Genomic DNA, 60,833 nt, shown 5'->3' with positions numbered 1-60,833 from the left:
CAATAACTTGTATTGCGCGCCATGCCTATTATATACCCTGGGGTACCCGCCAGTGGAGTGCAAATAACTTCTAACTGCCTGCCAACAAGTTGATAGTTCTTTCCAAAAGAAAACACCAAGTTTAAAGTCTCCCAAATGTATTAAATCCCAATGAACTTGTTCTCTTTCTTTTCTGTATTTCCTGCAGGAAAACAAGCTGCACACTCTTTGGACAACCACACTGGAATAAACTTCTCTTAACAGTCTCCTGGCTACCCCTCTTTAAGGTCTTTCATACATAATCTTCAGGTCAATATTTTACATTTCAATATATATGTCTTGGCAATTTAATCAGAAACATCATTGTGCAATGGGTCTATAGTCAGCGTTCACACGTTTAAATGTCACCTTCCAGTCCTCTCTGCCTGCCCTCAGAAACCATGTTGTTTTATGATGCATTTTACTGCATCTGTCTGTCTTCCAACAGCCTTCTAAATATAGTCCTGCTTTCCCCACCAAAAAAACAGGAGAAGCTGAATGCAAAGTCCTTACTAATTAGAGCCTCCTTCTCCGTCTGGGGCTGCCTCCAGTAGAGCAGGTTTATGGGCTGCATGCAGGGCAGCACTGCCTTTGCTGTTGCAGCGAGCGGTCCCAAACACCAGCCCGAGGCTCGGAGGACCAGAGTTAATACTGGTGGCTGCTGCCTGGCACCACTAATGATGCTCACTGTTGGTCTCCTCTATAATCTAGTCCAAACAGCGTCTCTAATGCAAGATACTTGCACGACTCTCTGCCTTCAACACGCATTTAAGGAACTTAATATCCATGCATAAATGATGCTAACACCCATGCCTGTCTCAGTGTCTATGTGCACTGCTCCCATCATCCACACACGTGTCTACATTGGAGAAGGAACGATGTCGGGCTGAGTCTTGAGAACGTGAATCAGCTGGGATTGTATTACGGCTGCATGCCTCTCACGGGGTAAATAATAACTGGCATGTGTTTGCCAGGGGGGCTACACGCCGATTTCCCCGCCCTCGTCGGGCCCTGGTTTTCCATTTCAAGGAAGTAATGGAATTTCTAAAAAGGCTTTCGCCACCGGTTATCTTAATAATTTATGAAGCGACAGCATCATCCTGACACCCTATACCTCTCAGTCTCCGGTCGAGCCATTAGCCCAGTCATGGGTGGGAGAGCTGCAGAGGCAAAATGGAGCGGCGCTGGAGAGGTGGAGGCACCGATGAATAATTTAAAGTGAATCCAGTGTTGAATGAAAGAATTCTCTCCGTCAGTCCTTCAGTCACCCTCGGCGTGTGGAGCAGTGTGGAGAGGAGACACGCGGCGAGAGGCTTCAACAGGCCTCCTGACTTCACGCTTCCAGTTGAAGCTTCGCGGCACAACAGGGAACCCGAGGATGATCCCTTATTTCTGCTTGCTCCTCTGCTGGCTGGCTCATCCTCTACAAGGTAAAAAGATCATTGTACTTCAGCTTCCCTGAACAACGAAGACGTTGAGTTGGAGACGAGTTGAGGCGAGTTCCTCTTCATCACAAACTGCTGCCAGTATTATGTCAAATTGCTAAGCGCAGCCAGAGGGAAGGACAACAAATTTAATCCATCAAATAAGCCGGAAGGCAGATAAAGTGCGAGTGCATTTATTTATGTGTTGCTCATCCCCATTCCCAACCAACTGTGAGGTCTTGTAAAAGTTTTCTGAAGACGTTTACTACTAAACATCTGTCAATAGTGCGCCTGTTGGAGCTGCTTTTGTCGCTGCGTGGAAAACACCAGAGCTCTTCTATCCTTGCGGCGAGAGTAACTGACTCTGGCCGTCTTGTGTTCCAGGTCTGGAGATACTTGACCCGGAGGAGGTGGAATACATTCGCTCCAACGCCACAGCGACAGCGGGAGGCTCAGTCGTCTTGGACTGTGGTTCCACGATGCCCACCATCTTCATCTGGGGCTTCACCAAACCAGGAACTGATAATAATGTCGCAGTGGCTTACAACTACGGGCAAGGCCCAAAGCTCCAGTCTCAGTCCGGCCACTTAGGCCGCATACAGGTGCCCGTCAACACCTCTGCTTTAGTCATCGAGGAGCTTCAGAGCGACGCAGAGGGGATGTACACCTGTCAGGCGTTGTATGATACGGACAACGGGTCCAAGATAACGTTCTACTTCACTCGGCTGGATGTGGAGGATGACTGATAGTAACTCTCTGTTCACGTCAGTCGCATCCTTTCAGAAGTGTGCTGCAATAATGTATCATGTCTACTTTTGAGCTTCATGACCACGGTGTCAAAATCTTTCGCTTAACAATGTGGGTTAATCCAGTTTCTAAAAACCTATTCTCCAAATATCTGTAGGGGCATCTAATCATGCAGCCGTGGCCTTATTTGCCCAGGACTTTTATCCGTCTGAACGCCGCCACAAATCAGTGGATGTGAATGGAATTACACCAGTGGAATGTACACATCAAAAATAATTTTCTAACCATGGGGAAATTCTGGCCTGACCTTTGAAAAGTAAGTGGAAATAAGATTAGAAAGAATGAACGTTTAGGGCAGCATTGGCTTACCAAGTAAAATCCAAAGTGTAAATAGCGAAATTATAAATTGCGATATTAGAAGTATATGATCCAGCATTGTTGTACCTTGACCTATACAAGGTACTAAAAAACTGAATATCTCAGCCTCTGCTGTGCTGACTTTGACCATTCTTCTTTTTAAATCTGTTACTTTTACTTTCAGAAGATGTTATGAATGAGTCCAACGCAAAATACTTGTGACTACCGCCTCAATGTGTCTTGAGAAACAAATGTTCTCGTTGGCCTGGATTATCCACAGACCTTGCAGTAGTACTGTCAAGGTCAGAAATGGTCTCTGAAAACAACCGTTTGAGAAAGACTCCGCTGTGCATTGGTATGTAAGCATCACAACTCATTGGATTAGGATGGAAGCAGAAACCTCAGAAAGTCAAAACCTGGACAAATAAACCAACAACTACCTGCCCTAATACCACAAGTCTTAAGTGAGAAAATGTATTTTCTTCTTCTTCATCATCATTTGGATAAACGCACTGGAGTGTCACACCCACTGAATCCCTTTGATCAGTCTCCTGCAGTCTTGGTCTCCATATAAACTTACAAAGCGTGACACCATGTAAACCTGAGTTTGCAGTTTCCATTTCAAATGCCGACCCAGTCCTGTATTGTGTTTCTTATTAAAACCGCCTGGAGAGCTGGGTCATTAGACAAGACTATTTTCTGTGTCCTTTTTCTTAAAATACATTGGTCATTACAGTTTCTGCTTCATTCTGATTACCACTCCACAGTGTTGCTTTTCTTTCTCTAAGTGCATTAGACTGAGCTCGTCATTTCACTGCTGTGTGATGTCACTTCCTACAGAGCGGGAGGCACATCCAGAGCAGAAAGACACATCCCAACGTTTTAGAGCGCCGCGCACGAGGCTGCAAACTGTCATTCCTAAATAACCTCTGGGGGACATTTTAGTGCAGTTTAAACAGTTACCTCGACAGAAATCCTGACGCATAAAACAAATGTAAATAATTCATCCGTATAAAATAAACACATCATTACTCAGACATTCTATCTTGCTTGTTTAATACAAATTACTACACCGCTGATTTGTTTTTCACCGAGTGTGTTTTTCTGAATCTCTCCGGACGCACGAATACCATTAATTTTATTGTTGAAAGTTGGCTCGGGTCAACAGGTCCATCAGCAATGGGCTCATTATTGATCCAAAACAGCACGATCACACTGAGAAGGGAGAACATGGGGGCAGATAAATGGAAGCAGCTGGGCTAAAGATGATAGTGTTTCCCTGATTATATCCAACAGGTGCAGTCGACAAATGTTGCCGTTACAGTGCGGCAACTGAATGCATCGAGACTCGAGCCTGACATTGAATAAATCGCGCATATGGCGGTAAACGTACAGACCATTAGTCTCATGCCGCATCGTGAGCTCATCACTTGCAGAGATCCGCTGGAATGCCGTTGGAGTTCATCCAACCACAACATGCTTCACTTGAGGTTTGTGACACCAAGGATGAAACCGCCCCGGGGCTGAATAAAGCAATTTAACAACACACTGCCCGATTCATAGGAATTGCATTCATTCAGGGCGTGCTGGAGAGGGGAGAGAGAGGAAGAATGGTGGGCGGAGGGGAGAGGGACTGGCGTTAACAGGTCGGCTCTGCAGCAAGGGGCAGAAAATTCCAGTTTAGACAATGAGCTTTCTTGTTCCCATGGGCTCCTTAATGAGAGGTTGTAGCTGCGTGGGTAGAGGGTGCAGGGCAGGGCCGACGCAGAGTGCCGACTGATAGACGTGGGAGATGGAGAAGCAGCTCATTTAGAGGCAACCCTGCCCTTATCTTGTCCTCATCAGCCCATCCTGCATCTGTCAGCATCCCCTTGTGCCTCTCCGGAGCATTTCTCTTTCCTTTCCAGCTACATTTCCTTCCCATTGTTTTGTTCCTATTTTAACCCTCCCTAATGGCAGCGAGAGAATCAGAATGGAGTCTCGATTGAACTGCTCCATGGAAGTAAAATAAAAGAAGAAGTTAAAGAGACTGGTGCAGAGAATGGACGGTTCTTCCCATCACTGACTTGGTCGCGAGTCACTTTGGGTTTTTGGATCCGCAGCTCAAAAACAAAATCAAATTGTTTTAGGGCTCAGAAAACTCCTGGGAAAGAACCGAGATCAAGCCATCGAGGCTAAAAATAACAGCCGGAAGAGGCTATGCCACGCCTCGGCAGCAGGCGAGTAAATCCGGGTGCCAGGAATACCCTGTGTACCATCGTGGGGAGGAGAGATGCCAGGCGAGCCAGGGCCGGAGGACTGGCAGACAGCTCTGGCACAAACACAGGAAGACAGGCACCGGGCATGGAAAGCCTTCACCGCAGTCATCCTCAGTGAAGCGGGGCCAGCCCCGTCATCTGCCCGCTGCAACCCTATCAACTCCAATCAGCCAGCACATCATGAAGATTATTTTAAAACCAATGGAGGGATTAAGGCTTCAGAAAAATGGGTTTGGCAAAGGCAGGCTGAAATACGAGATGGGTAGATTACAACTCGTTTCATGAATGAATTCTCGGCTGTAGATTCACACATCAGGAGCGTTACTCTGACTTTGAGTAATTCCGACAACATAATTACGCAGCTCATCCTCCGCCTGTTCCAAATATACCACGAACCATTTTGTTTATTTACCGCGAAATATGAAAGCGACACCAGACAACTTTGCATTTCAGCAGCTCCAACTGGCAACGCAACCTTCAGTTCCCAGAAATCATGGAACGTAACGTCTTTAAACTGGGACAGATGGCCAAGCTTTCCAATTACAGATTACTTAAAGGGCCAAGCAGCCAAATCACTGTATTTTGTGACTTCACCCTTTTGTCTTTCCATGAACAATATCCATTAATTATTGCTCTTCACCATATATTTTTAATAATCAACATATTTCAATGTTCACTTGTTGGCAAAACTTCTTTGAGTGTAAAAACATGGTTGCCACGTGAATGACAAAGGAAAACGTTTTCTCCGGATGGAGCATTCGCTGCCATCTTTTTCAGTTTGTGTTTAAATATAGTTCTTTTTTTTCCTTCATTTTTTTCTGTGGCTGGAGATTTGGATCAGATACCAAAGTTTCACCTGGTCAGATAAACTTAATAACAAACTGTATGACAACCGTCATAACAAAATAAAAAAAGGATGTGAAAGTATCACGTTGCTGGCAGCAGAGGAGTTTTAACACAATAGGTTCTGCGTGAGAGGGCTGCTCACACGGAGCAGCTCGGATCGGATGCAACTTCCCCACTTCTCCAACAGATTGGGGCCAGCAGGTCAACGGTGCTCTCGAAGCAACGGTGCATTTTGCGTTAAGTGATGCGCTATCAGGTATTCACTGAAGCAAAGAGCAGCGGCCCTTAATCTGAACAGTGAAGGGAGTGTTCACCCCATTCAGGGGTCACTGCAGTGGAACAGACCATCAGAGGGCCACATCAAGGGCCTGACAGAAATATCGATGTTTGGACCGAGGCCGGGAATTTCACCGCAGCAATCATCCATTGGACGGCGCACATGAAGGAGGGGAAGACATTGAAAACAGTTTGTGGTTTACTCTTCCATATCTTCTCTTTATATTATTACAAAACTTTACACGGACAATTGCTAATCTCCACATTTGAGCGGAACACAGAGGGACAAAACAACAACAACAACAACATGTAAAGTATTTCTCATCCAAAAAGGCATAAATAATATAAAAGACAAACTTATTTTTACTTTAAAACAGATACATTCATATGAAATAATATTTCACTACTACAAAAAAATAAATAAGTCGTCTCAAGAGTTTGTGATCTTCCGCGAGAGTCTTCCCCCTCCAGTGGGATATCGTTTCAGTCTTTGAGACACTTCTCCTTTGCTCTCGGCGTTTCCCTCCCTTTGGCCTCGCTCAGTCTCTCTCCACACCGCGTTCCTCCAGCTCAGTCCGGAGCACATCGAGTGTCCTCGTCACCGCAACAGTGTCTCTGACTCGCCCGTCGCCGGTGCTCTTCCTCTGTGACGTTCCCACCGCCGCCTTCTCTGCGTGGTCTCCCTCCACGCTGCAGGAGAGTGTGTTGGTGCCGGGCTGTGGTCAGACCTCCTGTGGGCCGGGCTGGATCAGCTCGCCTGCCAGGCTGCTGCTGGAGATCCAGCCAGGCTTTTCGTCACAGTCCAAGTCTGGCATGCCAAGACTCTCCCAGCACACCACGGGCCCCTCCATGTCCATGCACTCCAGCTCCTCCTCAGCTGCACACAGAGACAGAGAGAAAACGACTTTGGTTTACACTTCATATTTAAAAAAAGACAAGAACAGTTCTGGAGAGGCCCACAGTGTAATTTGTGGCGATGCTGCATAGTTTGTCGACATACAACATGAGGATTGGTAAGGACACAACAAATTACGAGTCAAGCATTTGGAACGTCTTTCGATGCGATTTTATAAAAAGTGTTGAACCGTGAACGTCTAAGTGTTTCTAGCTGGAGCATAAACAAAATCAAATAAATAAATAGGGACATTTATTATAATAGTTATACGTGACCTTTGTCTTTTGGATTCAAACCCATCATAAGTATTTAGTTGCAGTGCGCTGCTAAAGAGCACCTAGAGACACGGAGCTCAGCCGCCGTGAGTCTTAAAGCAACAGTACTGTAAAAAAATGAAGCTACAACCTGGAGCTAATTAACTTAGCTTAGCACAGAGACTGGGAGCAAAGCTTGCCTGGCACTTTCCAAAGATTTAAACCTGTTAATGTCACAAGATAAAATATAAATAAAGAAAAAAAAGAACAACTATATTTAAGACAAGACCTTTCCAGAAATAATGCAAAGTTAAGCTAAGATGGTTGTAGCATTATATTCCTACTGTAGAAGCCATTCGTCAATCTGATCATAATGTTCTTGTTTTGAGTAAAATACTGCACTGGCCACCATTAAGAGACACTTCTACCATCCAAACAATAAAAGGTGTTATTGCAATGAAAATGTATTGAAATGAGAAAACATGTTAAAACACTTTTGAAGTACAACTTTAACCTTTTTCTTCTCTGGTCATGTTCTTGGACTTTTTAAAACTAAATAATATCCTCTGCTAGCAATGAGAAGAAAAAGGTTATTTCTGCCTGAAGCTGATGTATGTTATATTATATAGCCTAGTGAAGAAATTAATTGGTGTTTAAAAAAATGTCAATGCCAAAAAGTACCTGAAATTATAGTAATAAACAGGAAGTGAGAGGTTGCGGTTCTCTGTATCAGTATCTGTAGTGAGAAGACACCAGAAGGAGAGAAGAGGAAGAAAAAGACAAATGTGTTGGAGGAGGAAAAAAAGACAAAACACTGGGAAAGATTTTGTGGGCATTTGGTATAAAAATGTGTCTCACCAGTTTTGTCTGCTGGACAGTTTTCATTGTTCCCGACCAGACAGCAGGAATGCTGTGAGGGCGAGGACTCTCTGTGCTCGTCTGGCTGGCACCCCGCGTCCACTCCAAAGTGCATGTGGCCGTCGAGGCCGTGGCACTGCGACGAAACCTGGCCCAGAGGCACCATCTCCAGGCCGTCCTGCTGGCATGGCGCCACGCAATGCATTACAGGCAGAGTGCCGCTGGAGAAAGTGCCATTGGTCTTGTTGTAACATCTGCCCAGAGACAGAGAAAGATGGAAAGAAAAGTGGGACACATGTTTACAAAAAGGTGCAAGTGCATTGCTGAGTGCTCACCCACTGACCACTCAGCTTCTTCTGGGTTCACACACTGCTCTGGTTCTTCCGCCAGTCACAGAGAACCCTTTCATTAATACCCCAAACAGTGTACAACACGATGACGGCTCTTCACACAACGGGAGCTGCAAACATGTTTTCAACAGTCCAGCTGGAGATTAAAAGGTCCAGTACCACTGCCTCTAAATATCTAGGACAAACCCAAAGAGCAGCACCCAGCCAGCTTCCCCGTGTTTCACTGAACTCCGCTTCCCCCTATGTGATTGGTTTGTGACCACACCCCCTCTTTTCCCAGCAGCCGGAGGTAAATAAACACAGGGCTCATTAGGTCTGCTGGCTGGGTGCACACAGGGTAAACTGTGAAGGTGGGGACCCTTAAGTACATAAACAGGACTAGCGGGAGGAAACATCCCCAAGGCTCATCTCTTTTTTTATGTGTGACAAACAGCTAAAAAAAGTTTAATAAAATTATTATGCACCCTTCAAGTAAATAAAAAAAAAAATGGAAATAATTTCCAACCGATCCTATTCCAGGTTTCAGTTTCTGAAAAATAAACACAAATAAATTCCCAGATTTCTTGAAAGAAATAAACCCAGAAATAAATTATCCCAGATATGCAACAAGAGCAAAACATGTCACGCAATGCCAAATTCAGTTACCGTACCTATTGTTGTTGCAGAGGTTCTGACAGCTCATACAATCAGACGACTCCGTCTGGGGGAGAGTGGTGTACATGCCTCCACCCTGACAAGAGAGCACAAACACCACAGTCAGCCAAATCAAATTGAATATGCAGCTGCTGCAGTAAAATCCCCGGTCATTTAAAACTTGAATATCATGGATATGAATAAGGCATTCAGTCTCCGGGTTTGTGGTGCAGCACTCACATTATGGTGGGGGTGCGAGTGCTCGCAGTCGCAGGTGCTGTGGGTGAGGGTGCCATCGTGGCCGTGTGGGTGGCCGGGTGAGAACGGGCTGCCGGAGCCGTTGGGGAGCTTGTGGTGGAGGTGATGGCAACCGTGGGGTAACATGGGGCCGCTGTGCCCGTAGCCACCGTGGATGCCCCCATTGATGCGGCTGCTGCCAGGCAGGGTGGTGTACTCCAGGACATGGCCATTCATCTCCGCTGGCTGGTACAGGTAGCCGGGGGGGTCGTACTCTACAGCCGGGGGACAGAGCGAGAGGAGGTGACGGAGGCAGAACGGCTGGGATAGAGGCTACAAGATCATTATAACTATATCATAACCGGCAATTGTTGGTTCCAGAAACACAGAATTAAGAGGCACATTTAGTGGCCGTGGCCTTATGAAAGAGTTTTTTACTTTTCTTGCAGGCACCTTTTTAATATTTAAATGTTCTTTTTTTTGCATTTGAGGAGCCACTTTTAGCAATTTGTTAACGTTGCAAATGCCATCCATGTTCTTGTAAAGCAGCTCGTCAAGAGAATAACGCTGCACTTTGAGAGGTTTTTAATATTTCTGCAACTTAAACCAGCTGCAGTGTGTAGAAAATCTGCTTCACGCGAATCGTCATGTGATCTGTGTTTTCCAAAGTTGCCGTGTGGACGGAGACCTGTTCGGTTTCAAAACTCTGTCTTAAAAAGAGAAACGTATCCGTGTGAAAGTAGACCAAGTCATTTCGGTGAACTCCAATGCATTCTCACGCAGGAAGTGAGCACCTGTGATTCAATCTGGGCTTTTCCCCAAAATCTAGAAGCTACAAAATCCCAAACTATTTACAGACCCAAGCGGTCTGGGAAAGAGTCCATCCAACGATGGCAAACACTTTTGCGAGCAATGTGGGATCCATATATGTACTATGAGCACGCGGAATATGCTGCACACGCCGTCTTGGGGCCAACTTTTTTTTAGAACTATGAGACACTTAACATGGAGTTAACTCTTTGTATGTGCGCTAGTGCAGTGCCTCTCATTGTATCTACAGTAGAGCAAAACACACACACACACACTATATGACCGATGGCTTTGAAACGCATTATCCAAAAGCTCACACTGTGAGCAGGAACTATGCTTCTCCTCTGCCCGCGTGGCGTGTCCACTCACTGTGCATGTTGTTCTGCTGACGATTCCTCCACAGACACATGGCAATGAAAGCCAGCAGGATGAGCACCATCACTCCCAGAATGCAGCCCACAATCAGGTACAGCAGTCCTCCAGGTGAGCTGGGAGGCTCCCGCGGGTGAGGGTAAGGTGGGGTGATGGGGTGCTGGCTGGGCGACCCGGGGGACTGACGTGCTGCAGCAGAGAGGGGGGAGGGGGGCATGATATATTTAATATTTAATATTTAATTTAATTTTAGTCATTAGTATTGTATTGTGTATGCATATATGTATAATTATGCCCATTGTACCCGTCATTAAAGTTACAGCCTTCGCACAAACATGCCTGGACTTCTGATTCAGTGGAGTTCTGGTTGAGGACGGCGTGTGTTTAATTACCTTTGGTCTCACAGATCATGACGTTGCTGTATTCGCTCTCCCCCCCATCATTAAAGCACTGCATCTTGATATCGTAAGAGGTCTCTGGCTGGAGATGTCCAATCAAGTGCCAGTGTTTTGCACCTGAGAAAGACGGAAGAGGGAGATGGGGACAAAGGTGAGCAATCACTTCCTCTATGACTCGCATTGCTCCACATCCTTTATGAGATGTTCATGTTCTTTCATGCTCGCTCTGTCACCCCCCCCCCCAGTCCCACCAGGGCCCAGACAGTTACTTTACTCTAGTGAGCTCCATATATGGCAGTGTCATGTTTATCCTGGCTTGCCTCCAATAATCACATCACACACGCACACACACACGCACACAGCAATCTCCAACAAGGAAATGCTACGTTTTAAACAAATGAGGCAGAAATAAGGTGCTGTTATTGCTTCAATAAATCACTCTAAGTCGGCTTCGTCCCCCCAAGGTAGATTTTAACGGTTGCAAGTGGGAACAATAAAAGCAATAAGCTGCTGCTGAAAATAAATCCATTCTGTGCTGCAAAGCAGACTCAATACAGATTTTTAGTAAACAAATAATCACCAGTTATTAGTTGTCCTGGTTGAGTTCATGACAAATAAATAGGGAGGTATTTGAATAAATGTGTTTTTATTTCTCAAGGTATGGCATCAAAATAAGAATTGTGTTGTGACACCAAGTGAAAGCACAGAATTATTTTAAGGTAAAAAACACATCAGGACATGAAAGACAAAAACAACCCTCGATTGAAAATAATAAAAAAGGTGCAGTTCGTGCTTTGTGTCTGCCACAGTGTACTTTTCAATGCTGGGGGTGCCAAAGTTAAATTATAGGCACAGGTAATCCTGAGGTGCAGAAGGCTTTAAGAGAAGCCGATCCTTGCAGCCATCGCGGCACTAAACCGCAGGCTGAATGGACCCGAGAGGGTCCTGGAGTCACCACTCTGTGCTGTTTAGATTGTGTTTCCCCTGGGGGACAACAATGAAGTCCATAATCTAAATGTCACAACTTACAAAGTGGCGTTGACACTGTGGCTGGTAGAAAAGCTTGTGGTTGTTATTGGCTGTACAGATCTAAATAATTAGATATAATGTGGAAGCAGGTCATAACTACACGTACACTGAATTCCTGTGGTAAACAGTCGTGGTGTAACGGGCAACTGATGATCCCTACGGATATCCCCTTGCGGTTCGGCACCACTGATTAATTACACAGTTTAGCATTAACCATCAGTGTGAAGTAAAGTGTCACGACATTCAGTTTTTATGAAGACAAAAACAGACGACAATAGCAAAGTGAAAGGATAACACTGAGATGTTTTTGATGTTTACACAGACTTCAGAGCGGTTGAAGGCTGGAGGCTTGAAGGCCACTGCTATAAACAAATACAATCATCTGCCAATATGGACCACTGATGATCTGCAATCAGCTTGGATCTGATCTCTGATGGGTGAAATAATTCGAACTGTGAGTTGTATGATCCGTTGAACCAACAGTAAAGACATACAAACATTTAAAAAAACATCACTTTTAAAAAAGGGATTTGGACCATTTTTAGACTTAATGCATTGACATCTTTTGACCTTCAAATCACCAAAAGCCGTGCCCCACACACACACACACACACGCACGCCCCTGAAAGTGACTTTCAGTACACTTGAGAGGAGAGGGGGGGGGAGTGAAAGGATGTCCGTCCGTCCCTCCCTCCCTCCACCAGGCTCCACGGTTAGCATTCCACCCGGCAACCTGAGCCCCTCTCCTCGGACCAGGCTCATATTTCAGCTCTGGCAACCATTTATTAAAAACAGATTTCAGAAAGCCCCGTTGCCCGTGGGCAGCACTCTCCATAAATCAAACAGCAGAAATGCCCCTCTTCACTATACCCGCTCTTGACAGTGAGTATCCATTACCCTCGCAACTCACGGTTTATCTGCAGAGCGTGAGCACAACTTCCGGGACAGGACGGAGCTGTCGACTAACAATCCCCACACTCGGATCAGTCGAACACGGACACGTGAACATTCACATGTGCGTTTCCACTCACCTTCGACCATATCCCGTTTGTAGTCGCTGTCGTTGTCGCTGTCCGTGGGCCGGTAGTAAATGTAGAAGCCCTGGATTGGAGTGTTGTTGTTGCTCGTGGGGCTATACTGGATGGGGATGAAAACATAATAATTAAGTTAAACCACAGCAATCTGGTGGGCAATTATGATTCAAAGAGAGGACATTTTCTTGCAACTAATGGCCGGGGTTGTTATCAGCAGATGTACAGGACTGCAAGCAAAGATCGTGATTGCGCTTTCCGTCTGAACGTTCAGGAAATAATGAGACCGTCTGAGGTAAAGTACATGTGGGGAACTATCTGCAGCTGGGACACACGTCATCAGGCAGGCTTTGAAACACGCCAACAGTTTACTAAATCACGGTTGGTTCGTTAGAGTTGAACCATGGACGTATCTTATGATTCACTCACAGTCCAGCGCAGCATGATCTGTGTGGCACTGATGGGGTCCGTGGCTGAGATGTGCGGCCCGACCACAGGGCGGTCAGCGATACGCTGGCCGGCTTGTGGCACCTGGTACGGCTTGGAGGGAACGCTGTGAGGACTCTCGCCGTACATGTTTATGGCTAAGACGCGGAACTTGTAGGAGGAACCTGAGAGAGAACAAACGATGTCACAGGGCAGCGGCGGCGAGCGGTGACTTTTCATCTTGCGGCGTCCACCAATCAATGCTCTCCGGCCACGGCGATACCCAATGCGGTTGATTCATTGGAGTCCGAGAGCTTACGTTTAAAGGACGCTGAATCTTTGCTCATGTATGCTATCAATGTAATAGTTTGAAATGCTTTTTCATTAAACTCCCTGGCTATTACATTATAGCTTTATTTTATATGTTCTTTACTTTGAACAAATGTTGTGATACCCTCATAACCAGAATACAAAAAACTATATTATTGTTGTGTCAAAAACAATGATTGCATGCTCAATACTTGGGCCAATAGTTGTCCCCCACTAATAAATGAACTAAAACATCTGGATGAGTCATCATGCAGCAGGGAAACCGAGAAATAAAGACGAGATCGATAAGAAAACGAGTCCCACGCAGGGCTCGACAGCCGGGGCAGCTGCCAGGGCGCCATTGCAAACACTTGGGGAAATTGTCCGTCAATTCTTGACCACTTTCCAACGTATAAAAAAATATGGGCTGCAAATAGCAAAACGTACGTCCCACAATAAATAGAATATTTGCTGCATTCGTGATATTTAAATGGTACCGTTACAGTCAGAACGGGAACCAGTCGACTTAGAACTGCGTAGTATCTCAACTACTTAAAATATAATATTCTTTCTGCACCAATATACCCAATTCATTATCACTGTTGTTGTTTTTTATATTGTACATGCATGTATCTATTCTGCTGTCTTCAATGTCTTTGTGACATTTATCCTGTTATTTCTAAATTCCATGTATTAACCGGAGTCAAATTACACGTATGTGCACACGTACATGGCCAATTCTGATTCTGAAGTGACTTTTGGCAAATAAGTTGCTTCACTGGACTGCGGAGGGGCCTTTGGAACCACGTGGAAGCTCACCAGGCTCCAGATTGCGGACTTCCACCGACAGCTTGAGTGGCGAGATGTTGTCCGCAGCCACAATCCACTCTGTGCTGCGGCCACGTCTGTACTCCACACGGAAAGCTGTGATTGGAGACCCGCCATTGGCTCTCGGGATCCAAGTGACATACACAGAACTTTCAGTCGCCATGGAGATGGTGGGGCGGTCAGGGGCCTCAGGCACTGGGAGAGAAACAAGGAATAACCCCTCAGAGTCGCGCAAACTTCTGAGAATACAATTTATTTTAAAGACACAGAGAGAACTGGAAAAGCCTCCCGACTCATGGGAGGATGGAGCAAGTTCACAGAGAAAGAAACAAACCAAAAAAAGACGACATGACGTGGAGGAATGTGTACTTACTGCCTGGGCTCTTAGCCACAAAGTTAGAGAGGGCAGGAAAGAGTAAGAGAGAGCGAAAGAGAGAGAGAGAGTTAGTGAAAAGACGTTTCAGTAAAGTTTGCTTGCGTTGCCAGTAAACATGAACAAACAGAGATGACCAACAAGTCATGTGCAATCTCACAGCTTTCTGCTAACAGCAGCTTTCATCCAGAGAGTTGTTACAGGGTGTCAACAACGGTGTCACTGTTTGTGCTCCACGGCAGCAAGAAACAGAGCAGACCACATCCAAACATCTAACTCTGAGATCTATTCACCACACACACACACACACACACACAGGCTCACATACCATCTGCAGACCTACCTCTGTCGTGTATGACGACGCCAAAGTGCGTGTTGGTGGTTTTGTCCTCCGGGGCTTTAGGGGGCATCGAGATGACGGGCGGCTTGGCCGGATGCTTGGTGGCGGTGGTGCTTTTCTCTGAGAGATGAGGATGAAAAGCAGGTTAGAAGAAAAATAAGGCGCATCAAGTCTTCGGGGCTATCGGTGCCACCAAAAAAAGCACACGTAGTCGCTCTGGATGCTGGCTCTGAAATCTACATTCTGCTCCTGGTTTCTAGAGCTGTTGGGGTTTTGATCGAGGTGGATTTCAGGTTTCCACTCCGCACCGCTGCAGTTACACTTGGCTGTGTTGTTTCTGTGATGAGTGTGTGATGTGACTGCGTCACGGAAGCACTGCGCTAATTGCAATTAATACCTTTTTAAGTAAAGTTTTAAAAAATTGTATACATCTCGAAACATGGCTGTAGCCATCATTGACAATACTCAGATCATGTTCCTGTTAATGCTTTGGGGTATTTGAGGTTTTTTATTTCTATATATTTGAGGTTTTCATTTTCATACATTTTGTGTCTTTTAAAAAAAGGCAGATTTGTATTTCATTTATATTTTGGACTGTAGGCAAAAATATGTATTGCACAGAAAATACAGTTAAATTAATAAATGCCATTAAGACCAAAATAAATGACTTTATCAAGGATAAATCAGATGTTTCTTAGGGAGGTGTCATTGTTCTGGTTCTGGACACAAGAGTCTGGTTTTGGACTGGTTGGTAGTTTTCTTTTTGTCCAAAACCATTTGGTAAAGGAACCACCCTTGGGATGAAATCATATCGGTGGTTCCTGGCAGTAGTTTACATATTTCTGACCAGGGGACATGTTGTCAACCCTGCTGTGGTTTAGCATTATTGTTAGTTTTTGGAACATTTGCGGTTGCTCTCGTTTTTATTTGTCTCAAAAACACAACACACTTTCCCGAGGTCATTCATTATGATACTATGGTACGGAGGATTATAAGGTTGTAGAAGTAGTAATGTAAAGGAGTAATCCACCCTTGGATACAAAATATGATTGTATACAATACATTTTGAATCATCCAGAAGTCATTTAGTATGTGAATTCACTTATTCTCAACCCGTCTGCTTCTACTTTAGTTCTTAACATTCCTCAGTCCACAGAAACCAATTTCATTTTGCCAGATGCTTGAGCCAAAAGTTAGCTTTGTTGAACATACTTACTTTATTGTGCTTCCTCTTCTGAGATTGTATGGTTTGTTCTCTGAAGGTAGGTTGACACAAATATCTCCCGAAAAGCTACAGTATTATATTCTCTTCCACCCCGAGTGCTCTTGATATTGTTTTTGATTCTGATAAGACCGCTATCGCTCAAGAATGTGATGCATGTTTCTGCTTCTCTATTAAATTTCATCCCGAACGTCTCTTTAATATCTGTGAAAAATCTGGAGGTCAGACACAACCAGATGCCCTTTAACTCAGAAGAGATGACCCCCAAAACCTGACATTTACTGTTGATGTGTTAGACAGCTGAACATGTTCCTCTTTTTATTGTAGCAGCGCTGTAAAGAGTGGTAAAGTGGGGTCTTCCAGTGGTCAGTCATACCACAAGAATACCACAGAAACACTTAACAGCCTGAAAACACACTGGTGTAGAAGTCACTTTGCAATTAGCGGTTGTTTCAACGCTGTTCATGTGGGTGTTGAGCGCCCTGTGGTTAGACTGACCCTTGCCGGTGCGGAAGGTGAGCATGGCCGGCTGGCCCTCGCCCGCCGAACTTCGAGCAACCATCAGCACCTCGTAGAGACTGGAGGCCTCGAGCTCCGACAGCCGCAGGGTCTTCTCACTGCCGGGGACCCGAACGGTCTGCCAGCTCCCCACCACTGTTCCCATTTCATCAACCTGACGCACACGCAGATACGGACACACAAACACAAAAACACACACAGACAAACAGGTGAGTTCAAATCCCAGAGGGAACAACTAAATGATCTGTAGGCCTGCAACCCTCCACCGTCTACTTAGCAGCTTCTGGGGAATTATGTGACAATTTCCTCCTCCAGCAGAACAGAGCGATAGAATACAGATTTTTAAGTTGTTTATTTTAGTCTTTGCCCGTCTGTGTTTACAAGTCAACTCCAAAACCGTTTTATAGTCAAGCAAACACAATAATTTAAAAACAGGAAGTGCCCAACCTTTCAGTCGGTTGACGTGCTTTCCCTACCCTCTTTATTCAATAAACTAATTACATGTGCCCACTCTCAGTTGGCGAAAGCAGTGAAACACGGCAGCGTGTATTTCCCCGCTCACCTTGCGGTATTTGACAAAATAGGCGTTGATTTGACTCCCTCCGTCGCGCCCCGCCCTCCACTCCAGGTCGTACATATCGGGCTTGTGAGTCTGTGGCGGACTGGTGATGATCGGCGCCTCTGGAGTCGGACGGCCGTTACTCCTTTCAGCCGGCAGACTGATGGCGCCGCCCTCGTCTTCGGCGAGGAAGCGCTCGTGGCCCTCGTCGCTCTGCATGGGGTGGAGCGACGGGGAGGCCTCCAGCAGCACAGCAGCAGCAGCAGTGGAGCCCAGCTGTGGATCTGTCAGGGAGAGCAACCAGGAATTATTAAAATAGAACTGGAGCCGGCATCCAGATGCACAACTCTTTTAACAACGCTGAAATAAAAACAGAGTGGGACCAAATTCCATGTTTATTCCTCCTTGAATGGATAATTAAATTTTTTTTTTAATGGAAACCAGGTTTCACCAGGTCGTTACTAAACTTGAGTCTCAAAATGTCTCAATGTTTAGAAGACAAATGTGAACCTCGTTTAAATTTTGCTTCACAAAAACAGACTTTGGATTTCTGAAAGAAGACCAGAGTATATATATTTTTTTAATTCTTACACAACACATTTGGAAATCCATTTCGAAGATTATGGAAAAGAAATCAGATTGAATTTTGTTGAATCTCAACATCTGTCACAATGTGTTACATTAACGCACATCTTTGTACAAAATTCCACATATTATATATACATTATACTGGGAGCCTTTGCACATTCCTGCACTAAACTGTGCAGCTCATCATGTTTAAGATATTTTGTTCAAATGTTTCATCAGAAAATGTTAGCATTGGCACTTTTTATTTATGTTTCTTGACTGTTGCAGAAGTCGCTTGCATACGTTATGTTCCGTAACTTAGTTTATGGTTATGCACTAGAACAAAGCAGATTCCTGAGACGAGAATATTCTATTTGGCAACAAACCAAATTCTGATTTCTTTTACATTTGTCAGCTCTAAAAGGCAACATATTGACCTTCAGTGCAGAGCGCAACATGTAATGAAAGCTGAAGCGATGGCAACAAAGTGGCCCAGTCAGTGACGAACGCAGGTGGCCCTGCAGGTCCACAGAGGGGCCACCAGGGAACAAGCCTTTTAATCTACATAAAATAACAAGAAAAACCTGGAATATCTGCAGCACCACATAATCATGCTTTGTTTTTGTTTTTTTATTCAATCTTCGTCAGAGCCAGAGCGGTCCACCTGGACGAATCACGCACGCTCGGAGCCTAATTATGGCTGACACCGGTTTGGCAGAGCTCGGGTGGAATTTTTCACAGACATTTTGAGGACACTGACCACAGCCAACGTGAACAGCGGCTGAGCCACACACCACTGAGGTCAAAGAGCATCAGAATGTAACATTAAAGCCGTAACAGTGAGAAAAGGATGTGAAAGCAGCGAGGCTTGCCACGGTGGCACGCTGCAGGTTCTAGTTTTGGGCCATTTTTGTGTGAGGCACGGCCGGTTCTCTTTAGAAAACCAGCACGGAGCTGGTAACAGTAGACCTGATCCTGGGGCTGCGGGCCAGCTGCCACACATTCCACACGCCAACCATTAAAATACTAGTGAGAATCAGAGCCCAGCACGACAGCCAGTCCGACACTCTCTCCTGCTCGTTTCCCTCCCTCTGCCCTCACCACAGCTCTGACTCAGAGCGGAGCCACAGCCGAGACTCCTCCTCCGAAACACCGATACAGGGGGCGGCAGTTGGGGCCACTGTATGCCTGGATCTCACAATAGCTCTGTCGTGATGGGTTGCGTCGGTGGGAGGTTTCATTAGGGCTGCAACTAATGATTATTTTCAGTGACAGTTTATGGTTAATCATTTGGTTTAGAACATTTTAGAAAATTGTAAAAGGACAAAAAAAGACTTTAAATTGCCTGTTTTGCTCGACGAGCAGTCAACAACTCCAAATATTAAATGAGTGTAAAACAGAAAGGCAGGAAATCGATAGTTTGTTTTGCAAATTCAAAACATATTCATGGTTTATCAAAATTGTGCTTCATATATTTCCTATCAATCAAGTGACCCACTCGTCATTTCGGCCCTTTTTTTTTGTCACTTAACGGATAAAAGCGGGGAGTCGTCATGGTGACATGAACAACGGACGGCTCTCCGTGATGAGATCCTCATAATACCACACGACTCACATCAATGGTAGTGTTTACTTTGAATGTAGAGGGCCGTAGATAAGTTGCGGCGCCTGGTACCTAAAAAGCACCAAAAGGCAAACTGACCTCAGGAGGCCGGGTACGCCTCAGCTTATCAGTTTCATACTTTGTATACATCTGCAGCAAAATATATTAAATCTCATTCCTTTTCCTCTAGTTTGTAATGTTTTGCAGTCAACCCGCTGGAGCCCTGGCCGAGAGCGAGCGGCTGGGGAGGGAGAAGAGGGAAGGCCTGGGGGAGGAGCAACGTGATATGTTCATAAATAAAAAAGGCAGTTGTGTATGATGTTGACAGCTGGGTGGTCTGGCCCTCGTCATAACCCTCCACGGCTACTCCTTACATTCCAGTGTCCGGGGGCTTATCCCCGACGGCGTGCACAAAGCTCACTCTCAAGCCCAGTTCAAGGCTCGGGAGGAGGGCAGCCTTGGCAAAGCCTCACACACACACACACACACACACACACACTCTCTCTCTCCTCTCTCCTCTCTCACCCCCCCCCCCCCGCTGGTGTGATGCCTCAACCCTTTCCAAACAATTTTTTAAAACAATTTTGCAACTGAGTGCCGATTCTTAAAAGGGTCCCTTCGGTATCTGTAACCTCTCTGAGCTCTGCGAGGCCTCCAGTGTCGGCATGGCAACTCACGTTGTCGGGCGAGTCCCGATCTTACTGTACAGTCGCAACATGGAACAGGATCCACTTCAGGGTAATTTTGTATTCATTTTGGGAAAGGCAGAGTTGAATCACTTTTTTTTAAAATCTAATCCAACTAATTGATCAAACAAACAAAGCCAAACATGCTCCAGTACCTTCTAATTAAATGTGAGCTTTTGTTTGGATTTTGTTCATGTTCCTGTCAGATTAAACAGGCAAGTGCATGATGTCCCCTTTTGGTGTTTGCACATGTGAGAGGCATCCTTCTCTATTAGTCGGCCTTTTATCAACTGTTTAATTGTTTAACAAAATTGCCAGATTAATCAACAAAGCAAATACGCCACGAGAAATTGCCACACTCTTTGACTGACGTGTGGTTATTTGTTGCCTTCTATTTTATATCCCTCAGTGGGCATCAGGCACTCAGCGGGTTGGAAGATGTATCCATCACCAACAGAGCCGACGTGAGATCGTTTCAAATCGAAGCCCAGAAACATATGACTTTAAGATGACGACACGCACCTGACTGCATCGTCAGGATTGCACACGACTGTGCCGAGTCGATCCCGTTGTCCAGCAGACACTGAAACGAGCCCTCGTCCTGCGGCGTCACGTCCGTAAGAACGAGTGAAGAACCAGAGATCTGGAAGCGGCGCGATGGGGCGATGGGGTTGGCGTTGAACAGCCAGGTGACGTTTGCGGACGGGTTTCCCGTCCCGACGCAGGTGAAACGAGCGGAGGAGCCGCGAGGGACGTGCTGGTCGGTCAGGCCCTCGGCGATGGACAAGGGCTCTGTGGAGGAGAGGACAAGTCACGCCATCACCATGGGCTCGGCCGCGTTGCAACCCCCACCCCGCCGACACCCTTTCTTGTGTTTTGCTTACCAAGAACATTCACAGTGTAGTTGGCGCTGGTCACCGTGCCCTGCTCGGACTCGGCAGCGCAGGCGTAACTCCCCTCGTCGGCCCTCGTCACGGCAACGAAGGCCAGGTTGTTGTGCCATCGTTGACGAGAAGGCCCCAGTGTGACCTCCTCACCGTTCCTAAACCATGTGGCTGCCGGCGCGGGGCTTCCAGACACGATGCACTCCAACGTCAGCGGCTGCGACTGCTGCACCGAAACGGTCAGTGGGGCGGTGGGGTAAACCACCCTCACTGAGGGGGAGGAGTCCGAATCTAAAACAAACAGGTGAACGCCGTTAGTAGACGATACGAGGACACGTAGCGGGGATGGGACAACGTCCGAATGCTGAGTAATGTCGTCGTCCTCACGTTTCACCGACAGCTTGGTGCCATGAGACTGCATGACGGTTTCCCCAGTCACTGGGTTGAATGCACCGCATTTATACATGCCCTGGTGCTGGTCCGAAACCGAGATAATCTGGAGGTTTCCTGATGGAAGCACCAAGTAGTCATCTGAAAAGAGAAGGACACCACAGCATGAGGGATGGCACAGAGAATATTGAGATATAGCTTCATCGTGAGGGGGGAACAATGGGGGGGACACAGTGGATGATTTCTTCAAATCACAGTCCATGGGATTATTTTGGTGTTATTAATAGTAAAGTGTAACATTTTAGAGATATTCAATAGAGAAATTATTTATCCTTTTTTTTGCTAATGTTCAACCCTTTACCCTCCTGTTTTTTTTTATATTTACTAACATATTTTACCAATTTGGTTCAATTTGCCGCCAATCAAAAAAAAATTTAAAGAAATTAAATAATTTTGTTTAAAAGTTTAAGTTAGTTTAGTTGTTGTGTTTTGTTTTGTGAAGAACACCGACGACATTAAACATTAAACATTAAATTAATCTAAAATGGGGACGAGTAAATATTGATTCGGGTCAAATTGACCCTAAGGCAACACAAGGGTTAAAGGTAAAAAGAACAACAGCGGATGAATCATAAAACATCAACACAGATGCAATAATAATCCAGCACTTTAATTTTCAACAATTCAAATACAACAGGAAATGAGGTCGGACATGAAAGAAACACACCTGTTGACACGTCTATCCGCTCCCCTCGTGCTCTCAGCCGGGGAAGTGCTGGAGGGACGCTGTGCGGTAGAGGACACTCGATAAGAACCGAGCTGCCTTCCTGCACGGACAACGACCGCCGTCGGCCATCTTCGTACTCTGATATTTCTGCAGTGACGGAGAAGAGGAGGCCGTCAGTTGAACTCACTTTCTGTGCAGGACGTTTCACATCGGTCAAGAGCGAAGGCGAACAGCGGTCTGCGTTGGATCACTTGGTGCGTTTGTTGTTGCAGTGAGCGATTCTATTCATGTCTGACACAGTTCCAGATCAGGGTCAACCCCCCCGAGTGTCGGTTCCAACAGCAGGAACAGAACACACTTCACAGGAAAGGCCGAGACTCATTGAGGATACCGGTCAAGAGGCATTTGGAAGGGTGCCCGAGTAAAACTCAGACGGCTTCCTTCCCCTCCGCCACTCAGCAGCAGGCAGCCAAGGACAGGCATTCTTTCCAAGTGTTCAACACTCACAAAATGGCCTTCCTTTTTCTCAAGGCAACTTCCTCTGGCTTTCCCTCCCCTCGGCTTTGAAGGGAGTAGAAGTACGCACAAAGAGGGTCATTCTCTGCATCAGTACCTGCTATGGCCACACGCGCGTGGCGGCTGGCGATAGCCGACCCATGGTCGACGCGTGCCACACACTGATAGACGCCCACGTGGCTGGACTTAAGGGAGGGGATGGTGAGGGAGCCCTCGTGGATCTCCACGCCAGGCAGGGTGTCGCGGTCCAGGGGACGGCCTCTGAAGCGCCAGGAAACCACTGAGGGAGGACTCGCCGAGCACAGCAGATGAGCAACAGATCCTCGACTCTGAACCAAGGAGGCGGGCTCAGAGAGGAAAGATGGATATTGAGCTGAAGAGGAGACAGAACTTTCAATTAGTCATGTTGTCATCGATGCTCGCGTTATTTACCTTAAATTAAGATATGCTAATTTTTATTTCCCCCACCTAGAGCAATACGATAAAGGTGCTGAAAGAAAACCCACATAAAACTAAAAGTATCTGCATGGTGTTGAGGTCAGAAATACATTGAAGCCATGGAGGTTTTTATAGATGGGCATTATAAACAATTATCTTGAGAGAAATGAGTCTTTTTGCAGAGTTACTTTTGCCATAAGAAATCAGAAATTTCTATCGTCAGTGAAGCCGACGTCTCTATCCTTTATTCATGATTAAGTTTGACTTTCAGGAGCCGGCTGTGATGGTGGCATCATGTGATCTGCTGATCGACCTGCCTTAACAACAGGGGCCAGATGTATAAATGCACACAAAACAAGCGTACGCCTCGTTCTAATGAATAGGAATAATAATAATAACCATATTGTGAGGAAATCATCGAGACATCGTGATACACAATTGGGCCGTCTGAATTAGTAATAACAAGCACATGCCAACTCAAATTTCTCCGAAAATCTGACATGAAATATGTAAATGGAGTTTTAAGGGAATGATTGAAAGATCAGGTTTTGACATCACAATTAACATCATCACTCAGTTTAATGCGATTGACATACAGTATTAATTGTTTTATCTTATTTCACCTGAAACTGTAATCATCTTTCATTTTGCAAAAAAATACTCGTCATTACTTTTAAAATACTTTTTATTCGTCAAGTACTTCACACAGGAGTTAAGCAAAATAGACTTTACATTGTGACTATTTTTATATTGACAATTTATTGATTTTCCAGAAAACATGCTATATTGGGATGAATATTGTTTGAGATATGAAATATCCAATATTGTGAGATAAGATTTTGGCTCTATCGCCCGTCTCTGGGCACAAATATCGATATGCAGGATATGTCTACGTGCACATGTGTGGAAACAAGTCTTGTTTAAGTCTGTTATAAAAGAAAAAGATCTGGCAAAAATAATGTGTATGCATATTTCTTTCTTTGTGTCACTCTACGCAAAGTTCATGCATGTAGCACGATATGTTTTGAAACAAAGGAGGATGGAAATGACTACTCTAAATTAAGCTGCAATAGTGTTATTCTTGGCCACAAGGAAACAGGAAACTCCACATCAAGGACACAACCCGAACACATCCAGCAGACTTAGTCCCATTTATGACCAACTGATGAATGCAAGTCCAATATTGACCCTCTTTCTGCTGATAACTGTCCTGTTGTCATCACTATGACGAACACCTTACATTAAAGAATAATTAGCTCCATTATTACAATAAACATGATGGTTTGTGTTTTTATGAAAGGGGATCACACCACTTCCATCCAAATTAGGCTGAAAGTAGGACAACAACTTACAGGAGCAGCCGACAAGCAGGGACTGGCTGAGACACAGCAGAGTGGACAGGAGGACCCTTAGGCCACTGTCCATGGTGCACTTTGACCCCTGCCAGCAGCCGTGTTGCCCAACACGCACAGCCTCGTCTGGTCAGCAAACCTGCGACACACGGGACAGAGAAGGAACACGTCAGACCGTTGGCATAGAAACGTGACAGCATCTGCCCATGAGCAAAAGAAGAGCCGAGACAGAAACAAACGTCATCACAAGCTGGAGGAGGATTTCGGAGGTGGATCTGTGCTGGGTGGAAGGGAGGGAGGGGGGTCTATTAGGTTCCAAATGAATCCTGTACGACAATCCTTCTAATCTTCACGACGCATCCCCTTTACACACTCCTTGATCTCCACCTCCCAACCTCTCCTCTGACCCCCGTTCTCACCCACATCAGTGTCTCCACGGAGGCTGGAATGTCCAGTCTCTTTGCCCCCCTGCCTCTCTCCCACTGGGCCGCTGAGATCTCCCGCTAATGGAGTGGCCATGGAGAGACTGTCGCCTCGCTCTTAATATCACTCTCTTGTCACACTGCGTTGCTTCCTCATAGGTTCACTGTAGCCTGAAGTGCAGGCCCAGACACACTGGAGGGCACGTAATTAGGAGCATTCCTCTCTCCTTTTCAACCCGACCCCCTCCGGCTGCGGCACCTCCTCCTCCTTTTTCTAAGAGTAATCCGGGCGAGCTTTGATCCTAGGTTCCTGGTTGGTTACCAGGGTTCGAGCCTGAGGCCGGAGGAACAATGGCTGTCCAGCTGTGATATTCACACTGGCGCTTCGGTGGCTTGCAGACGCCGGCGGCAGGGCCGACCCTGGCTGAAGGGGTGGGTCAAATTAAAAGGATGATGTCTGGGTGAGATCGGTGAGGCTGAACAGGTTCCTAACCTTCCTTCTGCAACATAAACATTGTTTCAATCAGCAGGTCAATTTGTTTAGCCTCCTGTCCAGGCTGCAGTACGGCTAGGAAAAACCTGTAGGAGGCGGTTTGGAGTCCGGCTGCAACCAACCATCATTTCCAGTCTCCAATAATCTGTTGAAATTGTTTGATTGATTTTCTGGAAAGAAATGGTGCAAACTGTCCATCACAATTTCTTAGATTTGAACGTGACCTCTTCAAATTGCAACAAATCTTTACAATTGACAATCTAGAACAAGCAAAGGTTCTGCTTGTTAAACGGCATGAGCACTTAATCAACTATCATAAATACTGTCAATTGATTTTCTATAGATCGATTGTTCCTCTCTGCTCTCTCTATTAGGAGGAGGACGAGGAGAGAAGAGGCAGGAAATAATAAACTCTCCCAGCTCCTGGCTCACGCCCCCTTGTCACCCGAGGTCAAAGGTCAGGGAGCAAAGAGAGAGGGTGGACCAGCGGGTGTCTGGTTGCCCTGGACCAGCCCCTAGAGGTCACTTCCAGCTCTTTCCGTTCCACTCGCACACATTTCCCTGTTTTTACACACATTTACCAAACCTCCAAAACAAAGCAGGTGGAAGAAACGTTTTTGAAAAGAAACGTTCAAATCTGTCCCTCTCACCAATTTCAGCTCGATTCTGACTAAACAATTTACAATATGTCATTTTGAGTTTCGGATTGAAAATAATACATCAGGAGCCACAAACTCAGGAACTCCAGTTTGATTTGTGCATGCTCCTCCGAGCAGATCAAACCCACATCTCGCAGGCTCGCGTTTCTCCACCCCGCAAGTCGCAACAGGCCCTGCACACGGCCCCCGCGTCATCGGTGGAAACGATCTTCACCCCTCTGCCGGAATAATGATATATAATTACAATAACAACAACGGCGCTAAATAAAATGCACAGCCAAGCGCAGGCACCTTGGCACGGGGTACGACGAGAAACCGGAGCCGACTCTGCGACTCCCACCTTCCTACCAGCTACTTCCTCCCAGTGGGCGTTGGGCACGACGGTCCCGAGTGGGTGCCCTTGTGTAAACACACATACAGCTGCCTATCTGGCCCACCGATCTGGCTCAACGAGGAAACACAGGGGCATCATTCCTGCTTCTTATCGGCTCGGCTTTCACCCGACATCCGCCCCCATCACGCCGCCTCAGTGGAGACAGACACCGCGAGGAGATCTCGTGTCCCTCATCACAGAGTCGTTCCGATGCTGGCAGCACCGTACGCATGGAAAGGCAAGTCCCGCTTCTTCCCGAGCAGACGCCCAGAGAAAAGCTGGAGTGGCTCTTCGGCAGAGGGGAAGTCTCTGATTGAAGTCTGATGAGCCTTCGGTCCTGTGTTGATCTGCGGCCAGCCCACTCCCTCACTGCACTGCTCCCCTTCTCAAACCGTCAGACTACCCGACTTAAATGAAGAAGAGTAAAAATAATAATGTGTGTCCGTGCCAGATTTCCTCCTCCTATCCTAAATCTGTTCTCTTCTTACCCTCCTGTTTTTGCACTTATTTTGTAGACGCATGGCCATTCTCAAGGCGGGATCGAAAGCTATAAATTGAAGAGACATGCAGCATTCAAAACAGACTCTGCTCTGTTGAAAGCTGATATACAGACACAGGGACAGTTTATGAAAATTAATGAGCTTAGTGTCAGTGGGTTCAAGTGGAAAAGTTCCTATTTTTTTGGGGTGTGGGGGTTTGACCCATGTCTGTTTGGGAAATGTTTGACTGACGCCTGGCTTAAGTGTGTGAAAGCAAGGAACAGCAGCAGTCTTCTTCCGCAGCTCGAGTCCCTCTTTTAGTCTTTATAACCTCGCTTTAAAAAAAAGTGTTTTGTAGTTTAGCCTTCATGCTTTCCTCCCACAGAAATCCATAGTAGAGATGTACTGTTGAGAGAGGCAGGACCTAATAATACAGAACTCAGACACCATATGATCCCCTGGTAGGACAAGAGGGATCCCTGGTGACGACACTGAAGAAAATAAACACACCGACCGGCTGCCCTCAGGGAAGGGGCTTGAGTTGTGGGCGTGGGGGGTTAGCACCTGTACTCTTTCTGGCCTCCTCTCTGCAGGAACTACTTAAAGACCCATCTGCCTGCATGCGGGGTGAGCCCATATCCCTGTCATATTGGGTAAACGGGGACAAAAGCAACGCGGCGGAGCATCAAAGACCTGGAGGGAAGAACAGGTCACAACTGGTGCTGCCGACTGGGCCGGGCCTCTCCGCTTCACAAGACTGCACAGCTGAATAAAAGTCAACAGCACACATCAGGAAGCAGCTCCGCCGCTGATTGGATAACAGGGGCAATCCTGACTGCTCCTATACATCCATAAAAGTCCATCTTCAAACACAAGAGTCGTAGCAAACTGAATGAACGCGAGTTGGACATGAAGACGTTCAGGGCGAGGGGGCAGTTGGGCGTCGGAGACGGAGCGACCCTTTTCTGGTATGATGGTCCAATCTGACCCGTGCGCTGAAGCTGATTCACGGGCTATGGCCCAAACCTGTCTGCACTCGCCCCACATCTTACGGACAGAAGATCTGCCGCACACGCATTCCTCAGCTCTAGAGAGAGAGAGACAGAGCGAGAGGGAATCGGACACACAGAAAGAGACAGACAGAAAGAAACACACACACTGAGAGAAGGGAGATCAATTCAAAACAAGAAGATGAGCCATTAGGCGAGGGGGGGGGGCATACGTGAGAAAATGGAAAGAACCGCTCTCCGGGAGAGGGGTAAAAGGAGACGGGGGTAAGAAGAGGTGAAACATTCTCGGGGAGGTGAGGAGTTGCCAAGCCCTGAGAGTCATTTCTCCTCCCTCTTTATTCGGCTAAGAGATAGACGTAGAGATAATGGCATCCGCGTCTGCCAAATCTGTTTGATGATTGAGCCTTACTACATTCAGCTGGGCCCAAAAACCCAGGAAGAGTCTCCTGAGAAAAGAGACTCTCGGGGACCATTATGGGCTCCTTCTGTTGGTCTGGGTGAGCCCACTGAGGCAGCCCAGGGCCACAGAGGAAACTAATGAGTGTAAACGCTGGGCCTCTGGTTTGGCCTAACTTCGTCTGATTAAAGACTGAGACGTTATTAAAAGTGGGACAGACTAAGAGAAGGAGAGCGAGCTGAAGGAGACGAGAGAAGGAGAGACATGATTCGAAATCAAATAAGGGAATTAGGGGGGATGAGAAGAGGGTCTTGTTTGTTTAATAATGAGAAAATGACATTTGAATGGTTTAGACTGCCATTGTCTGATCCTGACGTCCTGCATAGAGTTAATACATATAATTAGAATATAAATAAGGAATAAATCATCTCAACCGAGTGCGACTGCTGAAGGCAAATGAGATGTCTGCCTCACCTCGGTGGTCATGAAATGCACTGGATACTTGAAATGCTGATTCGCGCATCCCTTCTTCCTCCATGGACCTTCCTCCCTTGCATCCATGGTATCGCCCAAACAGATCCACTGCACACCACACTCAGGTACTGCACACCACACTCTTCATCTGGCACAGCAGAGGGGGGGCTGTGTGGACTGCTGTTAGTGATTATAGTTCAGCTAACACCATAGTCCCACCCCTCCAGAGCGGGGATTGAGCTGACAAGCTGATTTGAACCTGACTTCCTGGACTGACCGCTCCTGACTGACCGCCAGGCCATAGGCAGGTCAGGTGGCAACCACACTCAAACCCTCACCCCCCCCTGCAGGATCAGCCCCAGGCCCCCCCTCAGCCCCTACTCCCTGTACATACACACCTCCCAACATGGCACCACATCAGCCGTTCACACATTCATCAAGTTTATGGGCCTGAGTGGTGGTGGGCCTGATCTCCGAGAAAAGGAGGGAGGAAGTTGCTGATCTGTCACTCTGGTGCCTGGCCTCAACCATGAATGTCACTCCAATATGAGGAGAAACTAAGGAGCTGATTGTGGGCACAACAACAGACAAGTACAACACACTGGGGACACCGGACTACTGTGGAGAGGGTGAGAGGGTATAAATACTGGATAGTCAACATCACATCATCACCGGTGGACTGACGAACAAACACAACACAGACAGGGTGGTGAGGCAAGCTCTACCACAAGGCCAGGGCTGAGGAAAAAATTGCAGAGGATCCTTCAGTCCTCTCCTCGATCCTTCTCTTGGGGCTGAGAGCGGCCCTGATCACAGCCATCACAGCCTGGTTTGGCAACTGTCCGCCAGACAAGGAGGTTAGCAGAGAGTAGTGGCTGACTGAACGATTGCTATTGCACCACACCCCACCTGCAGGACTTGTACACCAGGAGGCAGAGAACCAGAGCCAGCAGGATCAGGAAGGATCCTCACCCCACCAACAACAGACTCTAGCTGCAGCGGTCAGGCAGGCGCCCGTCAATCCACGCTGAACAGAGAGAAGAGACTGAGTTTCTTTCCTCAGGCCTCAGGGACTGTGAACCTGAACTCCACCACCCCCACACCCCCACCAACTGCCCCTCTTAGCCTTAATACACATACACTTACTGTAAATGTTTTGTTGTTTTTTTATTGTAACAGTGTGTACTTGTTGCCTTGCATTCTCTCCTGCTGAGCATTGCCACTTTCATTTCACTGCACACCCTGTGTGTGTATGTGACAAATAAAACATCTTGAATCTTGAATCTTGAAATGTATCGTCAAGGCCGGTGTGCTTTTCGGATACGGCTGCGTGTGCGCGTCGGCACAGGGGCAACAGCCGGGCCGAGCGGGTCCCAGAACCCGGAGACGCCGCAGCCCTGACAACACGGCCGTGGTGTGGGATCAGAAGAGAGGAGGAATGAAAGGAGAGGCCCCCCCCGGGATCAGACAGTCACATCCCACAATGCCCTGTTTACCAAGGACACACAGCCACCCCTCCCCTTCACCTTCTCTCTCTTCCCTCTACCCTTCCAAAGTGCCAGGGTTGGGACCTGGGAGACAGCGCTAATTCTGCCCTGAGGCTTGTTGGCCGAGGACACAAACAGAGGGCTGAGAGGGGAGAGAAAGGGAGGGAGGTAGAAAGACTGAGACAGCGGGGGGAGAGAGAGAGAGGGAGAGAGAGAGAGAGGGGACTGAATGGTACAGTATGTAAGACCCATCTTAATTGGAAATTGTTCTGCGCTGCCTTGTTTTTCCTGGGAATCGGTGAGGAGGGAGGGACAGGAGGCTGGGGAGGTACGGTTGTTTCCCAAGGTCCTGAACAGCGGGATTAACCACAGGGGCGAAACTCAATAGCGGCCTCGGACACTGGAAACAGATCCCCGGGTATCGCCACCATACAAGGCCACCTCAAGACCTTTTGCAAAGCGCATGTAACTAACAACCCTCCCCCATTGTCGGGGCTCTCTGGGCCCTTCCGGCTGATTTCACAGGCCTTTCAGCCCACAGGGGAACGTCTGCTTCAGACGGAAAAGGTAATTCTGATGGAAAGGAGGAATGCACAAGAAGGCCGTCTCGCCCGCAGGGTGTGTTATAACACTGATCTCCAACATGTGCCAAGAGTCTGATTCATCACGCCAGGCGAGAGGAGAGCTGGGATTGTGCAGCCGTGGCACCAAAGCAGAGGAGGCCACAGATTCACATTCCTCAATATCCGCCTTGATCAGAGAGATGATGGGAAAACACGTTAATGCAGGGGGGGGGGGGGGGTCAGAAATGTCCACCATCTCTGGGAGAGTCAAGACACTAACGGTGTTTTTAAAAGCTGTTGTGTGGGCTGTGGATTAGAGGCATACAGTGATCTGATCCAGCTGCCTCTCTCTCCCCCCCCCAGCCTTCCATCCCTCCCCAACTCTCCTGGATTCCATCACTGCCCGAGTCTCTACGGCAACAAACGGCAAAGACAACAGTTTCTGCTCAGTCTCCTCCTGATAGGTCCCTGGCTGCGGCCCAAAAGTACTTTGAAACTAAAATATGTATAAAATAATGTAATTTCAAACATGTGCTACAAAAACAAAATGACAGGCTCATAGATACCAACAACGACTTTGCAAAGTATGTATTAAACAACAAACCCGGACTAAAGCTGCTTTCAGGGTGCCTCTTCTTTGTTTGTCACTTGAGAGGCGTGAGAAAGAAAGTACACAGAGTACTTTCATTTCTCAGAATGATCAAGATGGTCTGCAAATATAAGGCAACGATGGCTCTGTATTCACAGGGGGAGGAGTCATAGGACGGAGAGCGTTGCCTGAACTTCACAGCCAGCCGCTGGTACAAAAACAAACACATGTAAAAAGGTTAAATTATAATTAGTCTCCTTCACCGACTCCACAAATCTGTTGCAAAAACCCAAACAAACAAACCAGCTGCCTTGCACGAACAGGTTGGAGGACCCGAAGATAAATATGCAGTCCCAAAGAGAACTTGTAAATGCTTTATTTGGTTTGTCTAAATGTTTATCCGTCTCGCCTTGTAACACACACACACACACACAGACAGACACTTATGGTCCGGGCTGCTCACTGCTGCAGGGTTCAAAAGGTGAGGGGGCTTTTGGCAGATGACACGGCTCTTTGGTGGCGCCAAGAGAAGCACAAACTCATGACAACAGCAAAACACAGCAATAATACAGAAAGCATGGCGTATGCTAACTCAGTGCAGGTCTGTGTGTGTGTGAGCAACACAAAGAGATGACAGTGATTTATTTAATAATCAAATGGTGAGCCAGAGCTGTGCTTTCATTCGTCACAAGGCCCAAGTACAGCCCGACGATCTGCTGCAGTCGACCCTGAACAATGCAGGAGGCTGGACTAACCATCTGTTTTATTCTTCCTCCACTTAAATTGGATATATTTTAGAAATAAGGACTTCCATTGCTCCCTAAGGGGCTACATCTTGGAGTAGGGAAGGCCCAAAATGGCACCCACAACCACAGGCCAGGAGGCAGGCGGCAGCAGAACCCACACCGCCTCACACTCTGATCTTGGAGAAAAACAGCCCTTCAAACAAGTAGCCTGTTTGTCAGCCCAGAGGGGAGTGCCAGCCACTAGTTCTGCCTTAATATAGTCTTGCTGATCCCTGCGCTGGCTTTTCAGCAGCACACACATTCTGGTTCGCAGAAAACCCATGTCAGATGTGACTTATTGGTTCAGCATTCGAAATAGAAAGCTGTGGTTGCTCACAGTTTCAAGAAGAAAAGACTCTTAACTCGTGGGAGCCCATCGCTGAGACGACGGAGTAAGTCAGGCATATTTAGTGGGGTAGGGCTCAGGAAGAGACATTTTTTTTAGCAATGTTACAAACAAGAAGACGGCGAGGATACAAAAAAAGAAGAAAAAAATCCTCATGAATGTTCCAAAAAACTTTGCAGCAAGGGTCCGGTTCAGAAGTTCACTCCCCGAAATCTTCCCGAGGGCTGAAGAATCACTGAGAACACGAGGCAAGGTGGCGGAACAATGGGTCTCATCGCGCATTTGCTTGATTATGACAAAATGGCGTTTTTTGGCGAGAGGCGAGCATCGTGTCAAAATGCCACGTCGAAGCTTTTCTGGACAACGTTTAGTTCTCTCCCACGCGTGGTGTCCTGCATCACGGTAAAGGAACGGCTCTTATCGCTACACAAGCCAATAAGAACTCCCGTGAATGTCTGGGAGCACATGCTTTTTTTTTTAAAGGCATCGACGGAAAGGCTTAAAATGACTTGCGTTGGGCTTCAAATGGCGCGGGACCAACAAAGTATTTCGCAGCCTGTCGGTGTCCTTACATTTCATCAAGTCTACCAGCAGTAAAAAAAAATGAAATACAAAATCATGGTTTCTCTCGAAGTGTATCCTTAGGGGTCACTCAACCTGCTCTTGCCTATCTGATGTTGAGGTATCTTTACCTTCGCATTGAAAATGCCGGAAGGTTATGTTTTGATCGCCGTGTATTTATTTATTTGTATGCGTGTTATTCGCAAAACTCAAAAAGTATTGAACCGAATCGCATGAAATTTGGTGGGATGATTGTTTATTATCCGGGGACCAGTTGATTAGATTTTGGGATCGATCGGGTCAAAGGTCAAGGTCATGGAAAGGTCAAAATGTTCTTGAATCGCATGAAATTTGGTGGGATGATTGGTTATTATCCGGGGACCATTTGATTAGATTTTGGGATCAATCGGGTCAAAGGTCAAGGTCATGGAAAGGTCAAACTCTTTTTTTACCATAGCACGATACATTTTTGTCCAATTGGCATGCAACTAATGCCAAAATGTTCATAATTCAATGCCCAATCTTGTGATATGCGAAGGTATGCGCTCTACCGAGTGCCCATTCTAGTTCCTAACTGTATCTGCCTGGACGGTGGGTTCTTTCTCTGCGTGTGTTTAGATTTCCTTATCATACCGAGAACAGACGTATGTATGTATGTATATATGTGTTGAGGCCAGTATTTCCAATACATTAGCAGAAAACAAACCGTCTCCAGAGAAGAAGCAGACTTTCGCGCTGCCCATCTCCAGCCCGTACGGCTTCGTCCCGCTTAAGTTCGGTGGCTGGCTGGAACATCTGTTTCTGCTGCTCCAAAAAAATGTTTGTTTGTCTTAACAATTACGCCCCGATGTTTCTCATTTCATTTCTCAAATCTCTCGAAAGTCATTATCCAGTTTCAGGTCCTTCGAGGACTGGGTTTTGAGAAACTCAATACGACCGTCTGTTGAAAGCTGGCGTATACATCGGGGGCTACAGTCGGCTCACCTTTGACATCTCGGAGGAGTCGTACCAGGGGAAGCTTGCAGCCTATCTGTAACCTGCTGGAGTTACATGCTTGCATAGTAAAGCGAGTCAACGGCGGGCTGTTTGGGTCATCTGTCAGATGACAGGGGGACCTGGAAGAAACAGGGAGGGGGTCCCACTGAGAGACATATGCGTTTTAGAGTGAACATAATGACAGTGTGAGCTCGGAGCAGATAAGAAGGGCTACTGATGACAGCTTCGCATAAACAAGGGTGACACCTTCAGCTACTGCGTTTGCCTTCACAGCCTCTTCAACACAGCTTCAATTTATCCAATTCCATTCACAGCTTGTTCCTCGAATAAATTTAGGGAGGGTGGAAAGAAAGGCCTTTTTTTTTGTTCGCCCTGCAGCTGCAGAGTGCACTCACCGACCCAGCAGTCGCAACAACTCAAACTCTTTCTCTGACCTGCCCATCTTTCCCATCGACCCCCTGCTCATGGCTGCTGGGTGCTGTCAATCAGCACCCCCTGGCTCCTTGAACATGGGGGCTCTTTGGCACGCTGCCCAAACCTCCCCACTGCCCGTTTGAGATCTGGCTCTGTCCTTGACAAATGGGAGCCAAAGCTCGCAGAGTAAAGGCCGGCAGCAGAAAATGGGGGAGAAAAACTGCAGTATGACTCAATCCCTGAGCAATGAGAGTAAAGTTAGGGTTATGCGTCAAGGGTTCAAAACTGGTTTGATTTTGGGAATAGCTGCTTTGCGGGTCAAACGCGAACCACGCAGCGGCCCACTACATTCTACTGTATTAGTCCAAGTAGCTGAAATGGATTAGCCATCGGAGTTTTAGAAAATAAGTAAGACCTAATTACTGCTGTAAAAATATTGTGATGATGATGAAACATGTGCTGGTTGCTCAAAATTGGGATTTTTCTCCTGTTTTATGACTCAGAAGATATTCCACAGCCAACAGTTGATCCTTTGGAGCAATAATATGACAGATCACTGCGTGAAGCCAAATAAACAACCAAACCAATTCGGTTTTCAATTCACTTTAATTCGCTTCAGGACCAGAGCTGAGGTTTGCTGCCTGGCCTCGAATCTGTACGGCCTGGTAAACAGGAGACTTAAGTAGGGGCCCGTACTGTAGCCACCCATTTAGACACAACCCCTTACATGTTTAGGGCAACAATTACTTTTTAACTGTCGACTATTTTTGGGGTTTTAGTCTATAAAACACATACAAAAAGTTCGCAACTGATCAAAAGTATTGTGAATTAATTATCTGTCAATTGACTGATCAACTAATCGTATCAAACATTTGTTTTAACTAAAAGAGTTGTACTCAAATTTGACTTAACTTATAGAAAACCTCACTTCTTTTACTGCATTTACCTTTAATAAAACATGAACGTTATTTTGGAAAGCCACGTGTTACCTCAACTGCTACTACTCAACAATAATTTGTCATTGTTGGAGCCTATGCGCTTGTGTGATCATAATACTGCATCAGGAAAATCAAAAGAGCCATTATGAGAGCAGCGGCTGGCGTCATTACACATGCTGCTTACATTCAAATTGCCCACTTAACATAGTTCTCCTCCAGCAACATGTGTGTATCGTTAGCGAGCACCCTAATGGCTCAAACATTATGCGAGCTGGCTTAATGGCATAGTTGCGCTTTGTTCAGGACCCTCTGATAAGAGCCGGGCCACTAATGGTTTATTAATTTCTCTACGATTCACACTAAAAATAAAAACATGACTGAGTCGGTCATTGTCTGATTCAATGGCATTGACAAAACGTAGTTAGTGTGGGGAAAGTCCCACGCAATACCAACTGACTACGAAGCTATTGGTGCTGCAGCTTGGGTTTATTAGTTTATTTTTATGTATTTTTTATGAAGAATCTGCCCCAACAACATGATGCCATGTTGAAATATTACAAGCAACAAAGAAACAATTCAATTTCTCCACAGACCAGAATGCAATTACTATGCCGGCAGTAGTTACATCGAGGGTGAAAGGTATTCAAGGAAAAGTGGGAAATCACGGAGCGAATTAAGTAGGAATGAGGCAGGTTGAAGGAAGGCAGTCACTGGAAAAAATAAATGAATGACAACACCTGACTAGAAAAAACTCTTGGGGCCGTCTCTGTATTTCATCCCTGAAAGTGAACGCCGTCAGCGCCCAAGCCTCGGCACAAAGACCAAATCTCTCGCTGCCCCTGCCAATATTGGGGAGCACTGAAAGGATTTGAAAGTCATCGGAAGTGTCTTCTTGTCCCCCACCGACGCAACAATGCACGAGCAACTGTTTGAACTTGAAAAGTGTTTTATCCGAGGGCAGCCAAGCGTGACTCTCTGACTGGATGTCATGCGTTTGAGAGAGATTCAGGACTTTGTTCTCGATAACTTTTAAGTGTTCAGTTTTCTGAGAGTCACCCCTATGTAACAAAAGTCCCTGTGAAGCTCTGATGTTAGGGGTGAACGGCAGACAGACGGAATTACTGGAGGGAACTAAGTGAAGAGCTCGTCTCTGCAGCCACGACATTGCCATCACGTCCACTCTGACATCCTGTGTGCCCTGAAAGTCTCATCTTGCTTATTACTGCAACAGTTTAGAATCCTCAACATGTATGGCTTGATTTATATGCATGCATGTTTGCTGTGCTTCAGAAAAGAAAATACAAAACTATAACATTTGATAAATGATACTTTTTTTTTTAAACTCAAGTTTGGAGTAGCCATCCTGAGAGTTCCTGTGGTGCAGATCACAACACAGCGAGACTTGAGTCGATTAAGCTCCTGTGCAAACACTTGCAAATTCATTCTTGAGCTGTTAGCGAGGGCTTTTTCACACATGAAAAATGTTTTTAAAAACACATCGAAAGCAGAGTGAGACGCTGAGGAAACGTGGGAAATTGGACCAATAAGAACAAATAAAAAGCGGTTTGATGATCATGATCAGACTAGTTCACACATCTGCATCTTTAAAGTGGGAGAAAAGATTCTCCTTTACATAACATTTATTTTTGAAAGGATGAAGGCACTTGCAAATGACACAGATTCTCCCATGTTTTTATCCGATATGGGCCAACATGGATATACCAAACTAACTTTCATGACACCCTCAGGGGATTCTTCTAAAACAATAAAGCCTCTCTGTCTTTGGAGAAGACAACTTCAAATATTAGTGTAAGCCACTAAGTGTCTGCACAGTGGCACAGTATAGCAGAAAGCTGGCTCTGGAAGCAAATCCAGAACAAAAGCATAACTTTCGAACAAAGTAATGCTTCTCATATCACCTGTCCATGTGCACCGTTTATGAGTGTGACAGCCATGTGTCAAAGGAGGGACGTATTTGCCATTTTCTAAAAATGCTCTTTCATCTTTAAAAGCAGAAATGTGGCCGCAGGCCAAAGTTTTCAACTGGGATGTACCAAACTAATATGTATGCCCTTTCTTGCATTTCAGTCAGCTCAGAGACACCACGGTGCACTGAGCTGTGTCAGAAGGCATACAGATAACAGCTCAGTGATGGATAATATTGATAATATGAATGTTTTGGGGTGGATTTGAACGAATTACAAAGCATTATTTTACACAATAAATACTGCTGTGTCTAGTTTTTGTTCAGTTTCATTATTTTTTGCTTTTCTGTCTGTAAACAATAATTTAACAAAGATGTTGTCTGAATCCAAATTATAGGATAGTAAACTACAAAAGCATATCCCAACACTTTAAAAAAGTATAGATATTTATTAATAACCAAAAGGATGTTACGGAGCCAACGAGTCGTGGTAGTGAGCGTAAGGCTATGCGTATATAACTGTAGATATAGTCTATAATAAGGTGGACGGTTCATTCATGAACATAATAACCCCCCCACCTCTCCCCCTCTCCCCCTCTCCGAGGCGCTGCTCTCCACTTCCACCAACAACAATACAAAGTTCGGAAAAGACGGACATGTTTAGGAGAGCAGATTAAACTGACACCGTGGAGCCCGTCCGCTTCTTTGAACGTCACTTTTCCTTTTGTTGTGACCAGAGAAACACAGCTGGCCTGGCAAGCACCCCGAAGCCCCCCCCAACCCGCTCCCAGCCAGCCCGCCGGGTCTCCCCGGTCAGCCGGCCCCCCTCCGCCCGTCCTTACCTCTCTTGCAGGAGGGCGAAAGCCGCGAACCGTCCGGCGAATCAGCAGCAGAACACATTCTTCTGGAGGAAAATCCGTACGGGGCCCTCCATTAGACACGGGCTCAAAGTGCAGGACGACGGGAGGAACATGAACACAGCCGGAGGTTGACGGAAAGAGGGGACCGGAGAGTTGCTCAGACCCGCGGAGCGGCTCGGGATTCGCGGCCAAGGTGCGACAACTCCCGCTGCTCTCAACTCGAGTTGAGGTCGTTCCCGTGGGAAGTTGGGAGTCCGCGTGTGTCGATAGAAGCGCTCCGTCCCGGCTCGGTAAACGGAGTCGGTCTCAGCCCGTCACTGTAACTTCTCGCTCTCCGTCTCTCTACCGCTGCCTCCTCCACACACGCATCTTTGACGCCAGTGTCGAGTTGCTCAGCAAATCAGCGCAGCGGCGGAGCTGGTCGTCAAACCAGGAATGTCCCAGACTCCCAGCCCCGCAGCTCAACGCGGCTCCTGGAGAGGGGCGGGAGGGCGGGAGGGGAGGGCGTGTTGCCCTGATCGACTGTGCATTAACAAGTTTACCAGTAACCAGAAAGAAAAGAAAACATGAAGAAAGCTTCTTCTTTCTTATTATCACGTACGGGTCAATCCCTTTGTTCCCCTTTGGTTAAATATGGATCCATCGGTTCCTCTCAAAACTTCAACATGTGTGCGTGTTTTTCCCCTTCAATTAGACGTTTTTATTATTTATTGAGGCTGAATCTAAAATTTCGGATTATTTAATGACACACAACTTCAGTAAAAAGTGACTTTTGGGGAATTAGTTGAATGCTCTGAAGAATGTCCAGTCATATGAATATTATTCTGAACAGTTGTCACTGTAGTTTCCGGGGATGGGAAAACAACGATGTTTTTTGTATTGTCATCATCATAAGAAAACCATATCAACAAAACTAACAATGTTTCTAGACAACTTCATCTTCATAATTGATATCAGCTTGACATGAACACAAATAACTAGGGCTGTCAGCGTTAACGCGTTAATCTATGCGATTAATTTGGCCGCGTTAACGCACTAAAATATTTTAACGCAAATTATTATTTTTTTTTTTTTTAACCGCGGCAGTACGGTTTGACACTGTTTCCGTTTTTAAAACAATTATTTCTCCGCGAAAATAAGGAGCAGAAATCAGTTTAACTCGTGGATGAATCAGTCGGGTTTCCTCCTGCTCCCCCTCTGATAAGCAGAGGAACTGAGGGCGACGTGTCGGGTGACGCGGCGCGGAAAGAACTCGTCACACGAAACCTTCAAAGTGATTTGTCAATCCGTTTGTCTGTCAACATTTCGGGAAAAAAACAACCAATGAACACTCAGTAAATCACAAAGGACCTCCCACCTCACAGGTGAGGCTCATTAGCAGCCTGTCAGTCAGAGAACCAGAGAACACGGCGCGAGGACAACTGAGCCTCATTGAATAGAGCTGAGATTGTTCTGGAATGTTTGATGTAGAACACGTGGGGGTGTGTCACATGCAAAAGACTTTAAATGGTGAATTTAATTTATTTTGTAAAATGTATAAAATGCCCCCAGCCTCCAGAGGGTGAACATGACATATGTGAATGTCAGTCAGTCACCAAGGCCACTGGTTCTGCTGTTCAGTGTTAAAGATGACAGGACCAATGGGGTCTCAATATACTTTTTTTTTTTTACTAATCTGATGTTTCACTGAAGAAACAATTTATCATCCACGATATTAAATACCTCACTGGCACTTTATAGGTAGGAGCCTCTTTGAAAACACAGCTCTGTGTGAAGTTTGGTCTTTAAAAAGAAGGAACAAACTTTTAAGCGCGATTAATCGCGATTTCAAAATGTGCGATTAATTAGTTAATTTTTTTTAATCGATTGACAGCCCTACAAAAAACTTAACTATAACTATAATTGCATGAATGTAAGTAGCTTTATTTTTACTTTACTTTACTTGTTTTATGAACAAGAAGTGTCCACAAATTCACTTTGTATTGTTTGTACCTGAGGCTTCATTCAGTGTGATCCATCTGATGCACAAACAGCCTCAAAGCCATAAAAGTGGTTCTAATTTCTCCGTGGAATACACTGTGGCTTGTAATGTAGATAACACGAGCTCTCACTTGGCTCATGGAAATGAATTAAACTTATGTGGGAGGGGGGTGTTTAAACAGCTCATAGCTACGGGTCAATTCTGGCATCAGACCTGTTGGTTGGTTGCAGATATTTCCTCATCACCAGGTGAAACGCCTTCACAGAGAGGAAGAGTGTGAAACAGTCATCTGTTGTGCGTATTGGCACGAGTAAACAGCATAATTATCTTTGAGGCAGTAATTATGTGCTCCGGCGTTGGCCCGGCGGGCGGCGGCGGCGGGCCCACCCTGCTTCAGACAGCAGGTGCAGCTCACCATCTGACAGCTGACTCCTCATGGAAGGTGTGATCCAATCCTCCCGAGGCCGGGCCGACCCAATGCGAGCCTTCAGGCTGTCAGGGCCAAAGCCAACAAACCAGAAAACCTCTGACACAGGAGGAGAGGGAAAACAAGATGGAGGAGGTGGTGGAGACGGGACTGATGAAGGACGGATGCTTCAACTCTGTTTTGTCTTTTTTGCCAGTTTTATGTAATTGTCAAGTGTTTTTTTCTCACTTATCAGCTCCACTTTTTAGTGTCATGGTATATTATCAAAGCTTTAGTAATCATGTCGCTATTATTTACATTTCTTGGTCGAACAGTTATGGATAACGTATCAAACCGCATACTTGATGGATGATTGAGGTAGGAAAAACCTTTCATGTCTCATCACACAGTACATACCTTTTTTTTCTATCATAGTTTTTGATATAAGTGATGGCAAAATTGTCTCCCTCTCTCTCTCTCTATTTCTCTCTCCCCCTTTTTCTCTCTCTCCCAGGGTCAGGAGCTGGTTGGAGATGGAGACGGAGGCTCTGGGTTCAGAGGGGGGTGAGCGGGGTGATTGGACACAGTCGCATGTGAAAGGCCAGAGAGCGGCAAGTCCACAGGGAGCAGGGTCCGCACACAAAGGGCCAGGGAGGGGCTCGGTGGGGGCGGGAGGGGCGACCGAGGAGGAGAGGCCACGCTGGGAACCAAAGCTGACAGCACAGACACTTCTCATCCACTGGGGGTTTGGCTGTCTCTGGCCCCCTGGGGTCCATGCTCACTGGTGAAGCTGCCAGCCACAGCAGCTTCAGCGAGCTGCTCACTCAGAGAAGAAGCAGCAGAAACACTAAGCACACAAAGCGGCAGTGACCTCTGGCCCACATTTAACTGATATGAAGGTTGTTTTCTGAGTCCTACCAGCCCTGATCAAATAGCAATACACTGTGGCACATTTAGCCAATACAAGAGGACTTGATTACAACACACAGGCTGGAAAGCAACAGTTTATACATTGAAATACTGACTTTGCAACGTCCTGATTTTGATTTAATTAAAGAAGGGGAGGAGGCAGGAGACCTGCTAACAAGGGTCTTTGTCCCAATCTGCAGACGGGGATTGTTTGGTGTGGGCACCGCTAGCTTGCTGTCCTTTGCTCCGAGGATGATAAGCCTCCGACCACTGTCAACAGAGTGTTTATGACCTGCAAAGCAGCCCTGGGTTGTGTTGACTCTGTCAGCAGGGGCCAGAGGGAGGCCGGACTCACAGTGCTATTAAAGGCACTTTCAGATAACATGTGTACCATCCCTCTGTTTGTCAGAATTTGTGGATTTGTCAGCAGGAAAAAATACTAAAGCTTAAGTTTTGTGTGTTGTAATTGTCAGATCGCCCAATTGTATAATTACTTGAAAGCAGATGTTATGGGTAAGATTTAGAGGGTAAAATGCCACGAACAAGCACTTGTTGCCATTAATTTTACAGAGATTTTTTCTAAGACAACTTTTTATATGTTTTTATAAGACAAGGAAAACTGTGCGAGCAGAGACACATATATATATACAAGAGTGAGAAAGATCACAATACTTTACAACAGAGACTAAATGGATTTCCCCTCGGAGGGCAGTATATCTCATGACCCAGACAGGTGTGTGCAGTGAGTGTGGGTGTGTGGGTTGTGCCGTTCTGTGTGTCTGGGTATCGGTCTGCGGTTGTGTGAGTGCTCACGGGTGTGTAAAAAGAAAGAGAGGAAGAGAAATGTGAGGGCACGTTTCTCCATCTGGTTTCTGCATCACTGTGGTGATCACATTATCCATCGTAGGCTCTGTGGGAATTTCATCAGTCTGTAACGTCTCACTTATTCACACGTCTCTGTGGGCTTTACCATGTAGAACAATCCTGACTGTCCCTCCTGACACTGCATTGACCCTGAACATCCTCTGGCCGTCTTTAAAGCTTCCTCCCGTCTGCTTTGGTGCCTCTGTAAGGACTGCAGGGCACACAACTTTATAAACTCCATTGTGCATACCGTCACTCTTTGCCTGAGTTGTCCACAGCTCAACAATATATATATATATATATATATATATATATATATATATATATATATATATAAATATATACACTACCATTCAAAAGTTTGGGGTCATCCAGACAATTTCGTGTCTTCAATGAAAACTCACTTTTATTTATCAAATGAATTGAAAATTGAATAGAAAATATAGTCAAGACATTGACAAGGTTAGAAATAATGATTAATATTTGAAGTATTAATTTTGTTCTTCAAAATTCAAGCTCAAAGGAAGGTCAGTTGTATAGCTTATATCACCAGCATAACTGTTTTCAGCTGTGCTAACATAATTGCACGGGTTTTCTAATCAGATATTAGTCTTCTAAGGCGATTAGCAAACACAACGTACCATTAGAACACTGGAGTGATAGTTGATGGAAATGGGCCTCTATACACCTATAGAGATATTTCATTAGAAACCAGACGTTTCCACCTAGAATATTTACCACATTAACAATGTATAGTGTGTATTTTTGATTAATGTTATCTTTATTGAAAAAACAGTGCTTTTCTTTGAAAAATAAAGACATTTCTAAGTGACCCCAAACTTTTGAACGGTAGTGTATATACAAATTAATTCAGTGCTGTGCCTCCAGGGGTGCTAAACAAACAAGGGAGAGACACTCAAACTAACACAATGTTTTTGAAGTTACTGGTGAGTAACAAACCTGAACTCATAATATCGATGCCTTTAGATTATCTTTTTATATTAAATGAATAAATATTTTTTTTCAAAGGAAAAACTTAGCTCTCATGTGACGGTCCTGAGATTGTTCAATCCACAGAGGTACTATCTATCTATTGCATATCACGGTATAAAGTGAAACGTTTATTGCTGTAACAAGACGTTTTTCATAATGTTGGAACACAAAACCGTTGTTGTTATAACAATATGCTATTTTTATGTTGTTATAACGTACATTTTTCCTGTTATAGTGTGATAACTTATTGAAACGTGTCCACGGAACATATTTATTTGAGGAATTTGGCTCATTAACCGGATTTATTAAGTTCCACTTCATGCTTGGTTTGAGACATGGTGAGCGTCTCCTGTTACTGAGCACGATGGATGATGTTGTGATAAGTATGCGCACACTACAAAGGGCTTTAAATTGCACGGGGCTGTACAGAGGAAGACCGGGTCCGACCCTCTGGTTCTCAGCACAATATGACGTCCAAAAAACCCAGATTAATAACGGACTCCCAAATCATACGGGCATGTTGTTCCGGTCTTGTCCCCGACAACCGAATCAGCACTGACGTGAAGCTGTCATGATAGAGCATTCAGGAGCTGGTTGTAGTGGGTATCTGGGGAGTAGTGGAGCAGGAAGAGGCCGAAGTGAAATATCATTCCTATTAAACACTGATGTTTCCTCTGGTCCCACGGGCTCATGACGACCGGGTGATTTATGGTGCAGCGGTGGAGCAGCAGATCAGAGTACAGCTGCCCCATAGCTGCACACAAACATGTGTATACCGGACTCCAGTTGGTCTCCATTCAAATCACTGAAGCTTTCTGGAATTAATGTGTCCTGGCTGTTGGACTGCAATAAATAAATAAAATAAAACAAATATACACGCATATCTTTTCTCTTGTGTTTATTTGCTATGTGTTTGGGATTATATGCGTACACACATGTGACGCTTGTTGTAGCTAACTGGCTTCTACAGCTCATTCTGAATGGCATGAAGTGATGTAGAAAATGAGCCAGATGAAGCGGATTAGGACCTGAGACTGCTTTCCCTTATCATCTCCCGTAGCACTGAACAGGAAGTGAGAGGCAAGCTTCCAAGATGGCCACCAGCTTGTGAATGGGTGCATTCCTCAACGGCAGGGCGTCTGCGTGGAGGGAGGAGGGGCGGGCGTGTGTGTGTTTACTCCAAAAAGGGACTATATAAATAGTAACTGCTGCTGTTTTAAGGACTTCCTGTCACTAGGTATTCCATAAAACAGTAGTTAAATAAACAATCAGTTTCCCATTGGGGCTGCCTTGTCTATACTGAAGTGAGCTCTGCAGTGGGTTCAATCCAGGATCCCGGTGTGTGGATTTAAAGCCCCAGACTGGAGTCATGGAGCTGTTACAGGTCACCACACTCTCTTTCACTCGCAGTCCGTCTGGTCATAGAACCTCCACACACAGACTGAGTCTGAATTCCACATCCAGCATGTTTTTATTCTCTCTGCTAAGTAACTTCTCGAGTGACTTTTCAACTTTCCATTGTTTTGTTAAGAAAGCTGTGCATGTGGAGCTCTTCTTCTTGCCGCCGCAGTGCAAGGATTCAGGGCACCATTTCTATCTGAGTGTTACAGCTAGAGGAAAAGGGGTCACCAGGGAATAAAGCATTTGAACTTTAATGCAGTTTAGGTTGTGTAACACAAAGCATTCGATTTAAAATAATCTAATTAATATTAGGTTGAATGGTTGACTTTTGGTTTTAATTTATATTTTGGATGTTTACAACCACTTTGAGGCCACTCAAAGCCAGTGCTCCATCACTTTTACATGCAATAAATCCTCAGAACATTCAAAGATACGCTCAGACTTTTTCGAGCCTCTCTTAAAACAATAAACCGAATGTGTACATTGAAAGTGTTTTGGTTCAATGCAATGGTTTCTCTTGTTCATATTGTTCAGAAACCTCCTGTCAAAGCACTGTGACTGTAAGTGGACGAATATCAAACCTCATTTTGTGTAAATTGATTTCTAAATTCACCAAAAGAAAAGACGAGGCCTCATGAGAGAGATCAAGTCTTGCAAAATGGCAGTATTTGTAGAGCAACAAATAATCTATGTTGTTACTCAGCAAGCAAACACCATCCATTGAGGCACAAAGGAGATATGCCAAAAAGTCTTAATAGATAACCACTTAATGTGTCTGCTGAAGCCTTATATTAGTCTTAACTGACTGTTGTTATATATTGTTTACGCACATTATGGACTGTGGATTTAGTTGACAGGTGAAGTCAAAGATCCAGTGTTTAGAAGAAAAAACACAATATAGAAAAATTCTATAGAGAAAGGAGAAAAAGTATATTAAACCATGTGGTTGAAAACCAAGGGACAAAAAGCTTGGTTCCCTCATCTACATACACACACACACACGCACACACACGCACACTCATATAATATATATATATATATATGTGTGTGTGTGTGTATATATATATACAAATATGTGTCATTACGCAAATACACAAACATCTACCAGCTGGCATTGTCAAGAAGGACATCATCCATCATGCCACCTCTGTTTTAAACATGGCCATGAATGTGTCAGCATGTATTCCTGACCACAGCTTTTGCAGAGCACATTTGTCAGCCTCTAGGCGAGTGCATGCCCAAAATGTATTTTGGCCTTTGGAAGTTGGTGGCATCCCCACAGGGTCTAAAATGATCCACAAACAGTACGCTTTGTTAGAATTGGAGGCCTTAACTGGGACAGTGCGATCCTCTGGAGGCTATTCTCATCATGCTTGTTTGTTTTCAAGGACTTGAGTAAGGACGCGAATATTGGCGAATCGAGGCCAAGGAAAGGATGTCAGGGTGTGATTGAGCATACGGAGCCCTCGTCTTCTTTCTCTTTTTTGCCTGTCTCTTCTGACACAGACTGCGCTCACATCTTGGGATGAGTATCACTTTTGTTTGTGTGTCGCACGGGTCAATCACACCATCCAGGAAGATACCATCTATCTCTCTTCCGCTATTTCCGATGTGGAGCCTCAGTCGCAGGCCCCCAGCAAGGGCCAGGCACTATCACTGCAGAACATCACCAGATAGCCACTGTGGAGCCGCAGGGAAATGTAGCAAGTGTAAACAAAGTGTCCCTGCATGCTGATACACTGCACATGTCTATATTTCCTATGTCTGAGCGTTTGTTTTAAAATGCGGCCGTAATGAAGCGTGCTTTGTCTCTCCGACCACAGAGACAACGATTACCTCTATCTTTTTAGACATTTGTTGGCTTCAGTCAAGCCCCAGAGGAGGGAATCCCCCCCCCCCACCCCCACCCCGGAACAGGATAGGCTGTAAAAGTTAAGACACTTATGTCTTCATCAAGTTTTTTTTTTTTTTCACACTGCAGCTCATGCTATCTCACCCAGCTCTGTCAGCATCTTCTTTTTTCTCTCCCTCATGCCAAAGAGACAAGCTAGATCCGTGAACAATCCGCTCCATCCTGCAGACCGCGCTCCCCTCTCTGCGCCATAAATCGCAGCTCCCCTGGGGAATGCTGAAAAGACAGTGCAAGTGGGAGCCAGATAGAGCCGTCTGAAAGGGCTCCTGTTTCAAATTAGGCTTGCTGGACAAAAGTCACCTCGACCCCGAAGTTGAAATCATATCTACTTCCTGTATCCCGTTTCCTCAAGCGCGTGGACGGACACTGGAAGGTGAGAGACAGTGTGTGAGTGTCCCTGTGCCTGTGTCTCTGATTGAGGCACAGTAAGGCAGTTAAAGGCAAACAAAAAGCTCCCTCTAAAGAGGCATGTTTCATGGCTTGTGTGCTCCCACAGTTAATGTCAAAGCCCAGCATGAGTTCACTGGACTTCCTCCCTCATTGTGCCTCCGTGCCCTAATGGACTGAGCTCACTGCAGCGCTTTATACTTGGAGTATGAAATGGAGTGCAGTGAATTGGATTAGTAAGCACATGGACGATTGCAGGTTTATAGCCTGACCTATTTCTATTGCGTCAGGCTAGCAAGTCACAAGCTTAGATTAGTTTTCTTCAAAGTCTCTTCTGAAAATGGTCACAAAATTATTGTGATCCAAATACAAACAAAGGGTTTGCTCCACAAACAATATCCACACTGTAGCTGTGGAACCTGCTGTTACTAGTACATTGATTGACAAGTATTTTAGATTCAATGAACAACTAAAACTAATAATTATCTGTTCTGAGGCTGTTATAGGTTTGTGAGGGTCATTAATATGTACTAACACTCTATAGTCGCACCTTATTTTTTTATTATCTCTTATCTCTAATTTAATGTGTAATTTCTCATGATAACATAGCCAAACTAATACAGATTAGGTATTTCAGCCTTACACATTGAAAGTATGCAGGGTGGGAATTTATGGATGGCAACCAATAAACAATATATAATAATCAAGCCAGGGGAAGGTGTGCGAATCAGAGACCATGAGATAGAAGACGTATGTTTAGTTTTTAGTGCTATGAAGGGAACCTGAGCAGCCGGACAAATTGGTCGAAAGAGAGACGGTGCAGGTGAGATCTCTGGCTCTCAGGGTGAGTCGATGGCACAACATGGACCATTCAGGCAGATCAGGTCCACCTCTGTGATACTGGACAGTTTGAGGTTAATGGGAACAGGTACAATACATACCAGCCATAATGCTATGATAATGACCAATCGCCCCTCGGATAATCATGGGGGATTCTCGTCACAGGGTCAGGGCCGCACGGCTAACACGAGCCAGACATCCGCCATCGTGACTGTCCAAACAAGCTTCATATGACGTCAGTGTTTTGATCACCTGCCTCTGCTCCTCCATTTTAAGGTATTTTTTTATTAAATCTTATTTTAAATTTTATAATTCTACATTTTTTATATTTTGGAAATTGTCTTTGCTTTTAAGTAGAGGAGTCTAGACATGGAACTGTTTTCAAAAACATTGTTAAGGATGAAACTTATTTTCATCCTTTTTTCTTTCAAATGTTTTGTGTTGGTTGCTTTCGTATGTCGGACTATATGTTGATTTTGTTGTCTGAGCAGATTTCACTTGTAAAATACTTTGAGAATTGTGTTGGGATCTAAACTGGTAAAATAAAGAAAAATACGAAGAATGGTTTGCCCAGCAATAAAAAATCCTCATCACTAAGCTAACAGTAATTAGTTTTGTTCAGCCCGTGTTTGTTGAAACCTCACCGTGGTTCATTCCCCCCAAACACCAAAACGATCATTCATAGGTCCAACTACCTCTTCACAACTATTGAAGATAATAAGAATTTTTCATTTAGAGTTTAAAAAAACTTGTGGATTCAATTTGTCCAAACAGTTTGTGCTGCATAGCACAAACATTTAATAGCCTTAGACACACTCATGATACTGTGGTTGCACACATATATTTACTAGAATGAAAGACTTGCATGCTACTGTATGGTCTGTTTGTAAGCCCAGAGCCGCCAAGTCGGGGTCATTTAAGAGATCATAAGATAAATATAGTCTTCATGCAGTGCAATTGTTGGCTGCAGAGGACAATGATTATGCTGCATCTTTGTTCAGAGGAATGATTTTACTTTTGGACATGAAGGTGAGAGAATAATGAGGCTGAGTATAACTACTACCACAAAATGAAAACCCATTTTGAGGCAAAGAAATCCATTAACAGTCCCAACAACAACTTTCTCATCTGATATGCATCATGACCCCGCACAGGTAATTCTCCTTGTTGTCATCTTGCTGTGTCTCTCAGTATGTTATACACACCAGCTTCGTAGAGGTGGGCACTCAGAGGTTACCTGTCAACTTGTCCCAGAACGAGCATTTTGGTTTGCAGGAATTCTCTGGGACTGCACATTGATTGAGTTAATCTCTTCTGTCTTAATCTGGCTCAGGGATATTAAGACCAGCCTCTACGGCCCCGGTCACATCACCTCTGACCCCCTCTGTAATCCGCCTCTCCCATCAGCTCATTAAGCCCAGGGAGTTCACACCTCTTGCCATGTTGGGCCCAGCTGTGTCTCCCCAGTGTCCAGGCCGGCCTGGGGTGTCAGGAAAGGCTGCCGGCTTCACAGGCATGACGCAGGCCATGGTCTCTGATCTCGGCTGAAAATGCTATAAATCACAGACAGGAGGTGATGGTCTTAAGTGCTCATTAAAGTAGGCAATAATAAATGTGGAGAGAATGAAAGGTGCTCCTCTCTCTACCTGTCAGCCGAGGCTGGTTAATGAGAGGAGCTTGTTGTACTTTACTCATGATGGATGATGAGGAAAAGGGTAGATGGAGTGTTAACAAACGTTTAACTGCAGAGTCGCAGTCATAAATGTTTCACAGGTACAAAAGGCACCACAGTGCTTCTTTTGGCTGCATACAAATACCATGTGTTATGTATTCATAATCAGATCTCAGCTCGAGATTGCATCATAGTGTCTGATTCATTTGAGTTTGTAAAGTGTTTATGCTTTTGCATGTCACAGTGAACCAGAGCAGCTCAGTTGTTTAAATAGGATTTTGGCTTATTTTGGGAGACTTTGATAGATATTTGCTAATGGACATGAAAAATCTTATCACACCCATATCCATACCACAGAAGGTGTTTGCTGTAAAATCTCTATGCGGGTTGAGTTAGAAACTCTGACGCAGCCTCAATGAAAACTGAGGTCATAGGCTACTATAGCTCTGCTAATACAGTTAACTTCTTTTTCTTCCTTTAATAAAACAACCACACTAAGTCCTGAAATGATTAGTTGATTAACTAACAAATTGATTTAGATTTAAATCAGCAATATTGATCTACACTACATTTAAGTAATTTTTTTAACAAAAATGTCAAACATTTGCTCGTTCCGGCTTCTTAAATGTGAAAGTTTACTGTGTTTCCTTATCTCTTTGTAAATTACATTCATCTTTGTGTTTTGATTTGATTTATCACACGAATAATTAATACTGAAAATAATCATTCATTAGTTTTCCTGATCCAAGAGAAAGTAAATCTTTGAAGAAGAAAAAAGACTCTTTCCTCATGGCTTTCTTTAAATATGAAATATGCATGAGGGTGAACATGTCAGCAGACAGAGCAAGATGCCTCTCAGAGCGCAGAAACACGGCACACGCAATCAAACAAACATGCACATATTCATTACCTGCACTCGCCAGCTGCAGGAAAGATAATATTGGGCTTGGTGGTTTGGGTGATGCGGTGTGGGTTAGGAAGCAGCGTGCAGGGTGTGAAAGAGCGAGCTCTCTTCAGAATGTTATCGCCCCACAAACTGACCTCCCTGCAACGTAAGCACATCCCGCTGGCTCGTCTACAGCCACTACGCTGCTAACGGCGGTTATAGCTGATGACCAACCAACTCCATTGTAGAAGCGTAGTACCCTTCCTGCGGTTACCTCAGGATAACACCATCGGCTCTGTTAGCACTTTTGCGCCATTAGCACCGTTAGCTGCAAGCCCAGAGCCGTGGAGGGGCAATAGAAATGCTCCCAATCTCGTATAGCACATTTTAAGCCTTGCTTTTGATGTTTGCAGTAAAACTAGGGACACTTGATTGATGGTGTTGTGAGTCTAGTCTCTGACAAAGAAATGTACTGTAACCTCAGAAAAGCTACAAGTCATCTCACATCTTCATCCTGCTTTTGTGAAAACATCAACTCAGTTTGAGAACTGTTTCCTATCGAGAAAATGAAACACAAGGAGACAGACGGGAGGGAAGAAAGGCAAAGAAAAGTGCAGGCCTGACTGGATTAGGAGAAGGCCTGTTTTTCCTCTTCATGTCAATGCACTCCTGCACCACGATAGATAGATAGTGACGGCCTGCCAGTTGGTTTTCATTACATCCTTTGCACTTTAAATCTACCCAGAAAAACAGCATCCCTCCCTTCCTCCCACCCCCTCTCAACTGAGCACAATTTTCCATCTCAAAGAAGGGTATGAAATTGTTCCTGAAAGTGAAAGAAAATGTCCAGAGGGGACTTTTTTCAATGTATTTTTCTAATATCCTCTTCAGACTTGAAGTCTCCCCCTGCATGCCTTTTTTTCTTTGAAGTAAACCCCTGTCATCTACCCTGTGGGGGCTACGCTGGAATGCTACTTCAATATAAGATCTGTACCTTTGCATTCTCTGTAATTCATGCCTATGTGTGTCCAAATGGGTCTCCCCACGGGGGGAGAGAGGAAGGCAGAGGGGAGGAGGCAGGGAGTTTTCAGTCAGGGATATGGGAACAAGGTGGAACTGTGCTGTGTGTGTTGCCCTCTGCACATACCGATGCAAAATTGAACAGCAATAAAATAAGGCACAGATGTGCATTACTGGCTCAGACTTCAATTGTCCGCAACCTGGGTAGAGGCCTGGTCACGTCTTATTAAAAGGTGGATTTTCTGACTCTCTCTCCCCCGCTCCCCCTCCCGAAGGCCTGTTATCTCTCCAACATGCTGTGCTGCCTGGATGCCAGCATATAGCGCAACGATAACCACAACCAGAACATCTCCCCTCATAGGTCTCCTCACCCTGTTCGGCTGGAGTCACGCCATGCTATACCTATACGGGAGCGGCAAGCTTCAAAGAGAGCAAACTCGCACATGCAACAGAGCCACAGCAGGCAGATTTTTAGTGGATAAGACAACTCCTGTCTGTTCTTAGAGCAGCATTGCCCTTTGACCCTTTTGGCTTTAACGTTGACAAACTGAACTGTTCATTATTTCAATCAATCAGAAATCCCTTCCTGTGTGCCCCCTGCTTTAAATCACTCGGGATTAGCTTCTTGTCTCTGCAGGGGTTAGAACTGCAAGAAAATAAAAAATGTAGAAAAAACACAGACATTGATTCAGTGGAATAGCAAATATGCCATGCAGACGAATAAAAAAACGTGTATAATCTTAAATCAACCTTGGCCCCAGCTCCAAGGGCCTTGGGTACTTTGCTATATAGTTCTGATGAAATGTTTTCAGCTTGCAGGGACTTATTGAGAGTAGTATAAGCCTTACATCTGTTTTGTTTCTGCATAAGAAAATACAATGCAGTAAATTGATCCATACATCTCCTTGGATGTTAATTCAAACAGTCCGTGTTGGCTTTCCAAATGTTTTATTTGTGAGCACATTCAGATGCACTCTTTACTTTTGACCGCCTGCCAGAACTGTGAATGCAGATCCCAACAAAATGCAACCAGAAACTAAATCAATATATTCTTTTATTAGAAATTAGAACTTCAAAATGAAAAGTGTCTTGTGGAGATTTATTAGACATGGCCTGATTTTACGATTAAAGTTTGTGATTACAGGTCACTATATCACAACCTGAATATTTATTTCTTTTGATCCATTTGTGTTTGCATATAAAAACACATGTCAGGAAGAGAAAGGGAAAACCCTGAAGATGGTCCAAATGGCAATTTACTCTGCAGCTTTCGCCGACCAGAGGAGGGACAGCATGTAACTTTCAGCTCCAGAGCCTGCAGACTTATCCAGATTGCATATCTGCCTCTTAACTCTGCCAGAAAGCGCTGGTGTGGGACCAAGAACCTTCAGCAAGCATCAGTCTGTTGATGCAAAGCACAGCCATGACAATGCCTGCCCCAAATTGCAGAACTCAATGCCTCTCCAAGCTGAGGCCCATGTGGGTTTCACTTCACCAAAAGACTACAATGTACGCTTATCTGCTGTCGCCGAGAAGCAGAAGATAAGGATCAAGAGCTGCAGAGCTACCAGGAAGGGAAACAGGATTGCTCAAATGACACACAATCAAGTAATCCCGACACTAAGCACACCGATTAGTTCCTCAAAGAAAGGTTCAGTCTGAATATTAGCCTTGAGGCATCGTCTTTTGTTCCTTTTAACTTGGGCAGTTAGATCCGTTGGTGGAAAAAGAGCAACAAGTACCGTAACAAATACAGAAAAGGCTATAAACACACTCAACCTAATTTTGAAGGAAACATTTTGAAAACTTTTTTATTTCTTACTTTGCATTAGATTAACAATTAACATTGACATGCATCATCTCTCTTCTTTGGATGATATAGACTGGACCTATTCAACAGTGACTTACAAACAACAAGCACCACGTGGAGGAAAGTATCATTTTTGTATCAATTAATAACCACTAGCAGCATTAGCTGTTAATTGTTTTTGGCTCAACTAACATGGGAGTAGAAGCTTTATAAGGATTTTAATGGCTGACTGTGTTTGTTCAGCAGCCAAAAGTATGACAAAGATAAACATACCAAGGTGCATATAGAGCAGTATCTCCGTGTGCATTTTGTAATCTATTGTCAAGGAGGTGTAAAGCTGTGACCCCATGACAAAACTTTGAGTCAGTCAATAGCACCTTGAAGTGGATTCATACATGGTCAGTGAGCACCCATAATACATTCGAGAAGCAAACAAAAGTAGTGAACAGAATCACGAGTGAACAGTGCTAAGTGTGCGTCTGTCTTTGAGAGTCACCCGAGCGAGTGGTGTTGTGTTGTGAGCCTGTGGGCCCCTGGTTTAGCAGGTTGTGTGTGAGAGCTGCTGGTGCTGTGAGACCGTCCCGCGGTGTGAGAGCGGGGCGCTGGAATCATCCGAACCCCCTGCCGCAGCTCCAACATCTGCTCGCCGGCCATAACCAATCAGAGGGAAGAGCTCAGAGCCGCGACGAATCGGCCAGCGCGGTGATCTTTTCAGGGAATCCTGGTGGAAGGTGGTTGCAACAAAAGCCAACCCCCACCACCCCGAAACCCTCCCGCTGTATCCACCCTCTCCATCCTCCCGGCTTTGATATCTTAGACCCCTGCGTGGAAGGATAGCCTCACTTCATACCCCCATACAGACCCCTCATCCATACAAATAATCCCATGGATCATGACAGAAAAATGACAAGGATTTTAATATCCTGAGCATGGTTGACATACATCTACTTTCCCGTTTGAAAGGTTGTTTGTGTCCTTTCTTTACCGAGGATAAATTGGGGTATTACCGTGCTGGAATTCCAGGGCTTCGCCCGGCTCTCATCTGCAACCAAACTTTCTATCTCGTTACTCATCTCTTATCTAGACATTCCCGCTCCGAGCTGAGATAAAGTCTGACAGCCTGAGGATACACAGGCGTCATGCAAGCAGATAGACATCGCAACAGATGTTTTCCAATATGATATAATCAGACCACAGAAATGTAACTCATGCATCGTAAATCAAAGTCTTTGAGCTGGTGAGTTGTTTCGGAGGCCAGAACCAGACAGACCCGTAAGAACCATCCGGACGGGCGATCCTCTGGCCAGCCCATCTCAGCAGGCTCATGACTTGGCTCCCTCTGGACATCTGAGGAATTGGCAGAAAGGCAAAGAAAGGATTGGGTTATACAGAAGGTAATTATGAGAGGGAGTAATGGAGGGACAGACAGGAGACACTGGGAACACATCGAAGTATGTGGCAAAGGGCCCGTTGACACAATGGGCCCTCGCACATGGGTGACATCCACTCCTTCCCGATGATAGGCCGTGACCATCTAGAATTACGCTGTGCTGAAATACGTCGGTGCATCTGCCTCTCCAGGCTAATGTGATCCTGTTGTTTTTCAGGAGAATCAAATTTAGTTAACTCTGCCCATAAATCATACTCAAAAGATATACGATACCTCCATTTCTCTCCTCCTGAATATCACAGAGCTTTGCTCGTGGTGATGCCCACAGAGTGCCTGTGAAGTGCCACTGTCAGGGGGTAAGGTGATGATTGTTGCTCTCTCGTGCAGCTGATGGAAGGGGTGAGAGCTCTTTCGAGTCTTATTTGATCTCTGTAAAATGAGCCGAGGATCTGGGGTTAGCAGGTATGATAACCTGAACCTTGCTTGATGAAGATTACATGTAAATCGAGTGTGCCGGTTTTCTAATTCACTATTTATACTTTGTATGATGTCATCAAGCTTCTCCCAAGTGATCAGGCTGTCTTCAAAGAAGAAGGGTGTCGTGTGGCTCTGGTTTCAGAGCAGATGTGTCTGGGTATCGGGGATCACCTGGGGAAGTCTTGGCCTCCTGGCAGGACCAGCTGCCCTCCTAAAACAGGTGCCTAATAGCTATAAAATCAGGTTTGGCTAGTTCATCGTTACCACTTGAATGTACGCATTAGTCAATCCTCTCCCTTTCATCCTCTAGGCTGTCAACTCTTATTTATCTAATTGGTGTTACTGGTGAAGAGGCACTGACCTTCGCCCCTCCACCTCCCTCCTCCTCCACGAGGCCCCTGCCATCTCAGCGGCCATCAGACCTCATGTCTCCAGCTCCATACATGCAAGCCCACTACTTTAATGCACCTCTGCACATTGAACTCTGGTTAATCCCTGGTGAGGAGCCTCTGACCGATGCGACCTGGCTGACCGTCTCACTGCTGTGAGACAGAACGGGGCCACTGATCCTGCCTTTAGGAGTCCCGTTTGAAGGCTTGTCACAGGCCAATAACCCACAGCAGTTCATTCTGCTTTGAGGCAGAGTTTTACAACTGTGAGAAGTTATCATGGCAGGAACTACATGCTGATGCTCCTATGACTCAGCACTTTTGACACAACGCTACACAGTACGAGCTATAAGGTATAGGTTATGAGCATTTGATTGACCAGCACATAACGCCGCTGATTAGCCCCACCAGTGAACTCTAAGGCATTGCTTACATTGTACTCCCAATACTGTCTGAGGTGAAAAATATATTTCTTTCTCATATCATCCAACAGGTTGCATCTTCAAAGTTAGTTTGTAATGTCAACGTCTATCAAAGTAATATATGAGTGCTGATGTTATATATGGGGATAAACATCGAATGTTGTGCTTAACACCGTGGCTGCATTTTTTTTTACAGCGCATTATCATCAGCTCCAAACACATGTAAGAGCCACAATGCACCAACTCCTGACTGCCAGGAACCTCGGGGTGACACTAGACGGTCAACTCTCCCTGACGGCCAGCATCACTGCGACAGCGCGTTCCTGTAGGTACATGCTGCACAACATCAGGAGAATACGTCCTCTTCTTACTCAGAAGGCGGCACAGGTTCTGGTCCAGGCTCTGGTCATTTCACGCCTTGACTACTGCAACTCCCTCCTGGCTGGTCTACCTGCTAAGGCCATCCGACCTCTGCAGCTCATCCAGAATGCAGCAGCTCGACTGGTCTTCAGTCTCCCGAAATTCACCCACACCACTCCGCTCCTCCGCTCTCTTCACTGGTTACCGGTGGCTGCCCGCATCCGCTTCAAAACACTGGTCCTGGCGTACCGTGCTCTGAACGGATCGGGCCCGGTCTACATCCGGGATATGGTCACACCGTACACCCCGGCACGTTCGCTCCGCTCGGCAACAGCCAATCGACTTGTGCCTCCTGCACCTCGAGCTAATCACTCGAAATCCAGACTGTTTGCTGTCCTGGCTCCTCAGTGGTGGAATGAGCTCCCCACTGACATCAGGACAGCAGAAAGTCTCTACATCTTCCGCCGGAGACTGAAAACACACCTTTTCCGACTATATCTGGATTAAAACACAGATTAGCACTTCAGTGGCACTTAAATAGCTCTTATTGTGGTACTTTTGTAGTTAGACTATGTTGAGGAAATGTTACTTCCTGTATTCTTGTTGTTCTTAGTTTGTACTCTAGGTTGAAATGCACTTATTGTAAGTCGCTTTGGATAAAAGCGTCTACTAAATGACATGTAATGTAATGTAATGGAAGGAAGGGAATAAATCCAAATGTAGGGAGATCGAACAAGTTTCAGACAGCAAGTGTGGAAAGTTGACAGGAAGAGAGGTATGATGTCACAGCGCCGGCGTTAAGAGGGAGTAGCAGAGAGGACAAGAGGAGGGGGTGGAGTCAAGTTGACTGCCTGAGAAACGAAAACTAGCTCGCAAAAAGAGTTTCAGTCAGGAAGGCACAGTGGCTGGTGGGTAATTTACAGCACAGAAAGGCCTGTAGGGTGAAAAACATTATTTTAGCGGCCCCCACATCCTAATAGAAGCCAGATGTGGAGGGATTAACAAAGACCATTCCCCCTTCTCTTTCTCCCTCACTCCCTTCTCCCTCCCTCCCTCACCCCCAACCCTCTCTCGCAGGAGTCCCTACTGTCTCATTTTCTTCCACTCTCTCTTTCATATTCAATCTCAGGCTTTCCTTCGCCACTGCTGCATATTTTTCCTTGAGAGTGCGAGATGCACTGGGAATACGAGAGCAGTCAACACTCTGGGTTTTTGTGGTGAGACTCCGGGAAGCGTCACTGAGCCTTTCCAAACAGTTCTTTTGTTTATCTCACTCCTGCTCGTGTGCAAACGGAAGCTTTGTGGTTGCTGACGTCACTTCACTCCAGGGGTTGCCTTGCCACATGTCAGACAGCAACGAAACAGCATGGCATCACTTTAATCCACACTCTTTCACTCACAAGTGGAACCTTGGTCAGTGCCCCTCGGCATGGGAGATTGACGCACGAGGTACCCTCGAGCCTGAGTTTCCAATGTGTCAGTGTGTGTCCTTTCAAACCTCTTCACAGGACTTAGTTGGGTTTTTGGAAAAGGGCTTTAACCTCACGTCACTAGCGAGTGACTAAACACTCACGTGGCTAATAAATCACGTAACTAACGACGGGTGAGAAAAAATGCCAACGTCTTCTTGTAGTTTGGTGCTGGAGACTTTGATGAAAGTCCTGTGTTAGTTTGACCCATCTAACAACCCTCTCACCCGCCCACACTTAGCATACTCTCACGCACTTTATACTACGTCACATGCTCTTACCGTCTTCTTATGCAGCGGGAGGGTTTACATTGCAGTTTGCTGAAAGCCTGGTGTCTGTGCCCAATTGGGCACTAACCAACAGGCTGTATTTGACAACTTGGGAGTGAGAACAAAGCCTTCAGGACCTACTTTGTTTTCCCTTTACAGTGAGCTCTCCAGGCCACTAGAAAGGTATGGTTACACAAAAGAGAGATACTGTTGTAATGTGGCGCCAGAATCTTCAAAAGCCTGTCATCGCTATGAGCTTGTGGCAGAATCACAAAAGCCAAAGTGTCATTACCTGGCCTGGCTTTAAAGGCCCACCAAACTGCCCATCAAAGCCCATATCACATCGTCAGATGAGAAAGTAGGACATATGTTTCAAGTCAGTCGGAGTGGATTAATCACTCAAATGTGTCGAGCGAGAGCGCTGCCAATAAAAAGGCCCTGCGTTCCGTCCAGCAGAATGGTATCAGTTCCAAAGTCAACACATTATGTAAATTGAATAAGATCATTTTCACTCTTCCCTCAACACTTACATCATCACCTGGGAATAAAAGCTCTGCAGCTTTAAAATACCTTTGATGCTGGGACGCAGGACGCCGAGTCATGGCAGGTGCTTCTGGCAGAGCAGTGGTAAAGTTTGCTTAGGGGAAGCTTTTAATTTGTGAACGGTTCACTGCATGTTTCAGTGTTTTCAGTGTGTGTGTGTGTGTGTGTATAACGTAGTTGCGGGCCTGCGTGCGTGGGTGTGTGTGTGTGTGTGTGAGAGAGCAGCAGGGGCAGGAGCTCAGAGAATGACAGCATGTCTGTGGCGGGCAGAAACTCGAACCCTCTGATCTCGTCTCGGAGTCTCCTGCCTCCCAGCTGTCACTGTGCCTCTGGCATCCTACTCAGCCTCTCGCCCCCCGCCCGCTCCCTTTGAAGACCGCTACCCAGGAAATTGAAAGCTGTTTTCAAAGAAAGACAACAGAGGAGAGAAGAGCAGCAAAAACACTGGAAAAAAAGTGTGTTAAAAGAGATTGATCGAGAGGTTTTAGTTTTAAAAGGGATAGAAATGTTATTCAGTAAAGTCACAAAGTGATGACACAAGGATGCCTTAAACTATAATTAGAGAGACACATACTACTGCAGCTACATTACCATGAATATATGTATTTATTATGGTATGTTATGGTTTCACAGGCAAGTTTAGAGAGGACTGTCCAACAGGAAAAGCAATATTGAATATGTCGCCATAAATGTTACCAAATGCTAAATAAAGGGATGTCTTCAATGATGATCAAAAGCAGTTAATCCAAGAACTGCAAAGACATGATATAATATCCATGCAAAAGTCCATGCAAAAACAATTTAAAAAACAAATATAACAAATGATAAAGTAGGAATAAGCTTAAGAAAAGCATAAGCATAAGAAATAACATCAGTAGTAAAACAACATGTAAACATAAGTCATCAGTAATGGCCGGTAGGTATAGAAGGGGTGGTGGTGTCTGACCACATGTTCTCCATGTCTCTACAACAGATGACTCTGCCCTCTGATCTTTGTGCCTCTCAGGGAGGGAACGGCTCGTACAGTAGTCTCCTTCAAGCGTTCCCTCCTCGTGTCTCCGAGACAATACAGAAGTGTGCCAGAGCGCCGGGGTTCCTGTAGTTCTGCTGAGGTTTACACTGGAATAACATGTTGATGATCCGTGTCTCAGAGGACGGGAGCCAGATGGTTGTGTGGTTTGGCCCAACAGCGGACAGCTCAGAAGACGAGGCAAACAAACGGAGATCGACAGGTGGGCGTCGCTCGGGCGTGGAGCAGCCAGGATGGCAGTCAGATGGAAAACAGCAGCAGAGGATTCTGATTGGCGTCTTGGCACAAAGCGTGAGACAGGCAAGCGGGTCTCCCAGCCAACAACAATGTGTGCCCTGTAGATCTGGACCACAAGACTGACCAGTTGCTCCAGAGGGGAGAGAGCTTGTGAAGCGCTCCTGGTCAGGACTGTAAAGTTTATACACGCAACATATGGGTTAGCAGACTGTTAAATAACAAGTAGAGTGTTTGGTTACTGTTTATGGTGAAGAGTGACTTCATGCAGATTACTTCATGATAAACAAACAGAGACAGTGTGGAGTCACAATGAGTCTCGCTCATCAAGAAAAAGAGAGGTTTTCAGTTTTTCTCTTTTTACATCAAAGACCGACTACTTTGCATAAACAATTAACTACTAAGGGAGAAATCAATTGTAGGACAGATGGATGTGGAAATGCTTCCACCGACAGAAGCCAGAATAACCCACGATGCAATGCAGCCAGAAAACATGGTCCGAGTATGGGGTGTGTCTGTCTTGCCCTTGCTGTGCTATCACTATCGGCTTCCTCAAACATGCTCACAACCCACAAGGTATTGAGTGCGAATAGGAAACTGGAGAAAGGAAACAAAAAAAGTGGGACTTGCAGTGAACTGAACATCTGACACAGCAGTGTGAACGTATCAGAGGGTGGATTCAGAGGGAACGCCCCTAAATAAGTTTCATATTTCTCCCCCTCCTAAACTCCTGAATGTGATGTTTTTTCTCTCTGTACCGAATATGTTCCATCTATGACTTCATTATGTCTGCCTGGGTTTCTCTCTCCAACATTACAGAGTCCATTCATGAGTAGACAAGAGGGCACTCCAGCACTACAACGCTCC

General features: G+C 45.5%; 1 protein-coding gene across 2 annotated transcripts; it reads right to left on the bottom strand.

Moving 5' to 3' along the window:
- Positions 1 to 6,112: 6,112 nt before the first annotated feature.
- On the bottom strand, positions 6,113 to 38,737 carry cdon (cell adhesion associated, oncogene regulated). 2 transcript variants are annotated; one of them, XM_056441940.1, is made up of 20 exons: positions 38,285 to 38,737; positions 24,533 to 24,671; positions 22,840 to 23,115; positions 22,227 to 22,373; positions 21,497 to 21,640; positions 21,110 to 21,400; positions 20,748 to 21,017; positions 17,373 to 17,653; positions 16,790 to 16,964; positions 15,073 to 15,189; positions 14,348 to 14,551; positions 13,223 to 13,404; positions 12,794 to 12,899; positions 10,728 to 10,850; positions 10,333 to 10,524; positions 9,157 to 9,428; positions 8,934 to 9,013; positions 7,934 to 8,187; positions 7,757 to 7,811; positions 6,716 to 6,803 (listed from the first exon to the last, which is right to left on the bottom strand). In XM_056441940.1, the coding sequence occupies exons 2-20, from the start codon at positions 24,603 to 24,605 to the stop codon at positions 6,800 to 6,802; spliced, it is 3,246 nt and encodes a 1,081-aa protein (XP_056297915.1). In that variant the 5' UTR covers positions 24,606 to 24,671; positions 38,285 to 38,737; the 3' UTR covers positions 6,716 to 6,799. The 2 variants fall into 2 exon arrangements, with proteins under 2 accessions (XP_056297913.1, XP_056297915.1); XM_056441938.1 differs by lacking the exon at positions 7,757 to 7,811 and having other exon boundaries at positions 6,113 to 6,803; positions 38,285 to 38,735.
- Positions 38,738 to 60,833: the final 22,096 nt, after the last annotated feature.

The sequence above is a fragment of the Pseudoliparis swirei genome, chromosome 20 (assembly GCF_029220125.1).
Source record: "Pseudoliparis swirei isolate HS2019 ecotype Mariana Trench chromosome 20, NWPU_hadal_v1, whole genome shotgun sequence".
Lineage (NCBI taxonomy): Eukaryota > Metazoa > Chordata > Actinopteri > Perciformes > Liparidae > Pseudoliparis > Pseudoliparis swirei.
Note: the sequence above shows the minus strand (reverse complement) of the source record. Positions and strands in the feature narration are given on the sequence as shown.

Excerpts from the sequence above, each read along its gene's own strand:
- cdon (XM_056441938.1), bottom strand. The coding sequence starts at position 24,605 with ATGGACAGTGGCCTAAGGGTCCTCCTGTCCACTCTGCTGTGTCTCAGC. Across the intron at positions 13,405-14,347 it reads AGTCCGCAATCTGGAGCCTG|GTTCCTCCTACAAGTTCCGC; the intron begins GTGAGCTTCCAC and ends GTTCTCTCTCAG. Across the intron at positions 12,900-13,222 it reads AGATCATGCTGCGCTGGACT|TATAGCCCCACGAGCAACAA; the intron begins GTGAGTGAATCA and ends ATCCCCATCCAG.